The sequence below is a fragment of the Polypterus senegalus genome, chromosome 4 (genome assembly GCF_016835505.1).
Source record: "Polypterus senegalus isolate Bchr_013 chromosome 4, ASM1683550v1, whole genome shotgun sequence".
Classification (NCBI taxonomy): Eukaryota; Metazoa; Chordata; class Cladistia; order Polypteriformes; family Polypteridae; genus Polypterus; species Polypterus senegalus.
Window position 1 is genome coordinate 243493192 of NC_053157.1, and position 72089 is coordinate 243565280.

General features: G+C 41.1%; 3 protein-coding genes across 3 annotated transcripts; 1 reads left to right on the forward strand and 2 right to left on the reverse strand.

The window, feature by feature from the left end:
- Positions 1-991: 991 nt before the first annotated feature.
- LOC120528970 (E3 ubiquitin-protein ligase TRIM47-like) lies at positions 992-6095 on the reverse strand. The gene is made up of 2 exons (XM_039753038.1): positions 5513-6095; positions 992-1087 (listed from the first exon to the last, which is right to left on the reverse strand). The coding sequence occupies exons 1-2, from the start codon at positions 6083-6085 to the stop codon at positions 992-994; spliced, it is 669 nt and encodes a 222-aa protein (XP_039608972.1). The 5' UTR covers positions 6086-6095.
- Positions 6096-18423: 12328 nt separating this feature from the next.
- LOC120528971 (zinc finger protein 23-like) lies at positions 18424-53245 on the forward strand. The gene is made up of 6 exons (XM_039753039.1): positions 18424-18516; positions 25284-25826; positions 31341-32092; positions 35032-35127; positions 51322-51470; positions 53158-53245. Exons 2-6 carry the CDS (start codon positions 25412-25414, stop codon positions 53243-53245), a joined length of 1500 nt encoding a protein of 499 aa, XP_039608973.1. The 5' UTR covers positions 18424-18516; positions 25284-25411.
- A 16917-nt stretch (positions 53246-70162) lies between these two features.
- Positions 70163-70924, reverse strand: LOC120528382 (nuclear apoptosis-inducing factor 1-like). The gene is made up of 2 exons (XM_039752540.1): positions 70546-70924; positions 70163-70437 (listed from the first exon to the last, which is right to left on the reverse strand). Exons 1-2 carry the CDS (start codon positions 70901-70903, stop codon positions 70163-70165), a joined length of 633 nt encoding a protein of 210 aa, XP_039608474.1. The 5' UTR covers positions 70904-70924.
- Between the last annotated feature and the right edge of the window lie 1165 nt (positions 70925-72089).

The window sequence follows — 72089 nt, forward strand, 5'->3', positions numbered from 1 at the left end:
GAAAGCTCCTTCAGCTCAGCTTCTCTCTTCTTCAGCTCTTTAATCTCCTTCTCCAGTTGCTCCATGACTCTATCAGCCTTCTCCATTTGTCTCTTTTCTTGTTCTCTGATCCTCTCAGTCAGTTTCCTGTTGACTTACTCAGTACATTGTATCAGAGCAGTGAAGCTCTTCTCATTTTCTTCCATTTTTCTTTCCATAGAGATCTGATTGGATAGGATAAAGATTTTGAATTGAGTCACCTAATAAAAATAACCAATCACAAGACATATTTGTTTGCATTTTGATGTTGTGAAGGGCAGTTGGACTTGGTTGGAGTGATTGGTGGTAGTTTAACCACAGAAAAAAGGGAAGTTGCAGACCACCTCCCAGACAATATGTACCTCCAACTATTCCGAGTAACATCATCACTTTGTCGCTGCTGCTATTAAGGAACCTGCAGGACTTTATGGGATACGCAGTCATAAAAGGCGTACTTTGGAAGAAACTTGAGAGCCTTTGACAAGAGCTGGTGAAAGACAGCTCTACTGTCTTGTGAGGACTCCATTTGACCTTTTACTATCACAAAGGGTTGGTAGTGGAGTAGGACAACACACACCTGTAGTGAAGAAGACAAAGAAAAAGAAGAAATATGGGTGTGTGTGTGTTGGGCGGTTATTGTGTAAAAACTTGCGTGTAATATGTTCTAGTTTTGTTCTAGTTTGGCGTGTGAGATGTCATCATTTCAAACCAGTGAGATAACCTTCCTCCATCTCATTGGTTTGACATGATGACATCTCACACCAATTAAGCGGTTCCCTAATTGGCATCAGCAGCTGCTGATTGACACAGCTGTTAGAAAAGCTCGGACAGGCTTCATGTATCTCCACCCTAGACCTCACAAAGAGTTATTGACAGGTCCTTTTTGAGGAGTCTAGTTGTGAGAAGGCTGCGTTTCACAACCCAAAACCCAAAATTTCTCTCCTTCTTTCTCTTTTCCCCTCCACTCCTCCGGTCAAGCTTCATCTCCATCCTCCCGACTCTGGCTCTCCGAGTAGTGGTTGATTGCTCCTTTATAAGGCACCCCGAAGTGCTCCAGGTGCTCGTTGTTCTGTTTCCAGCAGCACTTTCGAGTGTGGCAGCAGAACTCAGCAGCAGCTGCAGCACCCCCTGGCGGTGTGCACGGATCCCAACAGGGCTGTACCCAACTCCAACTCCTACTGAGCCCTGTGGGAGTCCGAGGCACAACTGCAACCCAGGGGGGCTGCCACTTACCGGTCCGGGTATGCTAATGTTCTAGATACGCTCCCTCCCCAGGTCCTTCCAGCGTGGAGGCATCCCGGCTGCATGGCACAATGGGAAACAGGGCTTATCCCAGTTTTTAATTTGATTATTTTTTATCCTGTACTATTTTGGCCCAAGCTCTTGGCTCTCCTTTCTTTCTCTGGGGTGCAGGTTAAAATCCGTTTTGTTAAGTTTGCTTTTTTTCTGTTCCTGCTTTCTAATTTAACTTTGTTTTTTATCTTACTTTTTAGTTTGACTAAGAAAATCGCTTGTTGTATTAGTTTAAATTGATTATTATTGTCTTAAAATAAAATAAAAATAAAAAAGACCATAATGGACGTTGTGCCCGCTGATCTAATTGAGAACATCAGCATCGACCTTCAGTGTGAGTTTCTGTCAGTAGAGTTAAGTCCCCTTTAAACAGCTGATGGAATATCAGAGGACTTTAGGGTGATGATGTCTGAGTCTCCACTGAGTAACACATGGAATTCTGTCAACAGTGAAAGGCCATGAAGGACACCACAACACGTCTTCTCTAACTCTCCCTTCTTCTGTCCCTACTCATCATCACCAGTGAAGCTCTGCTGCTCTTTAAGTTCTCATTCATTTCTCCTCTCTTTGATATGAAGTGTTGTCTTCCTATTCCACTCACCTTCATCTCGTCCATCGCCCTCCTCGTCTCCTTCAGTGTCTTCTCTCTCTCCTGAAGTCTCCTCTTGATGTCACTCAGTGTCTGTTTCTGTTTGGACACACAAGAGGACACACGTGGTCAGATCAGAATTCACGTTCACTTTGTGATTTCTTCTTCTCTTTGTGACTCCTGATATTTTCACAACAAATTTGTTTGACATTTCATGACACAACTTAGATTTGATTTAACAAACAGGAATGACAATAAAGATTAAAAGAAAGGTTTAATTTAATTGATGTAAGATTGAGTTTGGGCTTGAAGAGTACGTCAAATACAGAAGACAGTTTAAAGGCACACTGGTGTGTGAGTTAGTTCTTGACATTTAGAAGACATCACATCGACAAACTGCGAAATGTGAAGTTCACACAACACCAAAAATAATTAAAAAACAAATTGGAGTGTGTAAGTAAAGAAACTGGTGAAAGGCCAGGAGGACTTAAACACGTCATGTCAGTAATTATAGGATCTACAAGGCCATTTGATATCCTGAGTCAGACATATGAGGATGTTGTCTGCCGTTGTCATTTTCTGGAGTCAAGTAAGATACCGAAATACACAAACGATTCTGTTGAATTCAGGAATTCAGACAACTTAAAGGAATTCAAAAACTCAAAATGATATTTTTATATGTTACTTACCTCAGGTATTTTATTTACAGGACTGAGATTTTTTTTAATCAAAATGTGTATTATGTTTTTGTTTTTTGGTTTCTCCAAAGCCTCAGGACCACCCAGCCATCCCTGTTAAGGGGTCAGCTCAGAGATCTGCAGGTGGGTGAGCCTGTGGTGTCCTGATGATGGACTATCTGTCAGGCAGAGCGCAGTTTGGGAGACTCAAGGACTGTGTGAGCAACACTGGAGCAACACATGGAACAGGCCTGTCTGCTTTACTCTTCACTCTGCGCACCTCACACTGGAAATAATTTCATTTTTCTTGTATATTCAAAAATCACCCAAGGAGAGTCTCAATGGGCTTTAACAAGCCCTGATTTTGAGAGCCCCCAACTCCAGATGTCCTAAGAAGACAAGAAAAAACTCCCAAATAAACCTTGCAGGGAAATAAAATGCAAGAAATCTTGGCAGGGCAATTCAGAGAGAGAACCCCTCTAGGTACGCTGGGTGTGCAGTGAGTGTCAAACACAAGTAATCCTCATCACAGAGCCATGGCCTCCTCAGAAACACAACACAACAGTACACTACAAGGCAAAATGCAAGAATAGATGAGACCACTCACTAAATACAGAACTACCACATATGAGGACACAGATTTGTGCAAATACATCAAAACAAAATAGAAACTAAAAAACAAAAAAGAGAAATAACAACATCTGACCTTCAGCTCATTGTAGAGCCACAGCCAGATTATAGAAGAGGAGTCAGACAAGATAGCCTCATAATGACTCTTGTCATCGTGTTGAACAAAGGCAGCTACAGGCCCCAAAGGGCAGAAGAAAGCTGAGGGGTCTTATGAATCCATGAAGCTCACCTGAGGATTCACAAACACCTGTGACGCCAAGTGTCCCCAACATTATGGTGTCCTGAAATAGGGGACTGTGTAGAAAAAGCGTTGTGTGTCTGAAATGTCTGTAAATAAACTTAAATGAAAGTCTGCCGTGTGCTCTTTAATCATGATGTCTGAATTGTTGGATTTGTAATTTGAAACTGTGGAGCAGAGGGGTGAATCAAGGAGAAATGTGTCTTTGTGTTAAACATTATGGAGATCACTGTATAACAGCAGGTCAGGTCACTAGTAAACATTCACAGATGATTCTGAACTTATGGAGTGTGTTGATAAGGGGTATGAGACAGGGGAGAGGAGTCAGGGGGAGAACTTTGGGAAATGTCTCAAATTTAACATCAGCAACACCAACAAACTGCTCAATGACTTTCACACACCAAAGAGCCTCTATGTCTGGTCACTACTCAGGGAGTGGATGAAGAGGTGGTCCACTCCTACACAAATTTGGGGTTCCATGTCAATGACAGAATGGACTGGACTCAGAACACAAAGGAACTTGAGAAGAAAGGGGAGAGCAGACGCATTTTCCTCAAGTGGCTGTGATCCTTCAATGTTGTCTTTTATAAGTCATAAGAACTTCACTGATAAAGGAAATATTGAAAACTGAAATACTCCAATGAATGTTATTAATACAAACTAAGACATCTCGACTACAGTAAATAGCATAATCCATGGAAACACATTGAGACCAAACTCAGATTTACACCACAAAGTGCACAGATGTCCTCACTCAACTCTGTGGAGAGCTTATTGAGCATCCAAAAATATCAAAATGTCTGGAGACTCAGATATTGCGGAGGAAAAAATTAAATTACAAAACTACCAAACAGTAAATCCAGTGCTGGAGGTCTCTGTTCCACATTCACGCTGGAATTTCAGAACTGTTAAGAATTCTGCTCAGTTTATGGCTGAAGTTCATAAATTGTCAAAAGTCCACACAAATCAGCTTTCATTTTCTCTGTCTGAGGCCCCAACGTGGCGATGAATTATTAATCAACAACTCATCCACACACACCTGCTGCAATAAAAAATCCATCAATTCATCCAAACATCAATCCATCAGCCCATTTTGTTAACCCTTTAATAAGGAGCAAAGTCACAGGGCAGTTGGAGCCTAAACCAGTAAGCACTGGAAAACACCTGGAAAAGGCGCCAGTTCATCAGGACGTGAATACACACACACACAAAGGCTAATTTAGCATTGCCACACCATCTGCTTTGCATGTCTTTGGTTTATGGGAGGAAACGAACGTCTTAATAAAACTCAAGTGAACACGAGGAGAACATGCAAACTTCCTTCAGGGACCTCCTGGGAAATAATGCCCAGTCAAAAAATATAATATGTTCATACAAAAGAATAACAGAAGATGGACTTTTATTCTCTTTCTGTCGCATAACTTGTGATTTCTATTTCTCTAATTTTCATCTAAAAAACTTCCAGTGAAACCTCATTTGTTCAGGATGGGCTTTTAAATGTTCTCGTCACTTCTGGACTTTCAGAACGTTAGATCAGCTCTTAGCTACTTATCAAGTTTTTAGAGCCTGCACTGTCATGGCGGTGTGGATTTGTTCAGATTGTTTGAGTGTTTTTATATCCCCTATGCGTGTGTGCGTGTGTGTGTGTGCGTGCGTGTGTGAGTCACTGCTCTAAACTGATACAAGCCCACTTTAGTTTTCTTACAGCTAATATATAAATAGACACTTACAACAGCTAAAGTCTTCTCCTTCACTCAGGTTATTACTTTCATTTATGTTAACACCAATAACCCAAATTCATTGGCTGACTTTATTCTGAGTTCCAAGTTACAGTCAGTAGGTCTCAGAATTAAAGTCGTGTATTTATGGTTTGACATAAGATACAGATATTTCTATGAGTAGCCCACGTGCCATTCACACCTCTGCCAGGGGCCATTCTGGTCTGCAGGCTGTAGTTTGCCCTTAGTTTATAAGATGGCTGAATAGATTCTTCTGCTACACTGAATTCACAAAACCCTTAACTCCTGTTATTTAGTTTGTATCTACTGAAAACTAAACTCCACTCACCTTTTTTTCTTCTCTTTCTGTCTCCAGCTTGACCAATTTATGATCATTATGTTCAGTCACTCCACACATCATGCAGATACACGTGTCATCAGTTTCACAAAATATTTCCAGACTTTTCTGATGTTTCTCACAGAGTTTCTCCTTTAGATTTCTATCAGGATCAACCAGCTTGTGGTCCTTCCAGGCTGCTACTTCATACTGAGGCTGCAGATGAGTCTGACAGTAGGAGGCCGGGCAGGTCAGACACGACATTACTGCTCTCAACTTCTTCTCAGTACAGAAGTCACACTCCACATCTCCAGGACCAGCATAATTCTGAGATGGAGGAGAACTGAGTCCTGTCTTCTTGAATTTCTTGAGAGAAAGCAGAGAGTTTCTTCGAAATGTAGGCCTTGTTGTGAAGTTCTCTCTGCACTGAGGACAGCTGAGCAGTTGACTCTGATCCCAGCAGTCCATGATGCACTTTAGACAGAAACTGTGACCACAGGGAATGGCAACAGGGTCAGTCAGGGTGTTCAGACACACCAAGCAGGTGAACTCGTCCTGTGATACAAACAGCTGGGCTTCGGCCATCGTCAGTCTGAGGAGAGGCAGGCAGAGAGAATCAGTCAGATAAACAAGGATGGTGGGTTTTTATCAGTTTTTTTAAAGTGCTCCATCATATTAGTCTATCGGTAAGCTATTCCAGATTTGAGGTGCATAGCAGGAGATGGCCGCCTCACCACTTCTTTTAAGTTTAGGTCTTGGAATTATAAGCGGACACTCATTTGAGGATCTAAGGTTATGATTTGGAGTGTAAGGTGAGAGGCCATCTGAATTATAAGATGGGGTGAGATGATTTAAGGCTTTGTAAAACCAGAAGTATTTTAAAGTCAAATCTGAATGACCCATGTAACCAATGTACTGACATCAAAGCTGGAGAGATGTGCTCAGATTTTCTTTTCCTAGTTAAGATTCTGGCAGCTCCATGCTGCACATGTTGTAACCAATTAATGTCTTTTTTGGGTGGTCCTGAGAGGAGTGTATTGCAGTAATCTAGTTGACAAAATATTAAGACCTTGAACTAATCTTTCAGTGTCTTGTAAGGTTATAAGGGGTCTAACTTCTGCCATATTCCTTAAGAGAAAAAATGCTGTCCTGAAAATCTGAATAATTTGTGATTTAAAATTTAGGTCAATAATTGATTCAATAAATTTCCTCTAAATTCTTTACCACTGTCTTGACTTTTAACACCAGAATTACCAAAGCCTACAAATACATTACAACATGGCTTGAATAGAGACAAGAGTTTTATAGCCAGATATGAGGACTGTTTGCATCTCTCAGACTGACACAGATAACCTGACTACAGACCCACATTGTTTTGAAAAACTCATCACAAACTTCAAAGGACTTTCTTGGACAGTTATCTTATCTAAAGATCTGACCATACATTGTTCTTCTCTCTCCTGTTAAATTAATCTTAGCCTAAGTGAACCTATTAATTTTTTACATTTAAGATTTTTCATTTAAAGATTTACCAATGTTGTTTCTTGTCCTAGTGTGTGGATATAAACACAGGAAACTTCAGTTTCTGTATTACATCTTGCCTGAAGAAGGAGCCTGAGTTGCCTCGAAAGCTTGCATATTGTAATCTTTTTAGTTAGCCAATAAAAAGTGTCATTTTGCTTGGCTCTTCTCTACAAAGCCTACAAACAAACTCGTCAGCGTCTTTTGTCCTGTAAATGTGTCGATAAGCAGCAAGCAGCCTACTATCACATCCCCCCCACCGCCGTACAGTTTACTCAGCTCAAGTCTGTTTACCTGCGTGTCAGTTGCTTAGAGTTGTATAGAGTGAGAAGTCAAGCAAAATGAAACCTTCTATAAATACTGTATCGTTATTTGGAACACATACATTTAATGTGTGTTCCGTGTCTACAACAATCTATGTAAACACATCGTTAAAACAGAAACGTTTTTAATGTTTTAGTAATAATTGACAAAATCTAGACGTGAAGTGTATAATGTGTGAAGCCTGAAGTGCAAATATCAAATAAGCACTTTCACAAATGGTACAAATATAACAGAAAAAGTATGCTTCTATTCAAGAATATAACTGCAGAAAAAGGACCCTCCTTTGATACGACTGCTTCGGTGGTGCAACAGTATCAACTGTTGACTGGTAATCAAAACTTCACGGGTTCGACTCTGGACGAGTCCGTTTTGAGAAGTGAGCTGCTCTTATTTTTACTATTTCAGAATAAAAACATACATTGGATTTCAGTCTGTAACAGCTGGTGTAAATTTATGATACTTGTAAAGGTTAACTGTTTTTTTATTCAGTTTTATTCTCTCAGTCACGTTCACGAGAGATATGACACTACTGTTTTCACATAAAGACGTGCTATTACAGATGTGAACTCAGATGATGACGACGGTTCTACATCAAGTTTTTTCATAGGCTTTGGTAGTTCTTGTGTTAAGCCTAACGGATCAAGTTTATTTATAATACTCTCACTTTATCCTTTTTTCCAATAACTATGATTTCTGTTTTCTCCTTATTTAGTTTGAGAAAATTCCTACTCATCCACTCAGAAACACAGGTAAGGGTTTGTGAACTAAGAGAGTCGGGATCCTCAGGAGCTATTGATAAATAGAGTTGTGTGTTGTCAGCATAGCTGTGGTAGCTCACGTTATGCCTTGAGATAATCTGACCTTATGGACGCATGGAGATCAAAAAGAGCAGCAGACCCCAGAGAGACCCTTGTGGAACACCATATAGAATGTCATGGGAATGTTTAGATTAGGGGCTATTAATGTGAAAAGACAATGCACGGCCAAAGTAATCCAATGAATGAAATACTTATTTATGTTTCCAATCCATCCTACCCTTTTTCCTCCAAATCTAATAATTATCCTCTTGAAAAGTGTTATCTGTCTAAATTAATTATCAAATCCCATTTTAAAAATCTGCTAAAAAACAGATTAAACAGCAAGTGTTCAGAACTAGACTGCCCCTTGATGTTCAATTTTAGAACTGCAGGAAACACCACCCTTCCTTTATAACTTTATTAACCAGCAACAGATTTGAAAATACTCTAAAAATGTTAACCAAGGGTTTTAAAACCACTTCAAATGAGGTATAACAGTCAAAGGTTAAAATCAAGCAAATACACAGGCTAACATTAAGGCCCTGAGGAGAGACCCTTTAACCTCCGGGACCCAAAATCTAATTTTTAAGAGTAGGACTGAAGTTTACAAATTTAAGATTAGGATCGTGTTTGGGTGAGGACACAGATACTAAATCAAGGTTAGGGTTGTAGTGAAGGATCAGTGGATTTAAAATGTATTTTCTCTAACCAAGATCTTAACATAGCCTGTGCCATTTTCTGTGTCAAACATCATGAGTCTGTGAAGTATAATCACCACAACAAACAAAGAATTTTCTACCTGTCAAGTAAGACTCAAACCAATTTAAGACCCTGCCAGAGAGGCCCACCCACTGACTAAGGTGATTTCTAAGAATATTGTGATCGATGGTATCAAATACAGCACTCAGATCTCAGAGGAGGAGTACAGATAAATGGCCTCTGTCTGCATGAACCCACAAATCATTTACTATTTTAACGAGTGTAGTTTGTACTGTGATTTTTTTCTAAAACTCAACTGAAATTTGTCAAGAATAGCAAGTTTATTCTGGTGGCCATTGAGCTGTGTAATGACTGCCTTTATCTAGGATTTTACATAAGGATCACTGGTTAGAAATGGGTCTAAAATTGTCAAAAACAGAGGAGTTGAGATTATGCTTCTTGATTGGGGGTTAATAACAGTAGTCTTATGAGAGTCTGGGAAGACCCCCACATCTAATGATAAGTTCACTATATCAAGCACATTATCAATTAGCACGTCAGATACTTCTTTGAAGAAGCTTGTTGGTGTTGAGTCAAGGGGAAGGGTGGAGGGTGTCAGCTGAGAGATTATTCTTCATAGATTAGGTAAATATATCCTGGTAAATTAATTTAAATCACTTAAAATGAAATTCCAAGACTTAATAAGATCGTCTTTGGGGTGATCTACTATATTATTTCTCCATCCATCCATTATCCAACCCGCTAAATCCTAACTACAGGGTCATGGAGGTCTGCTGGATCCAATCCCACCCAACACAGGGCACAAGGCAGGAAACAAACCCTGGGCAGGGCGCTAGCCAACCGCAAGGCACACACACACACAACAAGCACACACTAGTGACAATTTAGGATCGCCAATGCACCTAACCTGCATGTCTTTGGACTGTGGAGGGAAACTGGAGCACCCAGAGGAAACCCATGCAGACACGAGTTGAACATGCAAACTCCATGTAGGGGGGACCCGGGAACCGAACCCAGGTCTCCTAACTGTGAGGCAGCAGCACTACCACTGTGCCACCTATATTATTTCTAATATCATTAATTTTAATATTAAAAGTACAGCAAAATTCTTAAAACGTTTCACTGGATGTTTTTGTAGACATTCCATTAAGTGACTTGGGTTTAGCTAACAATTAACAGTAGAGAATAAAACTCTCAGAATACCAGCATTTTCATTTTTAATTTTAGAGGAGTAGCACCACCTCTTCAGATGGACTATGTTGTTGTATTCTGTTATTTTAGCCTTCAATATTTCATAGTGGAGAACCAATTCGTTTTTCTCCATTTATGCTCAGTTTTCCTCCATGTTTTCTTTAAATCAGACACTCTTTGGTTCTTCCATGGTGTAACAGTGCTGGAGGATTTCTTCACTGTCTTTTCAGGAGCAACTATGTCAGCAGCAGCTCTCACTTTAACATTAAAATGTCTCACCTATTTACATATTTAGTAAGTACTACAAACGGACTGGTTTGTTAAAATGTTAGTAAACTTTGAAGTTGCAGATGAATCAAAGAAGCCATTTTTAACAATATGCTTCTGATTAATGTTATCTATCAGTATTTGTATTAAAAAATTAGAGAAAATATTATTAATATTGTTATAAAAGAAATACGAAGCATAAAATGGACCTCGGCCAGGCAGGGTCCTTATCCCTTTACAGTGTAATGTCATGATAAGTGATGAGGTCTTTCCTCACATAGGAATAGAGGAAGCTGAATCTTTGTTAGCTGCCATGTGAAGATGCCACCCCGACAGTCAAATCCACTCAGTCACATCAGGGCAGATATCTCCATGCCACATGCTAATTCATTCTTCCATATGTGACTGGAGCCCTGAGCCCAAATCTGTTTGTAAAGACTGCACAGCTCAGTCAGGTGAGAGGCAGCAGCCAACGGCTCAGAGCGGCCATCGCCACACCAGAATCAGCCTGTCACTGTGACAGACTTCAAGTCAGAATTGTCCTGATTTCCTCTGCACCACTGCACACTGCAGATCTCACATTCTCATCTTTCATTCTCAAAATGTGGGGCCTTAGGAACAGAGGAATGTGAATTAGAAACAGAGAGAGATAAGAAAGTAATAGAAGTAGAGAAAATGAGAGAGTGGAAAAGGGGACAGAGAAAGGCGAAAATAACATGAAGGGAGATGAATGAAAGTGGGCCAGCACTTGTGTGACACAGTGACACACACACACAGTCACACCAGGAGAGGACATGAAGTGTCACAGATACTCATCAGGACCACCAAATCAATAAGAACACAAATTCACCTGTAAAAACTCCTCAACGCTCAGAGGTTCAGACGATTGCAGGAGGACATTTGGAGCTTCGGGACCTGCACATGAAAGGAGAAGAATGGGGACAGTGAAGATGGCATTTGGTCACATCAGTCCATTCACTGGGCAGTAATTACTAGAACAGGATGGTTCAAATGTGACACAAAGTGATGAGCAGTGACCTGCTGAAGCACACTGTCTCAGCTCTCTAACCTCTCTCTCTCTCTCTCTCTCATTTCTCCTAGGGCACGAAGTAGAAAATGGCCGACAGTGGGGTAACTCGCGTTGAAATCGTAATTGAGGAACTCCAAGCACTTGATGAAAAGATTCAGAAACTCCTGTCCCGACGGAAATACCTGAGAAATCTGAAGGCCCGGCTGTTGGATAAACCGTCCTTGCCATCTGGAACCGGCGAAACATCAACCCCGCGTTGTGCCGACCACACCCCGCGTCTCGTAGGAGCGACGCCGCTGCTGACCTCAGTGGATTTCAGCTATGCAGGCGGGGGTTCAAGGCCAGAGCACCTCCATCGGCACAGGCGAGCATTTTATCTCAGAACCGGTTTGACCCTCTCTGCGTCCCCATTTCGCCTTCAGCACCTGGTGATGTATTAGTGGTAGGTGATTCTATCGTTAGAAACCTTAATGTCGCATGCCCTAATGCAAAATCGTTTGTTTCTTGTTTTCCCGGTGCTCGTGTCCGAGATGTAATGAAACGTGCGCCAGCAGTCTACGAGAAACACAAGGAGAGGGCAGTTGGATCAATCGTCTTGCATGCCGGCGTAAACGATATAAGGCACCGACAATCAGAAATCCTGAAGGCTGACTTCGCAGCTCTGATTAGAGACACGAAGGAGAGGACCCCATCGGCAAAGATCTTCGTTTGGTCCACTACCTCTCGTCAGACGATCCAACGAGTACTACAGTCGTCTGCTAGGGTTGAACAACTGGCTACAGGGTTTCTGCAAGAAGAAGGATGTCGGTTTCATCAACAATTGGAATCTCTTTTTGGAAAGGCCGCGTCTCTTCAAGCGTGATGGCCTGCATCCGAACAGTTTCGGCGCCCGGGTCCTCTCCGAAAACATATCGAAGGTAATTCGTTTTTCTTGACTATCTATCTCTGCTCTTAACCCCTTCCGAAATAATACTGCTGTGCCAGGACATGATGAATGTTTAATAGAGTCTTCCGTTAAAGTTCACACCATTAATACTGTAATAAGCAATCTCAATGCACGTAGAAAACCTAGGAAATACGGCATAAACTCCAATAATCTAATTAAAATCACTATTTTAGAGGAACAATGTATTAAAACTATAAAACAGATCACAGATTAAACAAAAATATACACAGAGCGCGCTAATAATAATAATTTAGTTCCTATTCCAAATAACAATAACGCACATAGTACTCATCTCTGCACCTCCGAAACATTAAATATGGCACTATTAAATGTCAGAGCTTTAACTAACAAAACGTTTTTTATCAACGATCTTATTAGTGATAAAAATAGATCTTATTGCACTAAATGAAACATGGCTGAATTCAGATGCAGCGTCAGTTTTAATCGAATCTGCGCCCGGATTACAGTTTTACTCATGCAAACCGCCAGGGAAAAGGGGGCGGATTGGCTAACATTTACTCGAGCGATTAAAATGTAAAGATGTCAGTTTTGGTAAGTTCAAGTCCTTTGAGTATCTCGCCGTTGTTATTCATGGAGATTCTCAAGTTCTAGTACTATCCGTGTATAGACCTCCTAAATATAACGCGCGTTTTTGAGGAATTCTCTGACTTAATGTCAATTTTAATTACTAACTATGACACACTCCTAATAGTTGGCGACTTTAATTTTCATATAGATAATCAGTGTGATCTAAAAGTAAAAGAATTTATGAACCTCCTGGATTCTTTTGATTTGAGACAACTCATAAATCAGCCTACACATAAAGCAGGTCATACATTAGACTTAGTGATTACTAAAGGACTGAAAGTTGATATAAAACAGATCATTGATATTGGTCTATCAGACCATTTTCTTCTACTTTTAATATAGAAATAATGATAAAAACACTCATGAGAAGCATATTGTTAAAAAACGCTTCTTTGATTCGGCAGCAGCTTTAAAACTTACAAACATTTTAAGCAATCAGTCCGTTTATAGTGCCAGCTATAATAGCGAGGACAATGTAAATAGTAAGGTGGAAAGATTTAATTCTAAAGTGAGAGCTGCTGTTGACATAGTTGCACCTGAAAAGACAGTGAAAAAATCTTCTAGCATTGTTATACCATGGAAGACCCAAAGAGTGTCTGATTTAAAGAGAACATGCCGTAGAGCTGAGCGTCAATGGAGGAAGACTAAACTTACTATCCACCACGAAATATTAAAAGTCAAAATAACAGAATACAATAACACAGTCCGTCTTGAGGACGCTGCTATTTCTCAAGATTATAAATAACAATGCTAGTAATCCTAGAGTCTTATTTTCAACAATTGATCACCTACTAAACCCAGGTAGCTCAAAGGAATGCCTCCTAAGTGCTTCCAGTGAAACCTGTGAGGCTGTCGCTGTATTTTCAATCAAAAATTAATGATATTAGAAATAACATAGTATATCTCCCCAACACTAAGGATCCCCTAAACCCCAACATCCTGTTATAAACAAATTAAACTCTTTCACTAGGATAGATTTACCTGATTTACAAAAATAATATCTCAATTAAAACCCTCCACCTCGTCCTTGACCCGATACCAACAAGGTTTTTCAAAGAAGTATCAGGCGTGCTAATTGATAATGTTCTTGACATAGTAAATTCGTCACTAGATACTGGGGTCTTCCCAGACTGTCTTAAGACTGCTGTAGTTAAACCCCTACTTAAGAAACATAATCTTGACCCTCAGCTCTTGAAAATTTTAGACCCATCTCTAACCTGCCCTTCTTAAGTAAAGTTCTAGAGAAGGCAGTCATTATGCAGTTAAATGACCACCTAAATAAACATGCTATTCTTGATAAATTTCAGTCAGGTTTTAGAACAAATCACAGCACAGAAACTGCACTCGTTAAAGTAGTAAATGACTTGCGGGTAAATGCAGACAGAGGCCATTTATCTGTTCTCATCCTCTTAGATCTGAGTGCTGCATTTGACACCATTGATCACAACATTCTTAGAAATCGCCTTAGTCAATGGGTGGGCCTCTCTGGCAGTGTCTTAAATTGGTTTGAATCCTACCTGACAGGGAGAAAATATTTTGTTAGTTGTGGGAATTACAACTCAAGACACATGATATCCAATATGGTGTTCCACAAGGCTCTATCCTGGGTCCGCTGTTATTCTCAATCTACATGCTTCCGTTAGGTCAGATTATCTCAGGGCACAACGTGAGCTACCACAGCTATGCTGATGACACACAGCTGTACTTATCAATAGCACCTGATGACCCGATTCTATTGATTCACTAACACAATGTCTGACTAGTATCTCAGAATGGATGAATAGTAATTTTCTCAAGTTAAATAAAGAGAAAACTGAAATTTTAGTGATCAGCAATAATGGATACAATGAGGCTATTAGAAATAAACTGGATACATTAGGATTAAAAGTCAAGACGGAGGTAAAAAGCTTAGGGGTGATTGTTGACTGTAATCTGAATTTTAAATCACATATTAATCAGATCATTAGGACAGCATTTTTCACTTAAGAAACATAAGTAAAGTTAGACCTCTTTATCACTGAAAGATGCTGAGAAATTAGTTCACGCGTTTGTTTTCAGTCGACTAGATTACTGTAACGCACTCCTCTCAGGACTACCCAAAAAGATATAAATCGTTTGCAACTAGTGCAGAATGCAGCTGCTAGAATCCTAACTAGGAAAAGAAAATCAGAACACATCACTCCAGTTTTGATGTCACTACACTGGTTACCTGTGTCATTCAGAATTGACTTTAAAATTCTGCTTATGGTTTATAAAGCCTTAAATAATCTCGCCCCATCTTATATATCGGAATGTCTGACACCTTATATTCCAAATCGTAACCTCAGATCCTCAAATGAGTGTCTCCTTAGAATTCCAAGAACAAAACTTAAAAGAAGTGGTGAGGCGGCCTTCTGCTGTTATGCACCTAAAATCTGGAATAGCCTGCCAATAGGAATTCGCCAGGCTGATACAGTAGAGCACTTTAAAACACTGCTGAAAACACATGACTTTAACATGGCCTTTTTATAACTTCATTTTAATCGTAATTTAACTTAATCCTGATACTCTGTATGTTCAATTCATCATAACAACTATTCATGGTGGCTCTAAAATCGGTACTGACCCCTACTCTCTTTTCTGTTTCTTTTTCCGGTTTCTTTGTGGTGGTGGCCTGCGCCACCTCCACCTACTCAAAGCTTCATGATGCTCCAACAATGATGGACGGATTAAAAGGAAGAAGTCTACGTGACCATCATCATCATCAAGCCCTTCCGTGAGAACCCTAAATCCAAAGAGGACTGTTTCATTTATGTTAGGTAGAATGCCCAGAGGGACTGGGCGGTATCATGGTCTGGAATCCCTACAGATTTTATTTTTTTCTCCAGCCGTCTGGAGTTTTTGTTTTTTCTGTCCCCCCTGGCCATTGAACCTTACTCTTATTTGATGTTAATGTTGATTTATTTTTTTATAATGTCTTTCATTTTTCTATTCTCTAATATGTAAAGCACTTTGAGCTACTGTTTGTATGAAAATGTGCTATATAAATAAATGTTGTTGTTGTTGTTGTAAAGCACCACTCAGTGCCCACCATACCCACTGGCACATCATGTTGGCACACTGGGCTCACTGGTGTTTAAAGACTTTTGGTAGACTCACCAGCTCTCACTTTATGTCTCAGTTGTTCTTCTTCACCACAGTCTTCAGGTCTTATTAGTCAGAGAAGTCGGTCATGAAGAGTTCAGCTGCAGATCCCACCAAGAAGGAGCAGAACACAATGTGCTGAGTGTCTTTAAAGGTTTCATTCATCCTGTGCCTGGGGGTCTTCATATTTCTATCTCTCTGTCACTTTGTGTCCAATCACAACCTTTCACAGAGTCTGACTCTCCAGAGGCTTCAGTCCTACATGAAGCGAAGAGCTGCAGGGGCCCAAGTGGCCGACATTGGAGGTCTTTTAACACGAAATGCCTTATTAGAAGACATCAGCTCTGTGGTGAGGTGCCCTGTTGGTCACTTTACATGTGTGTACATCAGGGGCATCTAACTCTGGTCCTGGGGGGCTTCTGTGGCTGCAGGTTTTCATTCTAACCATCATCTTAATCACTTACCAATATCTACTGCTCATTGACTTCTTTTCACTTTATTTGTTTTTTAGAACACAATGGTTGTGTTGGGGTCTCACAATAAGCAGATCACAGGTTTCATGACCGGGGGCCCTCCCTGTGTGAAAAATTGTAAGAATTTTTTTTTTGTTTGTTTTTTCATTCAACAAAATATGGACCAATGGTGAGCAAGGGGACCTACTGAGGAGGGGGTTTGGTCTTGTTCTGTGTTAGAAATACTCTTACTTACTGTATACTGTCTGTCGGCATCCATCCATTATTATCCAACCCGCTATATCCTAACTACAGGGTCATGGGGTCTGCGGGAGCCAATCCCAGCCAAACGCCAGCCCACCGTAGGGCACACACACACAACAAGCACACACTAGGGATAATTTAGGATTGCAGTGCACCTAACCTGCATGTCTTTGGACTGAGGGTGGAAACCAGAGCACCCGGAGGAAACCCACGCAGACACAGGGAAAACATGCAAACTCCACGCTGGGAAGACATTATTTTTTACATTACTGGTAATGTTTTCGTGTTCAGGGTTGTAAAAATGAAGAAGAAAAAAAAAAAAGAGATAGAAAGAAAAAGCTGTACAAGTACCAATAACTGCAAAGTCTGTTTGTGTTTTCTAAGAATAAATCATTTTAAGCCATATTAAATTAATAAATGATAAATCTTCATAATTACAAATAAGTATCTTTATAACTATCCATCCATCCATTTCCTAACCCGCTGAATCCAAATAGGGTCACGGAGGTCTGCTGGAGCCAATCCCAGCCAACACAGGGCACAAGGCAGGAACCAATCCTGGGCAGGGTGCCAACCCACCACAGGACACACACAAACACACCCACACACCAAGCACACACTAGGGCCAATTTAGAATCGCCAATCCACCTAACCTGCATGTCTTTGGATTGTGGGAGGAAACCGAGCGCCGGAGGAAACCCACGCAGACACAGGGAAAACATGCAAACTCCACGCTGGGAAGACATTATTTTTTACATTACTGGTAATGTTTTCGTGTTCAGGGTTGTAAAATGAAGAAAAAAAAGAGATAGAAAGAAAAAGCTGTACAAGTACCAATAACTGCAAAGTCTGTTTGTGTTTTCTAAGAATAAATCATTTTAAGCCATATTAAATTAATAAATGATAAATCTTCATAATTACAAATAAGTATCTTTATAACTACGTAAAATGTATTTGATTAAAACATGACTAAAAACAAAACAAAAAAAAGTTTCAAAGAAAGGACCAATAATGGCGGTGGGCTCACAAAGGTGACCAGAGTTCAGATCTCAAGTCCTCCCTGCCCAGAGCCTGCATGTTCCCTCCATGTCTACGTGGGTTTCCTCCCGGTGCTCCGTCTTCCTGTCACACTCCATTGGCTGTTGTGAGTGGGCTCACCCTGCGATGGGCTGGCGTCCTGTCCAGGAATTGTTCCTGCCTCGCCCCTGATTCTTGTTACGATTGTGCTCTACCATGACGCCTGTTAATTCTCTATTAATGATAAGCCACACATGATTAGTTTAATAACTGGAGATTTCCAGCTATAACATCCACGTATTTGAGTGTATAGTATGAAAGTAACGGTGTCTCTTAACATTACTGTTCTCGTGATGTATGTCTAAAAAAGGGCGATGCTAATATGCTTTTTCACTTTCAGTATAATGTGACACTTGAGGGGAAAAAAACTTATTAAGCAGCCTTTTGAAATAGTAACGTTTTTGGCAAGATGCTTAGAAATTAGTTGCTTTAATTTTAAAAAGCTTCGAGTTAATTTAAAAGCTTAAGTCTGAGACTAAAAGTCATGTCTGCTTGTCCCAAGTAACATCAATTGTCGTTCTTACAGCGGCCGTCGCTTTACAATAAGCGGGCGGTTCATCCTTGCAGTGGGCGTCCCGTCAAAGACGTTGTGGGCGTTCCATGATTGACGTAGTAGCTACTGTATCTGCCGTGTGCTGCAGTTCCTCTCTGTTTGCTCTTGAGACCCTCGCGCTCAGACTTCTTTAAGGCCACAAGATCAAGCAAAGGTGCGGAAGGTGAGACAAAGTCGAACGTGGCGATCGCGTACAGGTGAGAATGCTAGCAGTGAGGAAGATCGCGACATGCTGAGCGGCTTTAAGTTTGAGGAGGTGCCTGACGCCGCGTGGTTAGTGTTGGGGATTGAGCGCTACGTGGAGGAGGCGTCGGCGGCGGCACAGCAAATCGCACCTTCACGAGTTTACTGTGGATGACGGGTCGCGCACTTTTAGCTGCAGATACGTTAATTTATTTTCCGACCAGTGTTCCGTGAAATGTAATGTTATATCTGACTTGGCGGAGGCGCGTTAACTCGGGATTGCTTCTGCTCTTCGCGTCGTTTCTCCTTTTGATTTCGCGCATGCTCCGAACTGTGCTATCCGTCGGGCACGCGCTTGTTCAGCCGCTCGCTCCCGTCGTTCATTTCTGATATTTCTCGAGCTCTGCGTGTTTTTGCGTTTTTCATTTTTCCTCTAAAGCCGTCATCGGCAAACTTTATTAAAGTGGCGTCGAAATGTAACTTTACAGGGCGCGCTCAGGTTTCATTTCCACCAGGTTGTCTCATTCTGAGACCTAATAAAAAAAAAAAAAATTATTTCATTTTTTTGTATTTTCTTCTTAGGAAAGATGCTCGTGTGGATTATCAAGTACTTTCAGTATTTCCTTACACTTTGATATTTTAACTTACTAGAGGTGGCCGTGTTAAATAAAGAAAAGATCTCGAGCCATCACAATACAAATTGTGAAAGCTGCAGAGCCGCGACTCGACTATTATAGGCTGGAGCTCAACTGTCTGTCCTCGTTGTTTAAAGCAGTGAGCAGGGGGTCAGTCATGGGGGACAGAATGGGCCACAGTGTTCACAAATATGGAGGCAAACCGACAGACGGCATTTTCTGCGAGTGCAGGACTTTGGAAAATGGGGGCGACTGGGAAAATATGCTGTGAGTTTAAATTATTGAAGTTTATGTGAAAAAGTTATTTTTAAATGGGAGCAGATTACGTAGCCACGTTCCTTTGAAGTAGAAACGCCTTTTGAAATTTATTGTCTTTAAGTTAAGCGTGTTTGAGAAGCAGTGCAGTTATGAGGAATATGAGAAAAGCGTTAATCGAAATGGCAGGGACTTTAAAGTGAACCAATTCTTTACATCCCAATGACGTTACTTCCTATTAAGAACTGTTTTCTCGGAGAAAGTCTGTTCTCAGTTTATACTAATAAATGCTAAAATACGCCAGACAATAACATAATTAGATTAATTACAGATAGCGGTGACTGTGTAAACCTATTTAGTTTGTTATACAGAGAGGACGTGCGTTATCGTTATTGTTTTTTAAAATTGTCTCCTCGAGATATCGGACTTATGTTATCGCGATGTCGAGAAAACCAAATTTACTCTTTGTTCCTGGCATCAGACTCGCTTATATTGGGACGCCTATACAGCTGAAGCCTTGCTAACCGTCTTCTTAATTGGCGAGCACTGACGTTATTATTTTCTAAACTAAGGTGTAAACATATTTCAGCCTGCGTGTGTATTTGTATAAAGTCGATAACTTGGTCATCCAAGCTTTGCATCTAAGTATTTGATACAAACCGTAGATTTCTATCAACTTTTGGGCTCTTTCCGCTAACCGACAGTTGTATTTTACCTGAATATATACTCGATGTTTTCATTCATGCAGCTGCAGAGTCCGATTTGTTTAACTTTACTTTTATAATAATTGTTCAATTGATTATTAATTTGATATAATGTTGATGATTCTTTACTATACATAATATAACAATATAATCGTCTTGCGGTTTGCTCCTCAGATATCCATCCCCATATCAGAGTACAGTAATCCCTCCTCGATCGCGGGGGTTGCGAAACCCCCGCGATAGGTGAAAATCCGCGAAGTAGAAACCATATGTTTTTATGGTTATTTTATATAGATATAGATATATATATATATATATATATATTGTGAAGGACAGCCGGGTCCCATGCCCGGCAGGGACGCCTCTGCTGCTTATGTTCCGGGGGAGCCGCCATGGGAAGTCCAATACCTCCCCCGGGACGCTTGGTGGCAGCCTCCCTGGCCGACGGTGACTCCCCAACCGCCCGCAGTGCTCCATGGGAGATGGAGTCCTCCACAGCTTGGTTGGGGCCTGGCGTGGCCTCTAGGGGGAGCTGTCTGCTTCCCACAGCCCGGCTGGACGAGCTTTCAGCCCCATCCGGAAGTGTAATTAGGACCAGGTGGTTAATCACCTGGAACGCTTCCGGATGGGCTATAAAAGGGCCAAGCCACCACCACTCGAGGAGCCAGAGTTGGGAGGAAGGAGACGAAGCTTGTCTGGGAGGAGTGGTGGAGAATTGTGTTTTGTTTGGTGCTTTGGGACTGTGTTTGGGCTGTGTGGCACGGGGAAGACGTGTCACACAGCTGAAGAAAAATAAAAGCCTGTGTGTTTTGTACACGTTGCCTCTGTGTGGTCTGTGCCGGGTCGGGCGCTATATAGCGCCTTTTACAATATATATATAGATATAGATATATAGAGATATAGATATATAGATTTATAAACTCTCCCACACTGTTTATAAATATTCCCCACAGAGTTATACAGCATAAACCCTTTGTATTCTCTTAGATATTAGGTAAGATTCATTGAAATTATGTATGTAAACATGCTGTTTATGTACATTAAAACCTAAATATTATTTTAAAGATATCGAGTGTCTCCGATATCACATATGTCAGAGGTTCTCAAACTCAGTCCTGGGGGACCCCTTTGGCTGCAGGTTTTTCTGTTTTTAACTGGACTCCTGGGCTAATTAAGTGAACTGTTGTTTCCCAGATTACATGTTTTGGGAACAATGTACAAATTAGAAAAGTAAGTTTGGTAAAAAAAAAAAAATATATGTTTTTTTTTTTTTAACAGTATTTTTTATCTTGATTGTCATTCTACTTTTTTAGGTGTTCTAATTGTTTAATTAATCCGTTATTTACTACTTTGTGGGGCTGACGCTAAAGTAGTTGCAGCCTTTTAATGATTGAGTGTTGTTTGCTTGGCTTTCTGCTCTGCTTGTTTTTAATTGTCATTATTAAGATTCAATGAAGGGAGCAAACTGCACAGAGAAAGGGCGAAATATAATAAGTGAGTTAAGCATTTAAATCCACAACAAAAACAAATATTTCTAAGTTTCTTATAAAAATGTAAAAATCATGCAGGGCTTTTCTGAATGTAGAATAAAAGATAAATAATACCGTCTAATTAAATGAGCTCAGTGCTATCGGGTGTTGTCACTGATTAGGAATCTGGCTGGAACAAAAACCTACAGCCACAGGCGTCCTCCAGGACCGAGTTTGAGAACCTCTGACATATGTTACAGCCATTACGATAGACAGGCCACCAGCAATAAATACGTACAATGCAAGACAAATTGTGTACAGTGACACTAAACGTACGTACATGTACTAAGTACTGTAAGTAGAAAGTTAATTATGGTTACTCACCAACAATGACACGATGACTTGTCCGATAACGATGAGTTTAATTTTACTGCACACCAAAGGAGAGCGTTACAGCCCTTAAAGGAGCCACTTCAGGCGATTGTGTAGCACTGCCGTTGTTCTTCTTCAATCCAAATCCCTAAAGCAGATTCCATCCAGACTACTGCCTTATTACATCCACTTACAACTCATTTTGCACCCTGGTTAAAAGGACACTGCGGCCGTAGATCTTATATTCCTTTCCTACTTTTTAAATAAAAAGAATCGTAGCCTCATTGATGCCGTAATGGCGCCCTACAGCGGTGTAGCTTTTCCCTTCCTTCAACAAATCCAAAACGTTTACCTTTTTGGCAATCGTTAACATCTTCCATTGGCGCTTGCACACGGCCCCTGAAGTAGTAGCATGAGCAGATCGTTTTGGAGCCTTAATGAAGGGCTTGACTATGGACAACGATAAACACAAAGATAAGCACAAAAGTGAACTCTTTACACAGAGAAACACGCTGATGCTGAATGAGCGAGACGAGACTTCCTGGTTAACGCCAAGAGAATCAATTCAGCGCTCCGTCGCTGAGCCATTCAGCACACAGGAACTTAACTGCATGCTCTGATTGGTTAGTTTCTCAGGCATCCGCCAATAGTGTCCCTTGTATGAAATCAACTGGGCAAACCAACTGAGGAAGCATGTACAAGGAAGTAAAAAGACACATTGTTCGCAGAACCCGCGAAGCAGCGAAAAATCCACGTTATATATTTAGATATGCTTACATATAAAATCCGCCGGGAAAGTCGAAGCGAAGACCACTCACGATTTTTTATTTTATTTATTTTTTTATTCTCACCTTCTCGACTTGACTTGGTTTGAATGAAATTACTGGACAAAACTGGCAGCTGTGGTTGGCAGACTTTTTTGTAAACAATAAGGTGAGAATATTTTTAGGTCTATAACATTTTTTATTGTTGTATATTATGAAGTAAATAAATGTGTTTTTATTTCTTTACTGCACATTACAATAAACGTGAACATTTAACCAGTAGATGAAATGCATGCGCTGTAATAAAAATCACTAAACCATCACAAATGCTGTCAGAAGCCCAGACCAGTATCAGTAAAAGAGCAACAATCAACAGCAAACAGGCCCGGTTCTAGAGGTAAAGCCACCATTTAATTTCAGCCGTCACTTCACCCTATTATACCTTCACTCGTTTTCTAAACCAGTGTATTTAAAATTAAAAATTTTCACAATTTCCTTAATGTCAAAAAAAAAAATTTAAAGAAAATTGACTTATGATGTGCTGCGTACTTGAGCTGTCACAGTTCACGTGTTGTGATTTGCCTGTTTCTCTTTGAAACAAGTTACTGACACTGGACAGGAAAAGACGAGCCCCGCGCCGAGCCTGCGTTTGTTCGGCCGCCTTCGTGTATTCACCCTTTACATGACCGGCAGAACTGGGCCTGATAGCCAACATGGCACCCCATTCACTTTTATGAAAAGAACTGAGCGTTTATTTTGGTCGCGTTGTCTCGTGGACGAGTGAAGGTCACTCTTGTGGTTTATGGGATGTCATTCTGCTGAGTTTGGTTAAGTTTGTTTTTTTTGGAGGTCATCAGGCGCACTATGGTAAAAAAGGGGGCGTGTCCTTATGCAAATATCATAACAGTATGCAAATTTAGAAACCGATGTGAACAAAAAACATTAAATGTTTAAGTTCTGCTTCCTAAAATGGAAACACACAAACGTATTTTACATCAGGAGCTCATGAATTTAAAATAATATTGAAGAAACAGCTATAAACAAATACCTCTGATTATTCTGAGTTAATTTAATGTAAGGTCGCTGTTTAAAGAATATATATTCTTCGAAACCACATGACAGAGTATCAGAGCAAACCAGACATGTCAGCAAACAGCAACGATTCTTTAATAACTTGGTGTCCTAAATGGAAGGTAGAATACGATTTCCTCTCTGATGACAGATCTTGTTTTTCTGTGCTGTGCTTACCATTTTTCACAGAATAAAAAACATATTTTTATGGGTTAACAATATAAAATGTTATACTGGTTCATGTGTGTCATTTCAGTGCTTCGGTGTTGATGACACACTGCTGTACGGTTTTACATTTTACAGTTGTTTTTCTTCACTATCACTACTTAACTGTGTCTACTTGACTTTTATTCATTTGTGTTAAGTGGGAAGGAGTGGAGGAGCTCTAGAGTTTGATGTTGGCAGACATCCTGAGTATCGTCCACCTACTGGGCAGGTCAATATATTGAATGTTTAGCTTCATATTTAAGAAAAATCCATTTATAAAAGCCAATATTATGATGTTCAGCACTTTGATTTCCCACAACTTCTTCTGACTGTTACATTAAATTTGCCAAATTGCCAATGCTCTTCCTATTTCTTTATTGCTCCTCCACCACATTTTACATTCGCTAATCTAAGATATTTGTTACAGCCTGAGCTGATGTGTTCTCATTCACAAAGACCTCTTTGTAGAGGTGGACATGTTCAGCGTGGTGCCGTCCTGATTTGAACCCGCTAATCCATCTGAGGTTTCCTGCCTCCCTTGGTCAGCACAATCTCCTTCACTGACTAGAAGGTTGCCCGTCTCCTTTTCCTGGCAGGCTTCTCGAAGAAAGCTGATTTTTCCCCCATCACTAGTGACACAGTACTTCCAGGTCTCTCCCACCAAACTGATGCCATGATACCCTGTTAGGCGTAACCCCTTTGAAAACGTCCTGGTCTGCTGTCAGACAGTGTGGTGCATTGTCTGTCAACTCTGCTCAAATGTCAGGAAGATTCAGCTGGTTGTTATGAAGGGAATGAAGTGCTGCTGCCTGTGAAAAGGTGGAGAAGTTACAGCTCTCCATAAAGATAACGTCAGACAAAGTCCTGGTCTTTAGTACCTGAAATAGTAATTATGTGAATTGTTACTCATGATTCTTAAACCTTAAATGTTTAATGATTGAAAACGTGCCTCAATACATCTGGAGCTTAAAAAGCTGTACAAACCCACTCTCCTCAAACCCCGAATGTCCTACTCCCAGTCGGGATGCAGTCTTGTAATCCCACAAATAGCAGCACATTTATAAGATATAGAATATAACAACTTAATAGAATGAAGCTCCTGATGCACAGTTCAAGTCCAGTGAGGATATCCAACAAAGCCCTAAATATGACAGCTTTAATAGAACTTTGAGAATTGACTCAAACCTCATGGAGGGCACTGTGACCCTGAAGTGTGCTCATTATTGTTACTGACTTTATGAAGTTAATTCTCCCACTTTTATTTTCACAGGCTTTCCCATTTCTCTGGCCATACACTGAGGTGTCTAATAGCCTCCAGCTCAGGGCTGTGCATGTGAGAAGTGAATCTGAGAAGAGAAGGGCAGACACTTAAAGAGAGAGAAGAGTTTCCCACAGAGTATGGCCTCTGCCAAAAAAGATGGCGTGGATGAAAGAATGGTGGACATTAAAGAAGAGGACTGTGAGTGGCTCACACCAGAGGATGTGTGTGTGAAGCTGGAGGATCATGAAGAAAGAATTTCAGTTTTTAAAGAGCAGGAGGAGTGCAAGGGGGTGACTGCTGCCATTAAAGCTGAGGATTTGAATGATTTCTCATGTGGTCTTCAACATCAACAGCATGAAACTGAGGGTATTTTCAAGCGAGATGCCTGTGAAGAATCTCCATCCGGTTTACAGTCCTGGTCCACTAATACGGGACGACTGGCTAAGCAGGAGAATTCTGTAGAGCTGAAATCAGAGTTATCAGAGTCTGAAGAGAAAATCACCGAGGAAAATGGGAGAGAAGGAGAAGAGTCAACTGGGAGTGTTGGAATAAGTGAGTAATGTAATTAAATATAAAAGAAAGAGAGCCTTTATAAATTCTAACAATGGGTGCTTTGATGTTTTTAGAAGATTGAAATGAGAGTGGAGATCACAGATAATTGAACTTGGATAAAGACCACCTGCTCAGGCCCATGATAACAAACAATAGTTTATTTAATAAACGATGTTAGGCATTACATTCAATGAGAATATCAGAAGTCATATTTTGTAAAGGACGTGTATATTTGTTAAATTGTGTGGCAGTTTAGGCAGGAATTTCCAGAAAAAAAATAAGAAAGAATAAAATCCTCAGCCCTGTGCACTAAATAAGAGTGAATTTTCTCAAGCCAGTGCCCACCTAATATGTACCTCATCTTTCTAATGGTAATCTCGTGCACTTTGACGTTAACAGTGACGAGAGCTACCTGTATGAGCCTTGATGACATTCAGGGGGTCTCAGGGTCTTCTTTCAGCATCTTGTGTTCTGCTCTCAGCCTGAACTTGCTGGGGCAGCATGGCCTGGACAAGTTGTCAGTGGTGTGAAGTCTTCACGTGGAGATGATCTTGGGCCCTTCAGTCTCCCACAGTCCCATCGGGTCAATTTGGAGTCACCCCTCCACTTCACCTGCATGTTTTTGGAGATGAGGGGAAAAAACAGAATAACCAGAAACTCCATTCACAGCCCCTATCTGGAGCAATTGTGGACAGGATTTGACCCCACGACACCTGAACAATAAAGCCGCTGTGCTAAACACTGTGCCCACCTAACACAGGCAGATATATTTGTATGTTTATTTTTAGTCCAGATTAGGTTCTAGAGGATGTAAATATCATCAAATATATTACAATTAAGAAGAGAAAACCCCAATTCAGGCACATGATTGGGTAGAGAGGCTCTGATCAGAGTCATGAGAGCTGATATTGATCACCCATTCCATTCCTTTAGGATCTGCTGATATCAATAATAATATTGTTTTTCTTTTTTTTTTTTAAATAATGTATTTTTAGCCATACATAAACTTCACATTCCATTATAAAGTGCTCCAGCATACATAAAGAACATTTACCCATAATGCACACATAATGGAACAAAAGCAAGCTGAACAAAACAAAAGGCCTGTCTTAATCATACTCTGCATTTCTAATCAAATAAAATGTTCAATTAGATATTTGCAGCTGTCTACTACGACGAGAAGAAATCAAGATAGTCATGGTGAACGCTTCAGGTTCTTATCTAAGAATATAAGCATCTCTGCATGTTCTGAGGACAGTCTGGTCCTCCTGTAAGCCACAATGTGTGCTGACATACTGAACAGACCCTCACTGTCCCCACTTGTATAAGGAAGGCACAGGTACGACGACAATTTTTATTGGTCCTCCAGAAAGCCAGTGGCCCAGCATCTCTTGTGGTATGAGGTTCACAGAGATAAAGATTCACCTCTGATGCTGCTGACTCAAATATCGTTTTTTTTTATTGACAATTTCTTCATGCATTCTGCAGTTCTGTTGGTGGGGAGTTTCTTTGGATCTCTCAGCTACCCTCTGTCATTATGATAATATCTGTTACAGAATTCATAACTGTATAGTTATCCATTTAAACATATGCAGTTGTACAATTAACATCACAAATTTGAAAGGTAACATACCACAGGTGCCAGTATAACCACTTCTGCCCAAGTGAGAGCACATGTGCCGCTGCATGAACTGTTCACAAACCAACATTTCTGGCCCCTCTTCACACATTTGGGGTTGACTTAGTTGCCTGTTGTGCATTTCTACCCATGGTGTAACCCTTGACTGCCATCAGCCTTTACCAGTATAGGCTGGCATCACCACCATGGGACATCACAGCTACACAACTCTCACCATTCCTTCTGTAGGCCACCCCTAGAGTTGTTTGATCTCCATATGTATACTCGCTGTGCTGAACATCTCGGTTCAGAATCGGCCCACTGGTCCTGTGTTTGTACCACAGCTGACAATCTCAGCAGGGCTTTTGTGCTTTCCCAATTAATCTTTACCTAAACATCGGAGCCCATATAACTACTAATTGTACCAGCTGCACCTGCATCACCAATTTGCTCAGTATACGTTTCTTTTTAAACTGTAGCTGTTCTGCCTTGCTTTATTGTAACGTGGCCTGTGGACTTGTTACTCACTTAAACTCCAGTAAGTGTCTTTTTCTTGCTGTCTCTTCAGTTCTTCTTCATGTCTTTGTCTTTAGTCTTTGCTTGTCGTCTTTTCCTCGCTTCTTTATTCATTCAGCTATGTAGGCAGGTCTACAAAATGGAAGGTGGCAAGCAGTTTCTGTCCTGGTGCCAACACTCAAACTTTGCTTCCAGGCATTCATTGGAACACCTTGGCCACTACGGCCACACTGCCCTCTGCTCCAATGTGCTAATGGTTACCCAATCTCCTGCATGGATTTTACTCTGCTACTTGCCTTCACTATTTATTACCCGCACCACCACAAAGTCCATAAAACCTTATAATACAGCACTATTGCTAAAGGTCAGGAAATTGAAACAGAAATAACTATTTTCCCTTTCCTGTCTTCCTGCACTAGCCTTCTATTTTTTTCATGTGTCCTTTTTTATGGTAATTGCTACCTTAAAGTGTGAGCTAAAACTTCTCCAGAATCCAAGTGCCAGATCCAGCATCTCTCCTAACACTGACCTTTGTTCTTTACTTAAGGCCAGCTTACTTTTCTCCATTTCAATACATGGAGTTTCACAGGCTGTATTTTTAAACAAATGGTCAGTCAGGTTTCTAATTATTGAACCTAAGTGTGTCTGCGTTATAATTACTGCTGGGTCTGTCAGAGCTGTTAGGACCTTCACACCCTGTGCATTCCTGGCTTGCTGGCTGAGCTTGTAAACCTTCCTGTTGCACCGTCCCCCATCTTTTGTTCTTTGGCTTGTCCTGTTTCATTCAAACCAACTCCTAAACTGGTGCACTTTCTTTCCAGCTTAATCATTCTTGCACTAGCACTTTTAGACTTTTACACTGTGACTGATTAGGGGCTCTCTCGACCCCTTGAACCCTCAGGCACCATGTCAGACGCCAGATAAAAGTCCAAAGATGACTATTTATTATAATAATAATGTGCACCAAGCACCCTCTACTCCACAATACTCAATAAACAATACAAATAAACATTAACTAATCCTCCAATCCCAGACGCTTAGCCACCCTGCCTCCCAACTCAGCTCACTGATTCCTTTTAAAGTATTTTGACCCAGAGGTGCTTCTAATCTCCCCAGTCCATGTGATTCCTAGCACTTCCGGGTCAGATCAAAACTCCTCTTCCTCCCAGAAGTATATCATTTCTTCCGTTTCCATAATTGTGAATTACTTCTGGGCTATAAAGAAAGTACAAGTCCCTGGGCCTCCCTGCAGCGTCCTCCGGTGGCCCCTATGGTGTCCAGCAAGACTCCATTTTCCATGACGCCCTGCTGGAATTCGGGGCCCTTCCCTTTTTGCAGGGATGGCTCCACCTGGTGGTTTGGGGGTGTTGGCCGGGATACACGGCCGGCAATCTCTCACAGCACACAGGCACTTGAATTTCTTTCATTGCCACACTTTCTTGTTTTATTTCTGCACTTTCGTCACTCAGTACCAATATAGCATTATCCATTTCATGCCTTTCAGTCACAATTGCCATTCACACTCACCAGCTTCTCTGCCTTCTATCTGATTTCTTTGTCCTAAATCAAATTTCAGTGCAGCACTGGTGACCTTTCCTAACAGTGGTGAAATATCTATCGGTGTAGCATATTCTTTAAATACTGGACAGGCCTCAGAATTACCTGGAGATGGTGGTGTAGGGGAGAATAATGGAAGATTACATTCCTGCTGTTTTCCCTTCCTTTTATCTCTCTCCTTTTCCTCACACTCACATTCCCACTCTTTATCTGAGCACTCATCTGTCTCAGCGAAGTCACCCACCCATGTTTTAGGGTTCCTGTTACTACGGCCCTAACTTTGACCAAGGGTGATTTACACTCACTTGCCCTGCTTTCTACTTTAGCAGTGGGTGTCCTACATGATAGCACTTCACATTCTTCACACCAACTGTTACGTCTTTCAAAACTCTCACACAACATTCCACAACTTTCTCTTTCAGTCACTTTGCTATTTTCTTTCTCATATTGATCTTCCTTATTACCAATTGTAGCTGCGTTTTCAGCAGCTTCAACTCAAAAAATGGGATTTAACAAAAGCCTGACGCGCAGAAATTATTCCACAGACAAAATATCTTTGTTTTTAAAAATGTAGTTAAGTTTCAATGTAAAACAGTTAACACAAAAAAGAAAATTAAAATAGCAAAAAAAGGAAAAATTAATGTTAAGAAAAGTTCAGTTCTAAGCTTAATCTCTTTACGTCTCAAGTCGTTACTATTTACTTAACGTTTCAGAACCATTTCTACACGGTGAGAAAACTGTATGCTTATCCCATTTCTAACTTGAAAATGGGTCTTTCAAGTCCCTCTTTACTGGGACCAGTTCTTACCACAACATAGCTTATTATCACACTGTTTCTCAGTTCTAGTAAGAAGGTTCTATCTCTTACTAACTTATAGGTGGAAAAGACTATACCATAAGTTATGACTAAGAAAGAAATTTGTATTCTATTCAAATTAAGCAAACATTAATATGAGTTTCACTCAAAACTTTAACTTTCTAAGATTGGCTCTTACACCTCCCATCTACCTACACATTCACTGAAAGGCTAATAAATGGGATTTTAGTCAAAACATCTAATGCCTGGTTAATTAATTTTACGAGTGAGAGTAGGCGACTAAGCTTGATGGTCGCCTCAGCCTTTGAACAGCTTGTTCTTCACACCAGTCCCTTTTGTGTTGACTTCTCAGATGCTGAATAAGGTTTGTATTGTTGAGTGTTAGCAGAGAATCCTCCATCACTGACTTCTTTGCACAAATATTACAAACCGCAAATTTGTTATCTCTTGTAGGAAGGCACTAAAACTGTAAGACTGGCGAGGACGTGTTTCTGTATGTTGGTAATGTTGGAACTTTGTCTTGCGTGTTTTTTATCATTCAAGATCAGATGTTAAAGTCGGCTAATTTGCTGATCATCGATCAAGTCATTTGGAGTGGAAATTAGCTTTGTGATCGATTGATCAAATCAGGCCTGTCTTTCACATATGAGAGAGAGGTGGAGAAATTGAACAGACAGCAGCAGAGCATGTAAAGACCACACACGGAGTAGACAGACCATAAATGGCATCTTAGTGTGAAGAAGGAACTCCAACCAGTGTGATACCACTTGAATTGTTTCATTTATTTTAAAAGTCGGGTAGTGCTTAGGAATTTGGACATCAAATCCTGAAGTTGCAGGTTTGAATTCACCTATTGACACCATGTGACCACGAGCAAGTCACGTGACCTCTCTGTGCTCCAGTTGGAAGAAAAAGAGAAATGTAACCAATTGTGTCTCAAATGTTGTAAGTCGCCTTGGATAAACATGTCAGGAAAAAAATGTTTAAAATGTTTCTTGTATTTCAGATTTACAGAAGAATGGCAGCGTCTCTCCACCTTCATTTTGTGAACCCTCTCCTCAATACAAAGAGAAAGGCATGAAGAAATCAGCAAGAGGATCAGAGAACCTGACAGCAGACTATTTGCAGTGCAGTTCTCTCACTGCTACTGGAGCAACACAGACAGAAGCCATCAAAACTGATCGACAGCAAGTGGAGAAAGAAATCCAAATTCATACTGGAAAAAAATGTTTGGAATGTGGGAAACAATTCACACAAAAAAGTTCTCTTAATAAACATATGAAGATTCACACAGGAGAAAAAACATATTGCTGTTCAGAATGTGATAAGTCGTTCTTAAAGAAAAGAAGTCTTCAGATACACAGAAGAAGCCACACAGGAGAAAAAACGAGTTGTTGTCCAGATTGTGGCAAGTCGTTGTCATGGAGAAGCAGTCTTCAGAGGCACAGAAGAATCCACACAGGAAAGAAACCTCATTGTTGTCCAGAATGTGGTAAGTCGTTCTCAATGAAAAGCAATCTTCGGAGACACAGAAGAATCCACACAGGTGAACAGCCTGACTATGAAGTAGCAGCCTCAAAGCACCCCAAGCTGGTTGATCCTGATAGAAATCTGAAGAGGAAACTCTGTGAGAAACATCAGAAATGTCTGGAGATGTTTTGTAAAACTGATGAGAAGTGTATCTGCATGATGTGTAAAATGACTGAACATGGTAGTCATGAAAAGGTCGAGCAGAAGATGGAAAGAGAAGGAAAACAGGTGAGTGGAGTTTAGTGTTTAATGGAAGTAAATAAACAGCAGGAGTTAAGTGATATGTAAATGTAGTTTGTCAGAGAAATCTATTCCTTCATGTTGAGGAGTCTCAGTCTGCTTGTATAGGATAGCAGGGAGCTGGAGGCTATCCTGGTGAGACTGGGTAGAAGACATGAAAGAGTCCAGGATGAGATACACAGTGTGATCCATGGACAGTCGAGTGAGCTGAGTGCTCTCATTAAACTGAGCGGAGGTTCTTTGTGTTCTGATCAGTTGTGTCTGGAGTACCTCAGGCCTCTCTAAGAGACACGTTACACTCGCATGTCAGTTAATATTGATGATTGAGATTAGATCTAACATTCTTACAATGCGCATAACGTTTTAAGTAGCTTTATAGTATAGATGGCATTTTAAGTTTGCAGTATTTTTTGTGTTGTCGTCATCGCTGCAAGCTCAGTTCACTGGAGACAAGCTGACAAACTTTACAAAATACAACATGTACACACCCAAAATTAAAGATTAGTTTAATTAGACATTAATCAAAGCAACTTCAACTGAGTAACATGAAAGGATCAAACAGGACACCTCCATTAATTTCATCATCGAGACAAGGACAGCTAACAAAAGAGGAGAGGAAATCAGAAACAACAACTGTCAGCACATCTGGAGGAAATAAACCTCTGTAGGTTCAGCAGCCATTTTGAACTGAGAGAAGTCCGACACGTCTGAAGACCTCAGCCTACTGGCTACCCACCTCCTGGTGGTCATTCTGCTGTACACGTCTGTACTGGGCAGGCTAATCAGTCCTTTAACTCTTGACTTCAAAGGCTCCTGATACCTCAGGTGTCCCAGTCATGGACTACTAAACAGCTTGGCAGTGGAGAAGTGGAAGAGCAGAATACTGAAACGAGAAAAGAAACAGAATAGTGGGTGATTCATGATAATTATATTATTTACACTTTTATACAAATGACTAACAAACAGAGACTTAATAAGCACAGCTAACAGTCAGCTCTACTAGCTATGCCAGACTAATGTGGCAACTCGTAAGCCTGAGAGTGAAGGGGCATCATTATATATGAGCAGGCCAATCAGATCACAGTTTTGAGAACCCGTAATGTAAATTTCGACCTCCCTCTGTTGTTTTATTAATCCTTGGACTCTTTAGAAGACTGAAATCATGAGATCTTAATGTGCGCTTTGTGTGAATGTGCAGATTAGTTCAGTAAGTGGGGTCTCAGCCATTTAAAGCTGTATGTGCCTGTCTGACACTTCTGTCTGTATTTGGTGGTCTGTAGCCCACTCCTAATTTCAGGCCTGTACCCTTAATGTGTCTTGTCAAATCTCTGTTCTTGGCTTTAGTCAGGTTTCATTTTCTGCCATTCATTTGTTTTCTTTTTGATAACCTCGCGTATTTAGATCTCCTATTTAAAATGTACTGATAATTTGATTTTGATTAATCCCCTGTAGACAAGACATTTCAAAGTTAACTTTTTACACTTTTATTATTATCACGGCCTACTACATGGACTGTTAAGACTTGGTAAACTCACGCTCCTGTTATTTTTGTTCACTTTCACTCTCATTTGAGGTTTTCACTCTTTTGTTACTTACTCTTATTATTATAATCTTTTAATTTATTAGTCTTATGTTTTTGGTTTCCAGTTCTCTAGTTTGATTCTATATTTGTTTTTAGTATTAGTATATTTTTTTACTCTATTGATTAATATCCACCTTAGCTTATCCCTTAGTCTTATTAATATCACTGCCTGTTTCTCATTATGAGTTTTTAAACCTCGACTTCTAAAACTCCTTGTTAAACGTCCATGACTGACCTCCTTGTTTGACTTCCTAAAACATCAGAGGATCCCATGCCAGGGGTGCAGCTGCCATCTGATGTACAAATCCCCCTGATGCCCCTTAGCCCTGTGCCCCTCCATCTTAAACCCAATGTGAGCCTCATGTTAAACTCTCTGATCTCTCCAGTCCTCCCAGTGTCTTGTGTCACAGACAGCACTTCTGATAAGACCACCGGGTGTCTTCTACTCCTAATCTTAGCTCCTCCATTTTCACTCTTTTCTTACACAATTGCCAGCCTGCTCTTACTTTTGCCACTTACTGTGATGTTGACAATGACAACTGGATCTGCGCCTCTCTGTAAAATACCCAAGCCACATGCCCTCCAAGCCATAAAGCAGCCCACTGTGTGCGACTCGTTTGCTCTTGTTCATGTTTGAACTCTGAGTTAGTTAACTTTCACTTGTGTTATTATTTATGTCTCAGATCTTCAGTTATAATGTTTTCTTTAAGTATTTCTATTAGTGACTCCTTTGATTTCTTGTCAGATTTCTCTGAGCTCATTAAACTCCTCTTCAGATTTAACTTTTTCCTGAACTCCTCGGACTCACTCGTGTCTTCTCGGCCTCAGTTATCTCACTTGACTCCATAAAATGACCAAACACTTGACAAAGTTCTCACAAGTCTCAACTCCACAGTGGCCTTGTTGGTCCTACAATTGCAGTCCTTAGCCATCCGAGGTCTTCTGGGTTTGCAGGTTTCTTCAGTTTTTATGTGTGAAGCTCTGATATCCTGGTTGTCGATGTGATGTCCTGTAAATCTCAAAGACTGACTTGTACACCAGTGAGCCTTCAGACTGTCTCCTTTATTTGTAGCTCTCTTCAAGCCCAAAGTCTATCTTGAATTGAAGTGTTAAATTAAACCTTTATTTGAATGCTTGTGTGATATTCATATTTGTTTAATTAAATCTGTTTGTGTCACCTACTGTGTCAAAATGAAGACAAGTGTGACAGAAACAGTAAGTTGTGTCATGGAATGTGAAACACATGTGTTGTACAAATTTAATCACTCAAAATGACACCACGAGCTCAGAAAGTGGAAGAGAATTCTGATGAGACCACCATGTGTCCTCTTGTGTGTCCAAACAGAAACAGCTGGGGGTGACACTGAGGAAAATTAGGAGGAGACTTGAAGAAAAAGAGAAGAAACTGAAGGAGACAACGAGGACAGTGGAAGAGATGAAGGTGAGTGGAATTAAGATGACACTTCATATCAAAGAGAGGATAAAAACTAAAAGGGTTGTGAGTTTGTGGTGATGACGTGTGAGGACAGGGAGATGGAGAAGGAGAGAAGATGGTTTATTGTGTCCTTCATGGCATTTCACTGCTGACAGCATTTCATGTTTTAGTCATTAGGAATTCAGACCACAAGACCCTCATGTCCTCAGGTTTCTCATTCCTCCACTTAAAGGTGACTTCACTTATCCTAATAATAACTCATAATGAAGGTTGGCACTGATGTTCTGAGTTGGATCAGTCGACACAACATTCCCTAATGGACTTTCTCTATCCATCCATCCATCCATCCTCTTCCGCTTATCCGAGGTCGGGTCGCGGGGGCAGCAGCTTAAGCAGAGAGGCCCAGACTTCCCTCTTCCCGGCCACTTCTTCCAGCTCTTCCGGAGAATCCCCATGCTCCCAGGCCACCCGGGAGACAGTCCCTCCAGCGTGTCCTGGGTCTTCCCCGGGGCCTCCTCCCGGTTGGTCGTGCCCGGAACACCTCACCAGGGAGGCATCCAGGAGGCATCCTGATCAGATGCCCGAGCCACCTCATCTGACTCCTCTCGATGCGGAGGAGCAGTGGCTCTAGTCTGAGCCCCTCCCGGATGACTGAGCTTCTCACCCTATCTTTAAGGGAAAGCCCAGACACCCTGCGGAGGAAACTCATTTCAGCCGCTTGTATTCGATCTCGTTCTTTCGTCACTACCCATAGCTCATGACCATAGCTGAGGGTAGGAGCGTAGATCGACTGGTAAATTGAGAGCTTTGCCTTACGGCTCAGCTCCTTTTTCGCCACGACAGACCGATGCAGAGCCCGCATCACTGGGAACGCTGCACCGATCCGCCTGTCGATCTCACGCTCCATTCTTCCCTCACTCGTGAACAAGACCCCGAGATACTTGAACTCCTCCACTTGGGGCAGGATCTCTCCCCCAACCCTGAGAGGGCATGAGGACCATGCTCTCGGATTTGGAGGTGTTGATTCTCATCCCAGCCGCTTCACACTCAGCTGCGAACCGATCCAGAGAGAGTTGAAGATCACGGACTGATGAAGCAAACAGGACAACATCATCTGCAAAAGCAGTGACCCAATCCTGAGTCCACCAAACCGACCCCTTCAACACCCTGGCTAGATTCTGTCCATAAAAGTTATGAACAGAATCGGTGACAAGTCCAACTCTCACTGGAAACGGGCTCGACTTACTGCCGGCAATGCGGACCAAGCTCTGACACGGTTGTACAGAGACCAAACAGCTCTTATCAGGGGTCCGTACCCCATACTCCCGAGCACCCCCACAGGATTCCCGAGGGACACGGTCGAATGCCTTTTCCAAGTCCACAAAACACATGTAGACCGGTCGGGCAAACTCCCATGCACCCTCCAGGACTCTGCTAAGGGTGAAGAGCTGGTCCACTGTTCCGACCAGGACGGAAACCACACTGTTCCTCCTGAATCCGAGGTTCGACTATCCGACGGACCCTCCTCTCCAGAACCCCTGAATAGACTTTTCCAGGGAGGCTGAGGAGTGTGATCCCTCTATAGTTGGAACACACCCTCCGGTCCCCCTTTTTAAAGAGGGGGACCACCACCCCGGTCTGCCAATCCAGAGGCACTGTCCCCGATGTCCATGCGATGTTGCAGAGACGTGTCAACCAAGACAGTCCTACAACATCCAGAGCCTTAAGGAACTCCGGGCGATCTCATCCACCCGGGGCCCTGCCACCAAGGAGTTTTTGACCACCTCGGTGACTTCAGTCCCAGAGATGGGAGAGCCCACCTCAGAGTCCCCAGGCTCTGCTTCCTCATTGGAAGGCATGTTAGTGGGATTGAGGAGGTCTTGAAGTACTCCTCCCACCGACCCACAACGCCCGAAGTCGAGGTCAGCAGCGCACCATCCCACCATATACGGTGTTGACACTGCACTGCTTCCCTCCTGAGACGCCGGACGGTGGACCAGAATCTCCTCGAAGCCGTCCAAAGTCGCTCTCCATGGCTCTCCAAACTCCTCCCATGCCCGAGTTTTGCCTCAGCAACAACCGCAGCGTTCCGCTTGGCCTGCCGGTACCTATCAGCTGCCTCCAGAGACCCACAGGACAAAAAAGTCCTATAGGACTCCTTCTTCAGCTTGACGGCATCCCTCACGCCGGTGTCCACCAACGGGTTCGGGATTGCCGCCACGACGGCACCACCACCTTGCGGCCACAGCTCCGTCAGCCGCCTCAACAATAGAGGCACGGAACATGGCCCATTCGACTCAATGTCCCCACCTCCCTCGGGACGGGTTGAAGTTCTGCCGGAGGTGGGAGTTGAAGCTACTTCTGACAGGGGACTCTGCCAGCCGCTCCCAGCAGACCCTCACAACACGCTTGGGCCTACCAGGTCTGACCGCATCTTCCCCACCATCGGCCAACTCACCACCAGGTGGTGATCAGTTGACAGCTCCGCCCCTCTCTTCACCCGAAAGTGTCCAAGACATATGGCCGCAAGTCCGGCATACCACCACAAAGTCGATCATCGACCTGAGGCCTAGGGTGTCCTGGTGCCAAGTGCACATATGAACACCCTTATGCTTGAACATGGTGTTCGTTATGGACAATCCATGACGAGCACAGAAGTCCAACAACAAAACACCGCCGGTTCAGATCGGGGCCATTCCTCCCAATCACGCCCTTCCAGGTCTCACTGTCATTGCCCATGTGAGCATTGAAGTCTCCCAGCAAAACGAGGGAATCCCCAGAAGGTATGCCCTCTAGCAACCCTCCAGAGACTCCAAAAGGGTGGATACTCCAAACTGCTGTTGGCGCATATGCACAAACAACAGTCAGGACCCTTCCCCACCCGGCGGAGAGAGGCCACCCTCTCGTCCACGGGGTAAACCCCAATGCACAGGCTCCAAGTCGGGGCAATAAGTATGCCCACACCTGCTCGGCCTCTCACCGGGGCAACTCCAGAGTGGTAGAGAGTCCAGCCCCTCTCAAGGAGATTGGTTCCAGAGTCCAAGCTGTGCGCCGAGGTGAGTCCGACTATATCTAGCCGAACCTCTCACCTCGCACTAGCTCAGGCTCCTTCCCTTCAGAGAGGTGACATTCCACGCCCCAAGAGCCAGTTTCTGTAGCCGAGGATCAGACCGCCAAGGTCCCCACCTTCGGCCACCACCCAACTCACACTGCACCCAACCTCCTTGGCCCCTCCCATAGGTGGTGAGCCCATGGGGAGGAGGACCCACGTTACCTCTTCGAGCTGTGCCCGGCCAAGCCCCATGGGTGCAGGCCCGGCCACCAGGTGCTCGCCATCGAGCCCCACCTCCAGGCCTGGCTCCAGAGGGGGGCCCCGGTGACCCGCGTCCGGGCAAGGGAAAACATTGTCCAAAGTTTTTGCTCTTCATCGGAGGTTTGTTGAACCGCTCTTTGTCTCATCCCTCACCTAGGACCAGTTTGCCTTGGTGGTTCTACCAGGCATAAAGCCCCGGACAACATAGCTCCTAGGATCATAGGGACACGCAAACCCCTCCACCACGATAAGGTGACGGTTCAAGGAGGAGGACTTTCTCTATTCATTCTGATATGTCGCAGCTTTATTGGACTCCATAAGTGAAGGTGTTGGGCTGCTGGACTCGGTGCCGGTAACGCACACCTCCACTTGTTTACATGCTGATCTGCTGAAATGGGCCGATTGCTGCCACTCGCCTTCCTAAACTAATATAAGGACAGGCCAGTATCCGCCCATTAAGAGTCCTGCTGTACATTCATCTATTGATTTCATCAGCTCTAAAGTCAAATGAATATATACAGTATGTGTCAAAAAGACAGTTATAAGGCAATTTCAGAAAAGCAGGAAAAATTAAACAATTAATTAAAGATGAAAATTACAATGACATTCAACACACAATAACCCCCCATACATGTGAATAGAAATAGAGGGAGTGAAATACAAACCTCAGGCCCTTCTGAACAGAGTTCAAGTTATCTGATTATAATGTGGAAATGAATTGGAGAAGATGGCCAATGATAGAAGCTGAAAATGAAAATGTAAAATGTTTTCCTAGTCAGTCCTGAGCCATTATAATAAAAGGACTGCAGTGAGCTCACAGAGTCTGGTAGTTGGGATTAAATTCAAGATTCACATCCCTGGAGACGATCGCTGACCTTCACCTATTTAGACAGGTCTTCACAGATAGAGTTCCTTTTAACAGATGCTGCTCTGTTTAGTCTTTTTCCTCCAATTGTTGTTCTTTTCTCCTTTCATATAATTGTGTGATTTATGCAAATTCCTATTACAACCAGCTGTCCTTTCTTCAGATGTTCTGTGCTGTCAATTACTTGTCTATTCTTCAAACAGGATGTATGGATTATCTTCATACTCACACAAGGAGAACAGACAGACAAGCGGCAAACACACAACATTTTCTATGCAGCGGAGCTACAATTTAACCATTCATATTTTATGATAAAGGACAGTAAGCTGGTGTGGTGGTCACTTTTGTGGCCTTCCAGATCACCATTCATGGTCCATGAGGTGTTTACCACTACTGGTATCTCCAGTTCCTCTCCCACATCCTCACATGTCAGGTTGGTTAATTGGCAGTGACTGTAATTTGCCCCATTAGGATTTCCACTGTGGATTTCTTTGTGACCTGGACACACATTTGACTGGCACACTGTCCAGAGTTGCTTCCTATTTCATGCCCAGTTCCTCTAGGATCCATTTATAAGAATGTTCTCATCGGCAGAGCAAGAACTCTTCACACACTTCTGTGCCTGGACAGACAAAACTTTTACAATCTGATTTATTTAGGACAGACTTCTATTATACACCCAGTGCCATCTGGTGTACTAAAATAGCATCCACAGCAGAGTCAGACAACTGGGTTGCATCCTTCTGTTCAAAGAAATTAGGTGGGATATAACTTGTCACTCAATATGTTCAGTCCAGAAATCAACAACAACAACATTTATTTATATAGCACATTTTCATACAAACAGTAGCTCAAAGAGCTTTACATAATGAAGAATACAAAAATAAAAGACACAGTAAGAAAATAAAATAAGTCAACATTAATTAACATAGAATAAGAGTAAGGTCCGATGGCCAGGGTGGACAGAAAAAACAAAAAAAATAACCTCCAGACGGCTGGAGAAAAAAAAAAAATCTGCAGGGGTTCCAGACCACGAGACAACCCAGTCCCCTCTGGGCATTCTTCCTAACATAAATGAAACAGTCCTCTTTGTATTTTGGGTTTTCACGGAAGGACTTGATGATGATGGTCATGTAGACTTCTAGCTTTTAATCCATCAATGTTGGAGCATCATGATGCTTTGAGTTGGTGGTGGTGGTGCAGGCTGCCACCACAAAGAAACCGAGAAAGAAACAGAAGAAAGAGTAGCGGTCAGTACGTAGTGCTCCACTGTATTGGCCTGGCGAATTCCTATTGGCAGGCTATTCCAGATTTTAGGTGAATAACAGCAGAAGGCCTTCTCACAACTTCTTTTATGTTTTGCTCTTGGAATTCTAAGCAGACACTCATTTGAGAATCTAAGGTTATGATTTGGAATATAAGGTCAGATATTCCATATATAAGATGGAGTGAGATTATTTAAGGCTTTATAAACCATAAGCAGAATTTTAAAGTCCATTCTGAATGACACAGGTAACCAGTGTAGTGACATCAAAACTGGAGTAATGTGTTCTGATTTTTTTTCCTAATTAGGATTCTAGCAGCTGCATTCTGCACTCGTTGCAAATGATTTATGTCTTTTTTGGGTAGTCCTGAGAGGAGTGCGTTACAGTAATCTAGTCGACTGAAAACAAAAGTGTGAACTAATTTCTCAGCATCTTTCAGTGATATAAGAGGTCAAACTTTTGCTATGTTTCTTCAGTGAAAAAATGCTGTCCTAGTGATCTGATGAATATGCAATTTAAAATTCAGGTTACAGTCAACAGTTACCCCTAAGTTTTTACTTCCGCCTTGACTTTTAGTCCTAATGCCTCAAGTTTATTTCTGATAACCTCATTGAATCCATTATTGCCAATCAGTAAAATTTTAGTTTTCTCTTTATGTAACTTGAGAAAATTACTATTCATCCATTCAGAAATACAAGTAAGACATTGTGTTAGTGAATCGAGAGAGTCGGGGTCATCAGGTGCTATTGATAAGTACAGCTGTGTGTCATCAGCATAGCTGTGGTAGCTCACGTTGTGCCCTGAGATAATCTGACCTAACGGAAGCATGTAGATTGAGAAGAGCAGCGGACCAGGATAGAGCCTTGTGGAACACCATATTGGATATCATGTGTCTTTGAGTTGTAATTACCACAACTCACAAAGAATTTTCTCCCTGCCAGGTAGGATTCAAACCAATTTAAGACACTGCCAGAGAGGCCCACCCATTGACTAAGGCGATTTCTAAGAATATTATGATCAATGGTGTCAAATGCGGCACTCAGATCTAAGAGGATGAGAACAGATAAATGGCCTCTGTCTGCATTTACCCGCACGTCATTTACTACTTTAACGAAAGTGCAGTTTCTGTGCTGTGATTTGCTCTGAAACCTGACTGAAATTTATCAAGAATAGCAGGTTTATTGAGGTGGTCATTTAACTGCATAATGACTGCCTTCTCTAGAATTTTACTTAAGAAGGGAAGGTTAGAGATGGGTCTAAAATTATCAACAGCAGAGGGGTCAAGATTATTTTTTTAAGTAGGGGTTTAACTACAGTAGTCTTAAGTATCTAAAGACGAGTTTACTATGTCAAGAATATTATCAATTAGCACGCTTGATACTTCCTTGAAAAAACTTGTTGGTATTGGGTCAAGGACGCAGGTGGAGGGTTTCAGTTGAGAGATTATTTTATGTAAATCAGGTAATTGTATCCTAGTCAAAGAGTTTAATTTGTTTATAAAGGAGTACTGGGGTTTAGGAGGATCCGCAGTGTTGGGGAGATATACTATGTTATTTCTAATATCATTAATTTTTGATTGAAAAATACAGCAATAGCCTCACAGGTGGCACTGGAAGTATTTTGGAGGCATTCCTTTGAGTTACCTGGTTTAGCAGACGATCAATTGTTGAGAATAAGACTTTGGGATTACTAGCATTGTTATTTATAATATTAGAGAAATAGCAGCACCTCTCAAGACGGACTGTGTTATTGTATTCTGTTATTTTAACCTTCAATATTTCATAGTGGATAGTTAGTTTAGTCTTCCTCCATTTACGCCAGCTCTCCGACATGTTCTCTTTAAATCAGACACTCTTTGGGTCTTCCATGGTATAACAATGCTAGAAGATTTTTTAACTGTCTCTTCAGGTGCAACTATGTCAACAGCAGCTCTCACTTTTGAATTAAATTTTTCCACATTACTATTTACATTGTCCTCGCTATTATAGTTGGCACTATAAACGGACTGATTGCTTAGAATGTTTGTAAGTTTTAAAGCTGCTGATGAGTCAAAGAAGCGTTTTTTAACAATATGCTTCTCATGGGTGTTTTCTATCATTATTTCTATATTAAATAGTAGAAGAAAATGGTCTGATAGACCAATATCAACGACCTGCTTTATATCAACTTTTAGTCCTTTAGTAATCAATAAGTCTAGCGTATGACCTGCTTTATGTGCAGGCTGATTAACGAGCTGTCTCAAATCAAAAGAGTCCAGGAGGTTCATGAATTCGTTTACTTGTAGGTCACACTGATTATGGATATGAAAGTTAAAGTCGGGCGGCGCAGTGGTAGCGCTGCTACCTCGCAGTTAGGAGACCCTGGTTCGCCTCCGGGTCCTCCCTCCTTTCATATAATTGTGTGATTTATGCAAATTCCTATTACAACCAGCTGTCCTTTCTTCAGATGTTCTGTGCTGTCAATTACTTGTCTATTCTTCAAACAGGATGTATGGATTATCTTCATACTCACACAAGGAGAACAGACAGACAAGCGGCAAACACACAACATTTTCTATGCAGCGGAGCTACAATTTAACCATTCATATTTTATGATAAAGGACAGTAAGCTGGTGTGGTGGTCACTTTTGTGGCCTTCCAGATCACCATTCATGGTCCATGAGGTGTTTACCACTAATGGTATCTCCAGTTCCTCTCCCACATCCTCACATGTCAGGTTGGTTAATTGGCAGTGACTGTAATTTGCGTCATTAGGATTTCCACTGTGGATTTCTTTGTGACCTGTACACACATTTGACTGGCACACTGTCCAGAGTTGCTTCCTATTTCATGCCCAGTTCCTCTAGGATCCATTTATAAGAATGTTCTCATCGGCAGAGCAAGAACTCTTCACACACTTCTGTGCCTGGACAGACAAAACTTTTACAATCTGATTTATTTAGGACAGACTTCTATTATACACCCAGTGCCATCTGGTGTACTAAAATAGCATCCACAGCAGAGTCAGACAACTGGGTTGCATCCTTCTGTTCAAAGAAATTAGGTGGGATATAACTTGTCACTCAATATGTTCAGTCCAGAAATCAACAACAACAACATTTATTTATATAGCACATTTTCATACAAACAGTAGCTCAAAGAGCTTTACATAATGAAGAATACAAAAATAAAAGACACAGTAAGAAAATAAAATAAGTCAACATTAATTAACATAGAATAAGAGTAAGGTCCGATGGCCAGGGTGGACAGAAAAAACAAAAAAAATAACCTCCAGACGGCTGGAGAAAAAAAAAAAATCTGCAGGGGTTCCAGACCACGAGACAACCCAGTCCCCTCTGGGCATTCTTCCTAACATAAATGAAACAGTCCTCTTTGTATTTTGGGTTTTCACGGAAGGACTTGATGATGATGGTCATGTAGACTTCTAGCTTTTAATCCATCAATGTTGGAGCATCATGATGCTTTGAGTTGGTGGTGGTGGTGCAGGCTGCCACCACAAAGAAACCGGAGAAAGAAACAGAAGAAAGAGTAGCGGTCAGTACGTAGTGCTCCACTGTATTGGCCTGGCGAATTCCTATTGGCAGGCTATTCCAGATTTTAGGTGAATAACAGCAGAAGGCCTTCTCACAACTTCTTTTATGTTTTGCTCTTGGAATTCTAAGCAGACACTCATTTGAGAATCTAAGGTTATGATTTGGAATATAAGGCGTCAGATATTCCGATATATAAGATGGAGTGAGATTATTTAAGGCTTTATAAACCATAAGCAGAATTTTAAAGTCCATTCTGAATGACACAGGTAACCAGTGTAGTGACATCAAAACTGGAGTAATGTGTTCTGATTTTCTTTTCCTAATTAGGATTCTAGCAGCTGCATTCTGCACTCGTTGCAAATGATTTATGTCTTTTTTGGGTAGTCCTGAGAGGAGTGCGTTACAGTAATCTAGTCGACTGAAAACAAAAGTGTGAACTAATTTCTCAGCATCTTTCAGTGATATAAGAGGTCAAACTTTTGCTATGTTTCTTCAGTGAAAAAATGCTGTCCTAGTGATCTGATGAATATGCAATTTAAAATTCAGGTTACAGTCAACAGTTACCCCTAAGTTTTTTACTTCCGTCTTGACTTTTAGTCCTAATGCCTCAAGTTTATTTCTGATAACCTCATTGAATCCATTATTGCCAATCAGTAAAATTTTAGTTTTCTCTTTATGTAACTTGAGAAAATTACTATTCATCCATTCAGAAATACAAGTAAGACATTGTGTTAGTGAATCGAGAGAGTCGGGGTCATCAGGTGCTATTGATAAGTACAGCTGTGTGTCATCAGCATAGCTGTGGTAGCTCACGTTGTGCCCTGAGATAATCTGACCTAACGGAAGCATGTAGATTGAGAAGAGCAGCGACCAGGATAGAGCCTTGTGGAACACCATATTGGATATCATGTGTCTTTGAGTTGTAATTACCACAACTCACAAAGAATTTTCTCCCTGCCAGGTAGGATTCAAACCAATTTAAGACACTGCCAGAGAGGCCCACCCATTGACTAAGGCGATTTCTAAGAATATTATGATCAATGGTGTCAAATGCGGCACTCAGATCTAAGAGGATGAGAACAGATAAATGGCCTCTGTCTGCATTTACCCGCACGTCATTTACTACTTTAACGAGTGCAGTTTCTGTGCTGTGATTTGCTCTGAAACCTGACTGAAATTTATCAAGAATAGCAGGTTTATTGAGGTGGTCATTTAACTGCATAATGACTGCCTTCTCTAGAATTTTACTTAAGAAGGGAAGGTTAGAGATGGGTCTAAAATTATCAACAGCAGAGGGTCAAGATTATTTTTTTAAGTAGGGGTTTAACTACAGTAGTCTTAAGTATCTAAAGACGAGTTTACTATGTCAAGAATATTATCAATTAGCACGCTTGATACTTCCTTGAAAAAACTTGTTGGTATTGGGTCAAGGACGCAGGTGGAGGGTTTCAGTTGAGAGATTATTTTATGTAAATCAGGTAATTGTATCCTAGTCAAAGAGTTTAATTTGTTTATAAAGGAGTACTGGGGTTTAGGAGGATCCGCAGTGTTGGGGAGATATACTATGTTATTTCTAATATCATTAATTTTTTGATTTAAAAATACAGCAATAGCCTCACAGGTGGCACTGGAAGTATTTTGGAGGCATTCCTTTGAGTTACCTGGTTTAGCAGACGATCAATTGTTGAGAATAAGACTTTGGGATTACTAGCATTGTTATTTATAATATTAGAGAAATAGCAGCACCTCTCAAGACGGACTGTGTTATTGTATTCTGTTATTTTAACCTTCAATATTTCATAGTGGATAGTTAGTTTAGTCTTCCTCCACTTACGCTCAGCTCTCCGACATGTTCTCTTTAAATCAGACACTCTTTGGGTCTTCCATGGTATAACAATGCTAGAAGATTTTTTAACTGTCTCTTCAGGTGCAACTATGTCAACAGCAGCTCTCACTTTTGAATTAAATTTTTCCACATTACTATTTACATTGTCCTCGCTATTATAGTTGGCACTATAAACGGACTGATTGCTTAGAATGTTTGTAAGTTTTAAAGCTGCTGATGAGTCAAAGAAGCGTTTTTTAACAATATGCTTCTCATGGGTGTTTTCTATCATTATTTCTATATTAAATAGTAGAAGAAAATGGTCTGATAGACCAATATCAACGACCTGCTTTATATCAACTTTTAGTCCTTTAGTAATCAATAAGTCTAGCGTATGACCTGCTTTATGTGCAGGCTGATTAACGAGCTGTCTCAAATCAAAAGAGTCCAGGAGGTTCATGAATTCGTTTACTTGTAGGTCACACTGATTATGGATATGAAAGTTAAAGTCGGGGCGGCGCAGTGGTAGCGCTGCTACCTCGCAGTTAGGAGACCCTGGTTCGCTTCCCGGGTCCTCCCTGTGTGCAGTTTGCATGTTCTCCCAGTGTCGGCATGGGTTTCCTCCCACGGTCCAAAGACATGCAGGTTAGGTGGACTGGCGATCCTAAATTGTCCCTAGTGTGTGCTTGGTGTGTGGGTGTGTGTGTCCTGCGGTGGGTTGGCGCCCGGCGCAGAATTGGTTCCTGCCTTGCGCCTTGTGTTGGCTGGGATTGGCTCCAGCAGACCCCCGTGACCGTGTGTTCAGATTCAATGGGTTGGAAAATGGATGGATGGATGGATGAAGTTAAAGTCGACGACTATTAAGAGTGTGTCATAGTTTGTAATTAAAATTGACATTAAGTTTGAGAATTCCTCAAAGAAAGACGCATTATATTTAGGAGGTCTATACACAGATAAAACTAGAACGTGATAATCTCCATGAATAACAACAGCGAGATACTCAAAGGATTTGAATTTTCCAAAACTGACATCTTTACACTTTAACCAGCAGGAATAGATGTTTGCCAAGCCGCCTCCCTTTTTTCCCCAGCAATCCGCACAAGTAAAACTGTAATCCGCAGGCGCAGATTCAATTAAAACAGCCGCGCCGTCTGACCTAAGCCAAGTTTCACTTAGTGCAATAAAATCCATTTTTCTATCACTAATAAGATCGTTGATAAAAAACGTCTTGTTAGTTAAAGCTCTAAAATTTAATAGTGCCATATTTAATGTTTCAGAGGGGCAGGCTGAATTCTATGCGCATTATTGATATTTGGAACAGAAACTAGGTTATTTTTGTTAGTGCCGCTCTGTGTGTATTTTTTATGTAATCTATAATCTGTTTTTATAGTTTTAATGCATTGTTCATCTAAAGTAGCAATTGAAATTAAATTATTGGTGTTTAGGCCGCACTGCCAAGATTTTTTACGTGCATTAAGATTGGTTATTAGAGTATTAATGTTGTGCACTTTTTTACGGAAGACTTTGTTAAGCCACAGAAGTGACAGTCAAGGAAGAACAAGCGACTGAATGTGAACCCTCCTGCCAGACTGACCTCCATACTGGTTTATGCTTTTCTAGTTTTATTATAGAACTAGCAAAATACCCGCGCATCGCACCAGCGAAGTACTGCCTTAAAATTTTTATTAAGAAGAAAATTGAACCTTTTTAAATTGAGGGAAAATATACCAATAATTATTTGTTAAGGATCTCTTTGTTTACCACATTGTCAGTTCGGCCCTCCGGTTGTAATATGACCAAGCTGTGCGCTGAGCTTACTCTTGAGCATGTAACGTACAGTTGGCCATGTGAAAAGTTATGTTGTTTCAAATCTCACAGCTTGGATTGCTGCTGTCATAATCGGTTTGAGTTTCATGGTTTGTTTCAATTACGACAGTATTTGCAGGACTTCTGTTGAAGTGACATTTGGCATCTGTCAAGGCGTTGAAAGCATACAACCGGTTTCATCGATAAAATCACATCCAGCTTTTGAGAGTTTAAACATTCATAAACATCAAAGTGTCCACTACTGAAATCGTCACCTGTGAATCTAAGATGTTTAAGAGGCATTGGCGGTTGTCCAAAGGTGTAAAATATTTGGCCATTTCGGTACACTTGAAAGTGACAACCGAACAATTCAGCGGCAACCATCAACTCGCATGTAGAACCATAAGTGAAGGGCTTAAGTATTTCATTCTTCTGGTGCTCCTGTGTAGTATAATTATCTCCTGTACCGTCATCAGTCCACACCTTGAACCTGTCCCAGTCATTCAATACATAAGACACAATGTTCCTCCGGATATCAAGAGTGAGCCTGATATGGCAGTGCAATATGTAACAAAGAGAATGGAAAAGGTAGGTGCCAACTTAGGGCATGGAAACCACTCAGTAAGTGACAGTTCTTTGATCGATGGTGATCACCTCGATAGGCATGTTAATGGGGGTGCGGTTGGAATGATAAAGTAAATGGGTACCTGAACAATGTAAAGTAAGTCTAAAATACCTACACAATATCTACAGTATAATCGTAATAAACGAACAATAAAACAGCAGAGAAGCCATGGATTAAATAAAAAGGCTGTAGTTATCAGCAGGGAGACGTGAATCCCGTGACGAAGCAAGGAAGGCAATGAAGAGACCGGAGCGACGGACGGCCTTATATAGGCAGGCAGCCAACAACGTGGGAGGCGTTGGGATGGGGGACCCAACGCTGCTTCACACGGTGACCGAGCTGCAAGCTATGAACGTATATATGTACGTAAGTAGGATTCAGTTAGCGTTGGGAACCCGCATACTAAATTTCTTGAAGATGGGCCCATAAGTAACCAAGACCATTGGAAAGTTAAATATGGCGGCTGACAGTGGCATCATACCACCGAAATAAGTACGTTCATTGGTTTCAGTTAGCGCAGGGATTGTTATGACCGTTACGCGTAGAATTTCAAAATGAAGCCTGCTCAACTTTTGTAAGTATGCTGTAAGGAATGAGCCTGCCAAATTTCAGTCTTCTACCTACACGGGAAGTTGGAGAATTAGTGATGAGTCAATGAGTGAGTGAGGGCTTTGCCTTTTTATTAGTATATAGTTGATTCAAGCACATTAGTGAAACATGATGTCCTCCATCTAAACCCACACTGACTGCTCATTGGCACTCCTCACGTAGATCTGTGTTGGTCAATCTTTTTCAGATAATTGCTATCATTAATTTATTTGTGACACATATTAAGTTTACATTATTGCCCTTCCAGTTAAAATATAGCCCATCCCAACTTCTTCCCACATCAACATTTTACGAGTGTATTAAGCCATCTAATCTTCCTAATTTCACATGGACTGGTGTGGCACAGGTAGACGTCCTAAGATGACCACTTTGTCAGTTCTGCTCCTCAGCGTTACACTCAACTCTTAAATCTGTACTGCAGAACTGGCAGTCTGTCCCACCTATTTTGATTATTCTGTGACACCTGGACAAGCTTGATGATGACACCTGGGTCATCCACTGCTCTGGCAGCCATCCATAGACGTTTTCTACCTGTGACCCAGAAGGCAACACAGCATGTAAGACTCTCTGTATCTGGAGCAGAACTTCATCTCAATTTCCATAATACCTGAATCCCTGACTATGACTACTTTTAGAGCTCTTCATCCCTGCCTATTGCCTCAAAGATATTGGAGTCGCTGTGCAGCTCTGAAAGGTCCTGAAAACAGCTGAACACCTCCCGCTTTGAGGTTGATGATCCTGAACAGTGTGCTTACATCCTTATACCACAAATCTGCTCAACCCTCTATTCTGTCCAATTCCCTATGTATATTCCAGACTATCTGTTAATCCACCTCTTTTGGTATCAACTGCAAACTTAATCAGCTTGTTACTTAAATTCATATCCAAATCATTTATATATAATAAAAATTGCAGTGGCCATAGCACTGATCCCTGCTGGTCTCCACTCTTAACATCGGCCAGTTCTGATGAGGTTCATCACACCATCACCCTCTGCTTCCTGTGTCTGAGCCAATTCGGCACCCATCTAGAAACATCTCCCTGAACTGCCACATCTTTTATTTTGATGCCCAACTTCTCATGTGGCACTTTTTCTGCTTTCTGAAAGTCCAAATAAATAATATCATCTGCTACACTTTGATCGTAGCCTTTTTTTGCTTCCTCATAGAATTCCAGCATGTTATTAAAACACAACCTCCCTCTTCTGAGTCCAGGCTGAGTGTTCTTGCCATGTGCTACTCATTCTTATCCTTAATAATTCCTTCCACTAATTTTCTTGTGATGCACATTCAGCTTACTGGCCTATCTTTGGTTGGATTTGCCTGGTAACCCTCTTTATATAATAAGATAATATTTGCCATTTTCCAGTCCTTCGTAATTCCCAAGTATGTTCACTGTCTGTGTTTTTTAATTCTCCTTTACTATGCCTGATGCACTTCACCTCCTCTTTGTCTGATCTTTTACTACTCAAATATTGAAAGCATCTCTTAGGGTCATCTTTTACCTTATCTGCTCTTTTCCTCTTTAAATGCCTTTTAGCCTCCCTAATATCCTTCTTACTGGTTGCCCTCATGTTCTCATACGCCTTACAGTTCTATTTGGATATTTTAGTCTTCTACCCCTTATTCATCCTTTATTTTTCTTTGTAGCTTCTTTTTTAACTCTTTATTAACTCACTGTGGAGTTTTGTTACATTCTCTATGAATTCCAAATTTCGGTATGTATCTGTCTTGCATTACATGTAAAATATTTTTAAACCTCTTCCACTGCTCCTTTACTGTCTCCACACTTAAAAGCTTATCCCAGTTTATTCTCTTTAGACTTTTCTGCGTCTGCTCAAAATTTTCCCTAATGAAGTTAAACTTGACAGTTTTAGCCTTTTCACAGTTGCACTATATATTTATCTTCACACAATTACCTCACAACAGACCAGCTTTTCTCAACAATAGCCATTCATTTTCTTCTTCTCCGATCCTCTCATTCTCCACTCCAGGTTAACATTGTCCTGATCCACTGTCAATCCCAGATTGACCAGGAGAGGCTCTTTTTAAAGACCACCCTGAGTAACACTAGCAGGGTCCTCACATGACAGTAGTGCTGTACCCCAGTAGCTTGTGCCAATGGCTCCCATAGATCCTAAAGAGCCGCTTATTAAGACTGTATATCCCATACAGACCTACAAGTGCCTTAAGAAGATGTTGCTACCCAGAGTACCAGGGGAATACTAAGCAGGGAATACTCCTACCACCCTTCTCCTAATTCAAACGCTCCTCTACAACATCAAAATACTAACACAAGTGTCTTGTGACTTTTATTTTTAAATAGGTGACTCAATTCAATATTTTTCTCTTATCCAACAGCTTTCTGTGGAAAGAGTGATGAGGGAACACGAGAAGAGCTTCACTGATCTGATTCATTGCATTGAGGAAGCCCACAAGAAATTGACAGAGAGGATCAGAGAACAAGAAAAGAGAGAAATGGAGAAGGCTGAAGGAGTCATGGAGCAGCTGCAAAAGGAGATTGAGGAGCTGAAGAGGAGAGAAGCTGAGCTGAAGGAACTTTCAGAGACCAAGGACCATCTCCACTTCCTACAGGTGAGAGTGACACTTCACAGGGAGTCTGATCAGACTGGGGTGTGTGTGACCTGTGAAACTTTAAAATCAAGAGTTCTGAAAAGTTTTTATAAATGGCAAGACCTGACCACTCAGTGCAATTTCATATTTGCCTAATATTTCCATAGTTTATACAAAACTCTGAAAGTTCATGCCTTATGTACAAGATAGGGAGGTAAATCTACAGTTGTTTTTTGAGGAAGAAAATTTATATGAAATATATTCTTGGTATGAGTTATTTTAAATTACATCACCTGGTAAAAGAAGACACCAACTCCTTAATATCTTGAAACACTCCTGTCATGTCACCTCCTCATGTCTCTGTCCTTTAACTGATGACGTTCACATCCTTCACCATTTCCTCACGGTTCAAACCCCACAGTCCAGTCTGGTCTCTCTTCTTCTTCTCATCTTTCTTTTGTGCTGTTTTGTCATTTCTCTAACACACAATATTCCTGATGTGGCCCCACAAGTGTGTTGTGATGAGTGCACAAAAGGCCCCCAAGTCTTTCTGACAAGTCACACATATATACACACATGTATATCTTTGGATTTAATTTAATTGACAAATTTCCTTCTTGGGACAAATATACCATCTATATATGTATCTATTGTAACGGACGGCCAACAGCTCAACCCATGCGGGACGCCCCTAAAAGGGAAGGATGGGGGAAGGCAACTACTTTTAGACACTGCCTCCTCTACGATGCTACATGAGGACTTCCCTGCAGCATAGCAGTGCCCTGGATTCCCGCAGGGCACTATGGGACTTGGAGTTCAGCTTTACAGACCTGCTGGGTACTGTGGGTGGCACCAGAAGATGCTGCAGGAGGACCTGGGGAGTTTTGCTTTCCTCATAGCCTGTAAGTACTAGTGAGTCATGAGGACAGACATCCAGAAATACTTCCAGGGTAAAGAAAATTCAAGTTCTTCATTTGACCTGGAAGTGCTGGCCAGTCACGTGGACGAAAGGAGAGAAGCACTTTCGGGTTGGGTACTATTTAAAGGGCTGTAGTGAACCCAGGAAGCAAGCAAGCAAACCAGAGTCGGGTGGTGGTGGACAAAGCTTGCTTGGATGTTTGAAGGAGGTGAGAATTGTAATTATTGTGTTATTTGATTGTGTTATGGTGACTGTTGTGCTTAGGGAGCACTGTGCAAGAAGAAAATGATTAAAAATACTTCTTGGCACTTTTACCTGGTGTCCTGAGCATTGGTCTGTTGGGTTTAAAGGGGCAAACATTTTACCCCTAGCATCCACTCTATCTCTCTATCTCTCCATTAAAGAGCCCAATGCCTTGTTTTGTCTGCTAAGTCAATTTTGCCCCTGCCTGACTGTTGCCCCCTCAGTTCACTTATCTACAGTCTGATGACTCACCTCTTGGACTTCTGTTCTAAAAGCTTTTTGAAAATCAAGGCCGATGACATCATGTGAAACATTCTAAATAACCAATGAATGTATGATCAGTATTCTCTCTATCTAAACCCAGGATGATTGTCCACCACACTGATGTTTAGTTAAGAGGAGGTCCATCTTATTGATGTTACTTTTAATTTCTCCTTGTTCCCTCTTCTCTTCTACTGCAGGCTTTCTCACCTCTCTGTGTCCTTCCTGCTGACGGAGACTCGCTCAGCTTTACTGTCACGGTTGAGTTTTCTTCTGAGGACCTGCTAAAGGAGCTGTCAGGTCTGAAAAAGAGTCTGGAGAAGATCAGCCAGCAGGACATGCTGACAAGGACTCCACCAGGTACTGTGCGTGTTCATGTTTTGTTAAAAGTCCATTAGGAGGACCAGAGTGACAATAAAAGGGACACTGACTTGCATGAAGTAGGCCTGCTCTTTTATATTTATCTCTAAGCCTTTACTGTTAAGAATTTTTTCTAATGTCCCTTACTGTAACTAGCTGAGTGATATCACACTGTTATTTTAAACAGAGTAACTGAATGTTTAATGTAAATATTTTAAAATGTAAATATTATTAGCATAGTGAAATACCAGTTTTTTAAACAGTGTTAATGGTACAATGTCTATCTGTTTTGATCATGTTGTACATTTATGAACCTCTTTGCACTGGACATGCTAGTCCTTACATTCCTCGTTCTTTGTGTTTCTTGTTTGGTAAAAAAGATAAGTAAATTAGAGAAGTGCATTCGAACCCTGACCACTTCAGGACCACCTGAACACTCCACTGAGTGCACATAACAAGTTCACAGGTGAAACACATTAACATACTTTACAAATTATAAACTATATAATATTTACATATCATGCTACTGGGTGTTTAAACAAATCTGTAAGCTAAAGCAGCTCTGCACTGATGAACATAAATGGAACCTAACAATGTCTGTTCATAAACAGAACTGTTGAGCTGTGGCCAACTGACAACACAGGAGAGGAAAACAGAAAGTGAGGTGATGAGGGTTAGCAGGTCAGACATGTGTGCACCCAACTGCACTGGCACTGTTTACTACCTGGAAGAAAGTCTGAGATCCAATAGTGGATTGGACTGGGCAAGCTGAACTCAGTCAGTTTCTTATCATGGAGCTCTGAGATGTTGGTATCTAAAGCAGAGGTCAAGTCCACAGAGAAGACTCTTACATGTCTGTGGCTCATCAAAATGTTAGTAAATAAAACTCGCTGCATCATCCACACACCGGTGGGCTCTGCGTGCAGACTTGATCAGCATGTTTTGTTGCTTTATTTTAACTCCATTACATTTATAATTAGTGTTTAAGAATTTAACATTATAAAATTACATCTTAAATAGGAATGTCAGCATTAATGTGTTAACACTTGAGCTTAATTTAAAAGCCTTGATCCATTAGACTAACACAAAGTTATCGTGAGATTCTAGAATGTACCGTCTCATTCCTTCTCTAGTCACTCCTTTGTCATCTGAACTGCACTGATCTGCTCTGCTGCTCTCATCTCATCTCACGCAGTCTACTACAATGTCCTGAACTGAACTTTATCTTATATGCTATGTACAAATGTTTTATCCCATACAAATCACAGTCAGGAGAATTTCCTTCTCAATTCATGAGAGATTAAGTTATTAATGTAACAATGGAGTAGACACCTGTGATTATTTGCAAGGAGATCAGATCCTGAGATTTTTATTTCCTGAATTTGAATGGCTGCTTTTAGGATTATTTTATGTAAGTGATCACTTCTTCAAACCATACATTAAAAAGGCTGAGAACGCTGTTGCGCCTAAAGCTGTAATGTAACAACAGCTGCCTCGATAACAAAAGGGCCTTCTTTTACTAGACATTCATTCTAGAGCTCCTGCAACTGTAAGAATTCAAAATGAATACGACGAGTAATCACAGAAGTAATTCACTGTTGTGCTAAGTAATTTAATTTATTTCATAAAATATAAACAAAATATTAATAAATACAAAAATCAAAACTATTGGATTACAATCTGATAGTAGAATTAGGATGTTGTGAACTCGGGTGGTTTATTATTTCATTTCAAAATCATTGTTTGATGCTCCTGTTCGATGCTGCATTGTGCAGCTGCCTTTTTTCTTTTTCATATTGTGCGCAAAAAGAGATCTACTGTGGAATTTGAAAATGTGAACAAACTTGTGTGCCTTAGCAACTGGTTTAGAAGGTTAAATAATGATGACAATGGGTTTGAGCAATGTTACAGACATGTCCAAAATACTGTTGATTGTTTGCCAAATGGAATTTCTGATATCCTCTGAGAATTATTTCCAGTATATCATAATGCTGACATTATTATATCTATACCTGATCTGATGATGTGGTTCATAGGATATAATAATAAACCAGAATCACTTTAGATTAAGTGTCCATAATTATGCTGTATGTACCATTGAATGTATCTGTATAATTACAGAGTAACTAGGTGTTATTAATTTCTACTTACTGTGTAATACAGTGTAACTAGTACTAAATTGTAATTGTTGTTCTAAAGTTTTCTGAAGGGGGTATGCACATAAATTGTGGAATAGCAATTACTGTTTAGTGCTTAACCACATCATTACACAGTAAGCAGGAGGTAATAACACCTAGTTACTCTGTAATTATACAGGTGATTACATGGTAAAATAAAACGTAATTATGGACACCTAATCTAAAGTGATACCAATAAACCTTGTGAAATATGCACTGTAATGTGAGATTAATCACAGTTAATCTTGTAAATAAAGTTTGAACAAACACAATTAAAAATGTTAATCTACTGACCGCCCTAATTTTAACATTCTCCATTCTTCTTTTTTCTTTGTAGTTTCAGGTCGTGAAGTTCCAATCTTCACCCTACAGTCTACTCAACCTCAGAGCAGAGAGGAGTTTTTACAATGTGAGTCTGTCAGTTCATTGAATTTATCGTCATTTCACTGTTAATATCTCAGGCCTGGCTTATAATATGAAAGTGTAGCCAGCAGAAAGCATTATGTGAGTGTGGTGTGACTGATGAGCTGAAAGTGATGGGGGTCCTGTGACTGGTGCATTATGGGATTTTGAGATTCAGGACAGGGAATCACAAAAGCAGTCTGTTAGACTTGACTCTCTGAAGTGTCAAGTGGACTCATGGGAAACAAAAAGAAATCCTGCTAAATATGTCATATCGTCCTATACTTTGATCCTTTTTTATTGTCTTGGTTTTTTTTTCTTTGTACTTCCTGCTGTTTCCTCTTTCTGTATTCCTGTGTCACCTTTCCAATGCTTTTCTACTTCAGTCATTCACTTATATATAATAATAATAATAATAATCTATGGCACTAAATGAAAGCAGCTTAGTGTGCTTCACATAAAAAACACAATGTCAACCACCATGAAGATATACATAAACAGTATATGGATATATGGATGCATTGACAAGCAATGGATTAAAAAAAATCAAAAGTGGTCTCCAATAGACTTTCTCATACTTTGATATGGGAATGGATATTTGAAGAATAAACCACAAGACAATAATTATATTTTTATATTATGTACAATAAAATAACATCAACAACAAATCAATAATATACAGTAATCCCTCCTCCATCGCGGGGGTTGCGTTCCAGACCCCCCCGTGATAGGTGAAAATCCGCAAAGTAGAAACCATATGTTTGTATGGTGATTTTTATAATTTTTAAGCCCTTATAAACTCTCCCACACTGTTTATAAATATTCCCCACAGAGTTATACAGCATAATCCCTTTGTATTCTCTTAGATATTAGGTAAGATTCATTGAAATTATGTATATAAACACACTGTTTATGTACAGTAAAACCTAAATATTATTTTAAAGATATTGAGTGTCTCCGATATCACATGTTACATCCATTACGATAGACATGCCACCAGCAATAAATACGTACAATGCAACAAAAATAGTATACAGTAAATGTGTGTACAGTGACACTAAACGCACGTACATGTACTAAGTACTGTAAGCAGAAAATTAATCATGGTTACTCACCAACAATGACACGATGACTTGTCCGATAACAATGAGTTTTATTTTACTGCACAACAAAGGAGAGCGTTACAGCCCTTAAAGGAGCCACTTCAGGCGATTGTGTAGCACTGCCGTTGTTCTTCTTCTGGCTGTCTTCAATCCAAATCCCTAAAGCAGATTCCATCCAGATTACTGCCTTATCACATCCACTTACAACTTGTTTTGCACCCTGGTTAAAAGGACACTGCGGCCGTAGATCTTATATTCCTTTCCTACTTTTTAAATAAAAAGAATCGTAGCCTTCAACAAATCCAAAACGTTTACCTTTTCAGCAATCGTTAACATCTTCCGTTTACGCTTGGGCACGGCCCCTGAAGCAGTAGCAGATAGTTTTGGAGCCATAATGAAGGGCTTGACTATGCACAAAGATAAACACAAAAGAGCACAACTCTTTACACAGCGAAACACGTTGATGCTGAATGAGCGAGACGAGACTTCCTGGTTAACACTGCATTCAGCACGCAGGAACTTAACTGCGTGCTCTGATTGGTTTGCTTCTCAGTCATCCGCCAATAGCGTCCCTTGTATGAAATCAACTGGGCAAACCAACTGAGGAAGCATGTACAGGAAGTAAAAAGACACACTGTCCGCAGAACCCGCGAAAAATCTGCGTTATATATTTAGTTATGCTTTCATATAAAATCCGCGATAGAGCGAAACCGCGAAAGTCAAAGTGCGACATAGCGAGGGATTACTGTATTGAACAGTTACTATAAAAGTATTGTTCAATAAATAGGACTTTGCAGCTGCATGAATAATAAAAAAAAAAATTGAGTATTTGTTTTTGAGATATCGTGTTTGCACACACACAGCCATAATTCTAAAAAATGGTATTTTTGGACTCCGGAAGGTCTAAAATCTCAAGGCTGAATTTTTTCATAATTACTATACTTTCTCTATACTTTGTATACGAGAAAGTAAAAAAGAATCAAATTTATGTGAAACAGATTAAAGCTGACAAAGTATTCAACATCCTCTATTTGTTTCTCCATAGAGCAGAAACTTTATTAATTTATTCATGACTTAATACATTGTAGGAATTAAATCAAATGAAGATGGCATTAAAAATTTTGTGGAAGCCATTAGATGTTAAAAGACAGCATTGAATAAGAATCAGTCCACTATGAGAATCACAGGGGTCTTCAGTCACTCAGCCCTTGCAAAGCTTTGCTGAGTCATTGTCTAGTAACTAACATCAAGAAGTTTAATGTCCATTGGACTGTAGCCTAACAGACTGAATGCTGCTGCAGATGGAAAATGTACCCCAAGTGAACAGAAAGACAGCTTCAGTGGTGGAGAAAGAACTAAGACAAACATCAGGACAGATTCAAGCTGACCACCAAGATCAAAGTAAAACAGCTTCAAGAAGCCCCATTAATCACTTACAGAATGAAAGTGGGCTCTATGTTCAAAGACCTCACTTCTTAGAACGCAGACAAAAAAATAGAATGAATAACTGACTGGAATTTTCAAAAAAACATGTTGACAAGCCACAGTGCTGGAGAGATTCCTTTGGACAGATGAAGCTAAACAAGAGCTTTACAGTAAGTCACAGCAGCTCTGAATCCACAGAAAACAAAACGAGTGTTCAAGGAAAAAACACAAAATATGGAGGAGGCTCATTAATGTTAGGGGGCTGCTGTTCTGAATCTGTGCAGGGCACAATAAAATGAGAAGATCATCAAGACATTCTGGAGCAAACATCACAAAGCTCTGTCTAAAGTGCAGATCATGGATCCTCCAGAACTTACAAGTAAGACCGCCCAAATATGGTGGAAATCGCATTGAAATCTGCTGAAGTGGTCCTCTATGCTCCCTAAAATGAATCCAAGTCAACATCCATTAGAAGAGCTGGAAGTTATAGTTGGGAGAAGAAGTCCATCAAAACTCAAGAAGAGTGGGCCGAGTGGGCAGTGAGAGGAGTAGAAGTCTCATCCTGAAGTTGGCAGATTACATCACTGGTTTGGAGAGCAGTCTTGGAAACTCCCCGATTACAGCGATGGTGACTTTAATAACACAAACCTCACCATCGACCTTCCCAGATACAAACAGCTTGTTAAATGGCCCATCAAGGACAGGAAGACTTTGGATGACTGCTACTGCGCCGTGAAGGACACATACCAGGCTTTACCTCTCACGCTGTTGGGTAATTCTGACCACGTTATGCTACAGTTACTAAACACTTATAAACAAAGGTTAAAACCAGTTAAACCAGTAAAGAAAACGATTAGTTCATGGACTGATGAGTCAGGTGAAGCATTACAAGACTGTCTGGACTGGACAGATTGGGACATTTTTAAACATTCATGAGCTGACTGACACTGTGACATCTCATATCAGCTTCTGTGAAGAGGTCTGCATTCCCAGCAAATCTATTGTGATTTATAACAACGGAAAGCCATGGCTCACCAAAGATCTAAGGAATCTCCGTCCGGTGAAAGAAAAAGCCACTAAAAATGGTGTTAAGGCCACCTGGAGACTGGCCAGGAATCGGCTAAACAACGCAGTCAGATACACTGAATGGAAACACAGAAATAAACTGGAGCCTCAGTGTGGAGCAGACAATCGCTCCTCTGTGTGGAGAAGCCTTCAGTCTGTTACTAATTCCTAAAAGTCGACTCCCAATGCTCACTCAGACTCCTCATCCCTCCATGACAAACTTCACAAGCTCTATGGCACATTTGAACAACAAGCTGCTGAGTCCTTTCATCCCCTCAGCTCCTTCAGCTCTATGGTGATTTTATCAGCAGCCACTTCTTCACAAAGCCTCTCCCCTCTTCTCCCTTTTCTATGAAGGAATACGACGACGTCAGGAACTTGTTCACAACACAGAAGTGTAAGAAGTCAGCCGGCCCTGACAATCAAATCTGTGCAGGCTGCTCGCTCCCCATTGACTGCAGGTCCACTGATCCTTCAGTTAAATTTATTAAGTTCACTGATGACACCACCATTATTGGTCTAATTACTAACGCCAATGAAACACCTTCTAGAAAAGAGGGGTCTTGTCTTGTGTCCTGGTGAGCTTCAACACCCTTCTGCTCAAGACAACCGAGACAGTGGAAATGGCCATTGACTTTCACAAACAGTATTCACAACCTCTAACAATAGAAATGAATAATTCAGCAGTCAATATGGTGGACTCCTTCAAAGTTCAGAGTACAACAATCACAAACACTCTCAGCTGGGACATGAACACCACCACATCACTAAGAAGGCACACCGGCGATTGGACTTCATACGCCAGATAAAGAAACAATCATCGTTCAGTTTCACAAAGCTGTAATTGAAAGTGTAATCACATTCTCCATTGGTGTCTGGTTTGGCTCACCAACGGCACACTCAAAAAATAGATGAGAGCGTGTGGTGAGGTCTGCTGTGCTCTTCATCTGTGCAGACCTGTAGACATCTCGTGTCACTTACCGTGTCATAAGGATCACCACGGACTCATCTCAGCAGCTCATCACTTCTTCACACAAACTCCCAAACGCTTCAGTCAATTCAAACTCAAACTAACGGACACCTCCAGAGTTTCTTAGCCAGAGCGACAGCCTCTCCCAGCAGTGACTTAGCCGTCTTCTGTGTGTACTCATGTGTTCTGTCAGAGACTGTGTGAAGGTGTGTGTGTGTACAGTGTGAGGACATGTGTGTGTGACATGGGAATACACACTACACACTCACACTCTCACCGGCACATCACTATCAGCACATCTCCTTTATAATTGGATCATTCTACCACTTGGTGTGAAGTTTGTCTTTTTCACTTCATCTCTTTCTGTTATTTGTCTGTGATGTTGTGTTCTGTTATAAGTCAGATTAATGCACATGAAGTACTGGAGAATAAAAGGGATTCAGATTTATTGTGAATCTAGAATTTTATTTTAAATCTCAACAGATTCTGTCCAATCAGATGAGCTCTTTACTATTAGTGTCTCATCAGTGCAGCTCCTGATTGGCTCTTGTTATATTGTCTGTGTTGTGCTCCGCCCCCAGTCCCATTACACACTCCCTGATTTCCTCACTCGTTTTCTTTTCTCTCCTTTCAGACTTCTGTCCCCTCACACTGGATATCAACACGGCACACAGAAACCTCCGTCTGTCTGAAGGGAACAAGAAATTGACATATGAGGGGACAAAAGCCAAATATCCTGATCATCCTGACAGATTTGACTACTGGTGCCAAGTTCTGTGCAGAGAGGGTCTGACTGGGACTCGCTGTTACTGGGAGGTGGAGGGCAGTGGACGCATCATGAAGATTGGAGTTGCATACAAAGGACTGAGCAGGAAAGGAGGAGGCGATGAGTGCCGTCTTGGATACAATGACAAGTCCTGGAGTTTGCAGAGGTCTGTTTCCCAGTGCTCTGTGTTTCACGATAACCAGTGGACTGTAATCAGCGCTCCCTCCAGCCCCAGAATAGGTGTGTATCTGGACTGGCCTGCTGGCTCTCTGTCATTTTATAGCGTCTCACACACAATGACCCTCCTGCACAGATTCAACATCTCCTTCACTGAGCCCCTCTATCCAGGGTTTAGTGTTGGTCTTCACTCCGGTGTAACAATCAGCCATCTGACACCATGTGACCACTGACCAGTATCCTCCACCGGTCACTTGACGTCCCCACAAGCGCAGATCCTCTTGAGTTTGTAGTTTAGGGTGAAATTAGTTTTACAGGATAGGTGGGTTGGAGGGGCAGTACCTCTGTGACTGAATTTGTGGATGAGAATGTGGAGGGGGGGGGTCTCCATTATTATTGGGTTTGAGTAGCCAATCAGGTGTGTGTGTCATAATGAGGGGCGGAGACACCTTGGGCCTACAAATACCAGTCTGACCAGCAGGGGTCACTGTTGATTCACAGCCTCATGTCCTTCAGGCTGACACCTCAACAACTGCTGAGGCCCCCAAGAGTCTTTGAATGTCACCTGTTAAGTAGGACAGGCATGTGGTCCTGCTGGATCAGCACAACTGAAAGGCGCTATACAGAATCAGTATCGAGAGCTCTTGAATGGTGACTATATGTAGAAGTAGAGAGTGACAGATGGGACTGGAGTGTTGTCCACTCACCAGACATTTTGTGACCCTCCATTGGTCACTCAAAGGGTCCTTCACTTCAGAATGAATTCACTGGGAACGTCTGAAGACGAGGACTCACCAGTCAGTCAGATGTCAGCCATACTGACAGAGTTTGTGTTTTAGTTGATGTCAAATTAAAAGTTAAACTGCACCTCCTCCTTGTCCCCAGATTGGTCACTCTTGGCACCCTGAAAGCTCCAACATCTTCAAAAAATGAGTTCTTGGTGGACTTGGCAGACACTTGACATGGGTGCACATGTGTGGCTTTGCAGTGGACTGGCACCTCGTCCAGGGTTGGCCCACCTTGTGCACAAACCTGAACTTGAAAAGCAGATAAGAAAGACAAGGAATTGACAGAAGGGGTCACTGATTGGTCAGTCGCCAAACTACTGCCTCTTGTGGCCACTCTAAATTTTACACAGCAATTTATACAAAAAAGAAATCTAAAAGATAAAAGCAGAAAGCATTCAGTGAAACATGAAAGAAGAGAATGAGAAACAATCAGAGAGTTAGACGAATGGAGACTTTAACAGGAGGACTGAAGTGCAGTGGACACCCGCCGTATTACACACATGGGAAAGTTCAGCAGTGAAGGAGAGAAAAAAGAATAGAGTGCAGTGTAAAAGAAATAATAAAGTAAAAGACAAGAATAAAATACCTGAAATAAAGAACTTTAAATATTATATCTAAAACTAAGTAAGATTTAAATGAATTAAGAGCAAAATAAGGGTGACGCGATCACACAGTCACATGACCTTCAGAGCTGACAGGTGAGCTGATTCTTCTGTAGCCAAACTGCCCCCTCTAGTGGCCACTCTCAGTATTAAATGAATGGCAAGGCTGAGGGGGAGGAAAGATTTGAGTTTGATCAAATGGATATTTAGTTCAGAGTTCTTAAAATTTTCATTACATTTAAGGACAGAGCAGCTTTGTTAGGTTATGAAAGAATCTCTATGGGAAAAGAACATTTATTTGAATTAATAATTTGTATTAACAAAACACAAATCTAATAATTGTTTCCATTTTGTATAATAAACTCTCAATGTTGTTTGGTGAATAAACAAAAAGGATGACTGACATTTGTCAAATCTGCTCCTCTGTGACCTTCTGACTTGTCACCACCTCTGGTCACATCTCCTGTGTTGTCTGATCTGAAGATATAACACTCCGTATTGATGATCCATTTCTTAATAGCGCTGGAAAGTCAGAATATGTTTTTTTAATTCTCAAGACAATGAGGTGAGTAACAAATAAGATGTTGATTTGGATTGAATATTTGATTTGTAAGTCTAGCAGTGAAATCGATCATTTAGACCTGAGCAGTGCTCTCCATTCCACATCTGAGTGTCTGCGCTCTGTCATGTGTCCTGTGTACCCCTGTGTGTCCTCGTATGCCCACTCCAGCCTGACCCCCCCACACTACTCACACTACTGAAGTTCAGTTACTAATAAAGATGGACATTAAATGGTGAATTTGACACTCATGGACACCACAAGAAGTTTAAGAGCATTGAGGACTGAAGTCAGCTGTGATGTTTTATTTTGAGTTTCATTTTTTCTTTAAATGACTTTTACTTTTAATCTTTTTATTTTGTATGAATTGTTTTGTAAATGGTATTTATTTTGTTGTTCTATGTATGGTGTGCTGATGAATATTTTCTTTCAATGTATTTGGTTAGTTTTGTTGTCCTTAATTTTTTTTCTGTGTTTCTTTTCTGTTTCTGTGTGGAGCCTAGGGGGGCGGGGCCAATTGACACTGCAGTTGAAGCTCCGCCCCCCAGGGGTATTTAAGAAGAAGCTGTCGATGAAAGAGCCGCTCCAACACTGGGCTCTGTCCTGTCTGGTGGGCTCTGCTTTACGTTTTGATGTTTGGTGGTCCTTTTGGTCTCCTGCTCTGGTTTAGGTTTGTTGGATTTTGAGGTTTTTGCTTTATTATGTCTGTCTTTTTTTGTAAGCATATTTTAATCCTTTAATTTTTTAAATAATTATTTTAATACTCAGTAAACTGTATTTGATTTTATTCTGCCAGATATATTTTTGTTTTTCTACATTTACATTTTCTTTCTTAGGAGATGCTTTCATCTAAACGACATTAAAAGTTAACATCAGTCTGGGGACTGTTTGGGTACAAGTGTGACAGCGAGCAGTGGGCCCAATTGGTTTAAATTCTGTTCACAAAGGGTTAATGTGCAGGGCACCTTTTCCGAGTTAGTGACATTAAAAGTGGTGTCCCTCAGGGTCCGCTGCTTTCTTTAATAATATATATAAATAAACGAGAGAGGAGAATAACAAAGAAAGAGGAGACGGAGACTGATGGGCTGACTTCATGTTGAAGTTGATGACAAGTGAAGTGTTGTCTGTCACTGCGGTGTGAGAGTTCACTAAAACACAACGTCTGCTCCTGAATGAGTAAAGAACTAGCAGCAGATAATCATTCAGTCAGTGAGTCGTCTCGTAAGACAGAATTAGAGTGTAAGAAGGTCTTAGCGTCATGACAGGGGGCTCTAGTAAGAGGTGGGCAGCATGAGCGTTCATGAAAACGGCATAAGCAGAGGCTTCATGAAGAGACACCCAGCAGGCGGTCGAGCATTACAGGAGCTTAAGGGGCCAGCGGGTGTTAAAGAACTGCACTGCTTTGCTAACCTGATATTCATTTGAACAATTGAACTTAAATAATGTAAATTTAATAAAAAGGGGCTGAGCATCTAAGTGATCCAAGTTTTAAAATGAGGGCAACAAGTCCTGTTTGATGTTGGACTTTTGTAGGGCTGCTTGGACAGGTCAGTCCTCCCTGAAGGCCACGTCTGCAGAAGACCCCCAGCTGGTCGAAACCCTCAAGCCCAGAGGAGGAGGTCATTGGCCTGTACTGTAGTAGAGAACTGGTGGTCCTGGACCAGGGGTCCTTCATGGAGATGGAGTGTATGGTGCGAACTGCTGTTACTCCTGAATGCCACTCTTGTCACTTTTATCTTATTTAACAGGTAAAATCTCAATCTACCGCTAAGAATAAAGTGTGAAGAGGACAACTTAAAGTTAGATGAAACTGAAATCACCATCCAAGGAACTTCTAGAAGCGTCTTTAGAATTCGGTGCAAGTGGATTCACGTTGTCCTTGCTTAAGAATGTTGAGCGCCTGTTAGCCCTTCAGATGCTTCGGTATCTTCAAGCGACAACTGCATGTTGGGTCATCTGACTTCACGGCTCTTTTGATGGGACGTTAAGGATGACAGAGCTGAACTGAAATAAGATATGGGATTACCTTTTGTGTGGTTGATTACTGTGAGTCACATTAATGTAATCTTATAAAACGAATGCTGAGAAGAAGACTACAAACAACAGACAATGAATGTAACCCCATACATTATACAACATCAGGTGATAAACACAAGAAACACTCCTGGAGTTGTAAGTGTGCCCCGATGTTAAGTAGCCTGTCCCTGAACCTGCTGCTGCTGACCACAGAAAATCTCAAAAGTGTCTCAGCAGCCAAAGACAACAGTGGGGCCTGATTGGTTTACAGCCTTTATGGCATAGACCACCCTGCTCAAATTAATGAAGGACAGACGAGATTTAATGTCATTTATTTACTTAGCTTAGTCCAGATTTGGCTACTTCATGAACGTTACATGCATATACCATAGTGAGAGACCCCATAAATGGCACAGTGTAAGACCTCCTCCAGGTTTCAGCAGTAACAGGATCTCATGTTCATGTCAGATGCTGCTGAGAGATGGAAAATAAAATACAAATAAACCACAAGGCATAACAGTCAGGTGTCCACCTTTCACAGGTTGTGTATTCAGAACAAACATCAAATTCTTACATCAGATGACTGAATATTTATCTTGTGACAGAAACATTCTGCTGAAAAGTCACAGATATTAAATTTCATCTGCCACAAATCAGCCCACCCTGTCTGCTGTCTAAGCCTCTCTGTGATCATTCAACGGATTCTCAACTATACGTCAGTCCACTTATCTTGGTATCATCTGGAAACTTAACCAGCTTATTAATTATATTCCTATCTAAATCATTTATACATATTACAAATAGCAGCAGCCCTAGCACTGTCCCCTGCTGGTCACCACTCTTAACATCACCCAGTTCTAATGAGGCCCCTCACATCATCACCCTCTGCTTCCTGTGTCTGAGCCAGTTCTCCACCTATCTACAAATATCACACTGAACTGCCACTTCGTTTAGTTTGATGCCCACCCTCTCATGTGGCACCTCATCAAATGTTTTCTGAAAGTCCAGATCAAAAATATAATCTGCTCCACTCTTCTCATATCTTCTTATTGCTTCCTCATAGAATTCCAGCTTGTTAGTAAAACACGACCTCCTCATCTGAACCCATACTCTCTGTTCAGTTAAACTCCTGTACTTGCCATGTGTTGCTTTACTTATCCTTAATAATTCATTCCATTCATTTTCCTGTGATGTTCATTAGGCTCTTGGATCTCTCTGGTCACCCTTTTTATATAACAGGATAATATTTGACATTTCCAGTCCTTTGTAATTTCCCCAGTGCACAGTTACATCCTAAAAAATATGAATCAGAAGTTTATATCTGTACTTGCTAACGTCCTGAAGAACTCAAGGATAAATATAATAATAATATAATATTATATTTCATTTGTATAGTGCCATTCCCATGCCCATGGCACTTATTAACCCTTATTCCGCCGGCTACAGTCCCTTCCCAGTGCCATTTGCCAGCACATCAGAGCTCATCAGTTCGTGTCGTATATTCGTTGAACAGCCAGCTCGTGCCCCCTGCAGCCTGATTGTCCCTGATTGAGCCGCTGCACTAGACTGGCCTGCCAGCATCAGCGCTTACCTCTTTGTGTTTGTGTTCAACCCGTTCAAGCGCAGTTGGCTCGTGATTTACTGAATGTCATCAATGGCGTCAGTTATACCTTGTACATGTATTAATAGATTGTTACAGTAGTTTTTAAAATAGTTTTTACAGTTCACTGGCAGGGTGTAAAATGATGAGTGTTATAGTAATTGTGATGCTCTTTGCATGAAGAAAAATATGTGTTCTGTTAAAATTTCACTTTGTGAATTGTGACTTTTACTTAAAAAGTGCAGCAAAAAAGTATTTGGCATCCAGGGATGCATTAGCCCCCAAGTATGTGGCAGTTTATATTATTCATGACTTTATTTAATACTGAATCATAATTGTACACTTCGCAGTATTTCTTCGTACTTGTTCAGCCCGATCAACATGTCAATTTGCGACACTGTAGGTCGCTCTGGCGCTGTCACTGATCTTTAAATTGAATCTGGAAGTTCGTTACTAGTTGTTACAGTTAATTGTCCATAAGAATACTTGCGGTGGTGCAGTGTAATACTCAATCTGTAATTGCATACATTTATATTTAAAGGTGCGTATTCACTTAGTCACATATTTGCTTGTATGGTGTTCTCGTGATTTTAATAATTTCATAGTTATAAATTTATTCTCTTTTATAGTTTTAACATGGACGGGGACAAGAAAAGAAATGTTGATCATGAATGTCGTGTGTTTAATGAAGAATGGGACGTAAAATTCTTCTTCATACAATCGAATTAAGTCAAATAATAAAGCCAAAGGTCTCATTTGTAAAGACATTGTTGCTGTGTTGAAAGAATGCAATATACGCCACCATTATGAAATAAAACCTGCTTCAACATTATCACAATTAAAAGAACTGGAGCGTTCAGATCAATTTGAATCATGATGTTGTTGTCTGCGTTCTGCAAGACTTATTTATGAAAGTAAACTGAAGCCTTAACCTTATTAAGCTACAAGACTGATTGTGTTTTGGCTAAAAGAGGAAAACCACCGACGGCAATATCATCAAAGAATGTGTGATGGAAGCAGTGGCTGAGTTATACCCAGAAAAACTTGATCTTTTTAATATGATACGTCTTGCGCTAAATACTGTTCATCAGGTCAAAAATATGGGAAATAGCATATCGAGCAAGTTGTAGAAAAAGCCCAATGTTTAAGTCGGGATTCTCTCACGCTGGATGAACCAACTGATGTCTGTAAGACCTCGAAACTCGTATTTGTTCGTGGTGTCGACGATTAACTTAATGTCACACAGGAATTAGCGTCACTTTACAGCATGCACGGCACTACAACAGGAAAGGATATCGAAATTCAAAAAACACTAACAGAATATCATTTGGATTGGAAACGTCTGATGTGCGTGACAGCTGATGGAGGAAAAAACATGTCTGGTATGACTTTGGTTGGACAAATCACAAAAGAGTATGAGGATGCAGGAATATCAAACCCAATATTTCTTCACTGTGTTATCCACCAACAATCACTCTGTGCAGAATACGTTGATATGAGCTGTGTCTTCAAACCTGTTATTTCGATGATAAATTTAATTAGCTCTCATGCACTTCATCATCGCCAGTTTCGGTCTTTTCTCAAGGATTGTGATTCCGAGTGTTGACTTGACATTTTATACTGCAGTTCGATGGCTTAGCTGTGGAAAGGGTCTTTCATCTCAAGAATGAAACTAATATTTCTTACCAAGAAAAACTATTAAGAACCACTTTTATCAGAGGCCGAGTGGCTTTGGAAATTGGAATTTTCTGAAGATCTGGGGCCTCTTGTATAAACGGTGCGTACGCACAGATGTGTTGCATAAGAACTTTTCCACGTTCAAATCGCGATGTATAAAACCTACACGTGGCGTAAAGCCACGCACTTTTCCATGGTACCTCATACCCTGTCGTACGCAAGTTCTCCGCTCGGTTCTGCAGACTGGCGGCACCCAGCGTCAAAGCAGTGCTACTGTTCCTGTGTGGTTAACCTATTCTTAGATCCACATCCACGACGGCAGCTTTATCAAATACACTGAACTTAACCGCATACCATTCATAAATTTAAGGGACCTGATAGTAATCAACCTGTAACAATATAACGGTGCACAGAATGGCCAAACTATTCCACTGGCATGGCTGCTTTAGTGTTGCTAGAGGACCTCGCAAATGGAAGGCTTAGAAAAGAACGCGCATTCCGAGATCATACTGGTTTCTTGGCACATGATGATGACTGGCTTCTAAGTCGGTTTAGATTTCCAAGAGCGATCCTCTTGGCGCTGTGTGCTGAACTGGTGCCAGCTTTACAAAGGCAGACTGTGAGGAATTGTGCTCTACCTGCTCCTTTGCAAGTTTTGTCCACTCTCGGGTTTTTAGCCACAGCTGCTTTTCAGTGTGAACTGGCTGACCGATGCAGTATGTCTCAGTCATCACTGAGTCGTGCCATGCCAGCTGTATGGGATGGTATTATCCGCTTGTCAAGCAGATATATATTATTTCCGTACACTACGGTTGAACAGGCAAACATGAAAGCACAATTTGTAGCAATGTCCGGTTTTCCCAATGTAATCGGAGCGGTCGACTGCACACACATTGCTATAAAGGCACCTTCACAGAATTAATTTGTGTATGTGAATAGAAAGCATTTTCACTCTATTAATGTGCAGGTCATCAGTGATGCAAAAATGCACCTCACGAATGTTGTTGTGAGATGGCCTGGCTCAACTCGTGATTCATTCATCCTGAGACATAGTAGTGTGGGGAACAAACATGAAAATGGTGCTGTGCGTGATGGCTGGCTTCTCGGTAAGATAAGACATTTATTACCATTTTGGTTACAGTTGTACATTATCTGTATGATGTAACCATATAACACAATTACTTAGGTGACAGTGGGTACCCGCTGAAGACGTGGCTCCCCACCCCTCTCGCCAACCCACTGACTGAACAAGAGCGACGTTATACTGACCTCCAGCTTAAGGGCCGTTGGTGCTGCCTGGATAAGACTGGTGGAGTGCTGCTCTATAGTCCACAGAAAGTGTGTCACATCGTGCAAGCATGTAGCATTCTACATAATATGGCACTCATTTGCACCTGAAGAGATGCGGTATGATGAACCTGACCCGGGACCACAAAATAATCAGCCACACCAGACAGCATTACAATGTCGAATGAATATAATAAACAGAATGTAAAAACAGGTAAGCAGAATCATCATTTATTTTTTCACCAAATCAGTCAATTTTTCGCTAATGTCATGCAATATGGCCTTGATATTTCTTAGTTCATTGGCCACATCTCTCAATGCATCCACCAATGCATTTTGTGATTCTAGGACTGCATCAATCAGCACACGGCCAGATGATCGCCCACCAGTTTCCGAGGCAGGGGCGTGTGAGCAGCCAGCGCCCGAAGATGTAGTCGGCACAGAAGCAGCACCATCATCGCCCGGAACAACATTGCCCTCATTTGGGTCAGCTTTTGTTCTATTGTCTAGAAGTAAATAAACAGTAATGAATACCTGATTGTTTGTCTTATTACTCATGCAAAGTATTTACACGAGTATGGATCATGGTAGTCAAAAAAGAAATAAAAACTTACCGGCACCTGCGGTAATGTCAGAATCTCCCTCACCTGCAGGTAGAATGCCGACAATGAGTGTGTCATCAATAATTGCTGCAACTCGCTGCTCAAATGGTGTGAGCTCCGGGAGTTCAGTGTCTTCTCCAGTGGAGCTAACATGAAGACGATGAGCTGCCACTCTCCTTTTCACGGCAACTTTGATGTCTGACCACTTCTTTTTTAATTGGCTCACAGTACGATCTTCTGCCCCAGCACTCTTGACTGCGGCCGCCACGCTATGCCACTCCATCACTTTCGTTTTGTTGCTAATGCCACTTCCTAAGTTGCCAAATAAAACATTTTTTCTGGCCTCTATTTCAGCTAGCAGGACCTCCATTTCACATTCGCTGAAGTTGTGTGTGTGTGTTGTGTTGTTGGTGTGTGTGTTTTTTTTTTTTCTTCATGTGCTTTCGCCATTGTCTTGCTGAAGCGCTGAAGGGAAGGGACTATTTATATTGATTTGCATATTCAAAGAGGCGTAATTCTGGGAGGAGTTGGGGTGGGGCAGTAAGCGCGTGCACGAGCGTTAATTTCCACACTGACTGGGATTTATAGCGGAAGAACGTGGAAGTTGGAGTATGCACAGATTCCTGCATCTGGAATTTTCTGTGCGTAAGCACATTTCGGCTTTTGTGCTTACGCCATGTTATAGTGCGAATTTTACGCACGGCGTTATAATAAGGCCCCTGGTGAACCACATGAAAAATTTGAATGTAAAGTTGCAGGGTGAAAATAACTTAATTAGTGATTTATTAACTCATATCAAGGCATTCAGAGCAAAGCTGATACTTCTGGAAGGCCAGGTGAAAGATTGTAACTTTGTTCATATGCCATACTGTGCAGAATTGCATAAAAAAGGGTGAAGTGGAATTTCCTTTCTCGTTCGCAAATCTGGTTATTTTAGATTTTAAACAGCAATTTCAGAAGCGATTTGCTGAGTTGGATGCCAATGCCAAGGAAATTTCAATTGTTTCAAAATCCGTTTGACTGTGATGTTGCTGATGTCCCAAGTCAAATTCAAATGGAAATTATTAACTTCAGGCAAATGAACATATTGAAGAAAAATTAAGGAAACTTGATCGATTTTTATAAATTTCTGACCTCCGAGCAGTTTCCAAATTTGAAGAAATTTGCTTGTAAATGTATCTCCATTTTTGGGACATGAAATCTTTAAGAACAAACGTTTTCCCGAAGGAAAAATATCAAGTCAAAATACAGGGCAAATTTATCTGATGAACATTTGAAGTCGCTATTTCAGTTTAATAAGATTTTAAAAACATGAAAACAGTTCCATCATTCCTATTAATGGTTTTATTATAATTTGTGATGAAAATATGAGAATATGCTGGAAGTGTTCGTCGTCATTAATAGACGATAACTCAATATCGCATACTCTGTAATTAGTTTATAAAAAATTCTGCTTTCAATAAAACTCATATATCTAAAGTTATTTATCTTTTTTTCGTTGAGAAATACTGAATTACCCAGTGTGGCCCTGTGGTGAAAAATTTGGAGACCCCTGT

Excerpts from the sequence above, each read along its gene's own strand:
- LOC120528970 (XM_039753038.1), bottom strand. The coding sequence starts at position 6,085 with ATGGCCGAAGCCCAGCTGTTTGTATCACAGGACGAGTTCACCTGCTTG. Across the intron at positions 1,088-5,512 it reads CAGAAAGAGAAGAAAAAAAG|AACAACGAGCACCTGGAGCA; the intron begins GTGAGTGGAGTT and ends TGCTGGAAACAG.
- LOC120528971 (XM_039753039.1), top strand. The coding sequence starts at position 25,412 with ATGGCCTCTGCCAAAAAAGATGGCGTGGATGAAAGAATGGTGGACATT. Across the intron at positions 35,128-51,321 it reads GGACAGTGGAAGAGATGAAG|CTTTCTGTGGAAAGAGTGAT; the intron begins GTGAGTGGAATT and ends CTTATCCAACAG. Across the intron at positions 51,471-53,157 it reads GAAGGAGTCATGGAGCAGCT|GCTTTCTCACCTCTCTGTGT; the intron begins GCAAAAGGAGAT and ends CTTCTACTGCAG.
- LOC120528382 (XM_039752540.1), bottom strand. The coding sequence starts at position 70,903 with ATGGAGGTCCTGCTAGCTGAAATAGAGGCCAGAAAAAATGTTTTATTT. Across the intron at positions 70,438-70,545 it reads TGACATTACCGCAGGTGCCG|ACAATAGAACAAAAGCTGAC; the intron begins GTAAGTTTTTAT and ends ATTTACTTCTAG.